The sequence below is a fragment of the Littorina saxatilis genome, linkage group LG6 (genome assembly GCF_037325665.1).
Source record: "Littorina saxatilis isolate snail1 linkage group LG6, US_GU_Lsax_2.0, whole genome shotgun sequence".
NCBI classification, from domain to species: domain Eukaryota; kingdom Metazoa; phylum Mollusca; class Gastropoda; order Littorinimorpha; family Littorinidae; genus Littorina; species Littorina saxatilis.
Window position 1 is genome coordinate 36,130,583 of NC_090250.1, and position 72,089 is coordinate 36,202,671.

Here is a 72,089-nt window from a genome sequence, read left to right on the forward strand (position 1 = left end):
TCTCATGTCAAATTTCATAAAGATCGGTCCAGTAGTTTAGTCTGAATCGCTCTACACACACACACACACGCACACACACACGCACGCACATACACCACGACCCTCGTTTCGATTCCCCCTCGATGTTAAAATATTTAGTCAAAACTTGACTAAATATAACAAAACTTGACTAAATATAAAAAGCTATTATGATAAACAAAATAAAAGCCCACCCTGTATCATTCTGGCTTTGCTTGCCCCCATAAACACGCAAGAAAGTATGCAAGCGTTCACGTAGGCACGCATCCACAATGAAGCCTGCGTATACATGTCGTGCCGAATTCACGTAATTGCCGATTCCGCGTAATGGGCAACATTATTTTTTGCCCATTTCGCGGAATCGGCAAAACGCTGCCCAATACGTGAAATCGGCAGCGTTTTGCCGAAATCGCGTAAAGGCTTCTAAAATTTGCCCATTTTGCGAAATCGGCAGCCACGTTTTGGTTTTAAAGTTCTCAAATGCCTGGGATATCATCACACTTAGACAACTAGATATTCGAATGGATAGATATTGCAATAATCGATAAGTTATGGCAAGTTATTGCAGAAAGTGTAGTTTTCGTGCATTTCCGGAGTTATGCTCGACACAGACCAACATAGACCATACAAAACATAGTAGGGAGGTAAAGCAATGTTAATGCAATGTTCTAGTGACACAAAAAGTAACAGAAATGGGCACATTTTAGAAGCCTTTTCGCATTTTCGGCAAAACGCTGCCAATTTCACGTATATTATGGGCAGCGTTTTGCCGATGACGCGAAATGGGCAAAAATGTTGCCGATTCCGCGAATTCAGCAATTCCGTGAATTTGGCACGACATACACACACATTATTTTTTAAGATAATTTCAAAATTTCCGACTGTTTTTGTGTTTGGTAATTTGTATGTTCTTTTGATATATTTTTTTAATTTTTAATGAATTGTATGTATATATGTATTTTCTAATTTGGTTGCATGCTTGTTTATCAATGATTTGCACTGTATCGCTCAATCTAGTGAGGCATAAGTTCACACCATGTCACCAAGACTGGGGCCATTATGATACTTGACTGTCCGAATACATATGACATGTTGCAATCGACTAAAACAAAAAACTGTCTGTTTTTTTTTTTTTAGGGAAGATCAATTTAAAGTTTGCATGCCGTCCGTTTGTTATGTAGACCTGTACATTCGATTAAAAGGATACACCTGGCGCAAAAGAAAAACAAAACAAAAATAACAGAAAGTCTCAAATCGCCCCAAAAGCAACATGGTTCGCTTTATTGGTTCTAAATGATGACACTGCACATTTTGTGAACAATTCAAATTTCTGCTCTCACAGTTAACCAGGGAATGAAAACGTGTTTTCTTGGTTTCATGATATCGCTTAAACTCTTCTCTAATCCATGGCCGTTCACGATTTAAAACAATTTTTTCTGGCATATTTCAGATAAATCAATATGACCGTGTATCTACGCTTCTCCATTCTGCTCCTCATCAAAGGTAAACTGTCAACATTCCTGTGATTATGATAAATCGACAATTATTATTTAATTTTCTTTATTGCTGCTGTTGATGTTTGTTTTTGTGTGAATACATGTGTGTGTGCGTGTGTGTGTGTGTGTGTGTGTGTGTGTGTGTGTGTGTGTGTGTGTGTGTGTGTGTGTGTGTGTGTGTGTGTGTGTGTGTTTGCATGCATTACCTATGTGTCTGTTTTGTTTTGTTTTCTTGAAAGCTTCTTCTCGGAGCACTGTTGCATAAAATTACCCTTTCCGTGCAGTGACCTTCACGGCCGGTTTGTCTAAAACGACCTTCACCTTGTACACCAGCACTCCGCAGATGAACTGGGCCACAACAGTAACTTTCTGCAGGGATCAAAGTCAAGAACTTTTTCGAGTGATGTCCCAGGCAGAACAAGACTTCCTGAAATCGCTCGGGCAGTCCGACGGACCATGGTACAACCAAAAGTGAGTCTTGTTTGGATTCGTGAGCCCGTGTTCGGTGGTATTGTGATGGGGAGGAGGGGGAGGGGGGAGGGGAAGGGGGAGGAGAGGGGGGTGGGTGGGTGGGAGGGGGGATTCTCGTAAGTCCGCACCTGGCATTGTATATTTGCCATCCAACCACATACTAAAACGTGTGTCCTAAAAGTGTGGGAGTACTGACAGCTATCGCCAAAGATAATTGTTGCTCTTCCTCAGCACCGGCAATTACTGGAGCAGTCTTCACGACCCTGACGCACAGAACAGCCCCGGTGTCGGCTACCAGTGGCAGCTGCTTGACCAGTCCTCATGTCTCGCGATGACCGCCGGGTCGTGGTCAGACTGGACACAGAACGAGCCACTCAATGCAGCCACGAGTGCGTGTATCAAGATGGAGTGGAGCAACAGTGAGGGGTACAAATGGAGATCGGAGCAATGCACTTCATATTTGACCAAGGTCATCTGTAGGAAATCTGGAGGTGGGTTTTGTTATGAAAAATGTTGGTTCTATTATTTGTTGTTAGTGGTGGTTCTGTCTGTCTCTTTATTTCTCTGCCTCTCGGTACCCCTCTCAGTCTGTCTTTCCGTCTGTCTGTTTGTACTGTTTCTCTGTGTGTCTGTGTTTGCGTCCGTCTGTCTCTCTGTGTGTCTGTCTGTGTGTCTGCCTTTCTGTTTGTGTCTTTTTGTCTGTCTTTGTCCGTATGTTTGTCTGTCTGACTGTCTGTCTGTCTCTCTCCGCTCTCTCTCTCGCTCTCTCTTTCTCTGGGAGGTATAATACATAACAATTTCAGGTAGCATGTAATATTTATATATTTTGCACGCTTTGCTCCCTAAACAACCGTAACGAAAGATCGCTAAGAAATACCTGGTGAACAAAAATCTGCTGAAGCTCGCATTTTATTTATTCTCGAACGATCAGTAAATATGTTTAAATCCTACGAGACTCGGAGACCTTTACATATTTTCCTTCAAAAGAAAAGATCGACAATGTTAAAAAGGAAAGGGAGAGAATTCAGTGTGCGGAATGTTGCGACCCATCTCGTCATCGGCGCTTTTTTGGAAATGACCTGCGCTTTGTTGGAATTCCAACAATGGCCGCCATTGTTGGAATTCCAACTTTGCGCTACGCGATTCTAGAAATGTACCGCGCGCACAGTGAGAATTCTGCTCTTTCTTAGAATGCGATGTAAAATGATACAAGTCATGATGGCCTATGATGATCCTTGTGTTTTAAAGTGATCAATGCTTAGTCTTGAAAAAAGCAGATGCATTGTATAACGCACCAAACCAACCGAATTACAAAAAGCAAAAACACTTTTGATAACTTGGTAACAACACAGTTCAACGACCCATCCCACTCGACCAAAACGCACCAATTTTACGTAATTTTTAACGTTTCAGATCTTACATTTTACAACAACAAAAACACAACAAGAGTGTTCCGATATAACTTTTCACTGGTAACTATCGATTGTAATAATTTTTTTACTCAGTCTTAACTGATTATATATATTAAACTCACACAGTCTCTCTGGGCTGCAGAGACAGCATTACGTCCCTTTACTGAGTAGGCTGTTGTCACTGCATGGTAATCTAGGCTCTTGAAACGTAATGTGCAAGTCTGTGCGCTATATTGATGTGATTGATTGTTGCAAAATGTTGATTCAAATTAAAGACGACTTCAGCCTGTTGTAGCAAAATAACACTCTACTCTGAGGAAAAAAAATCATTGTGTTCAAAATAGATCGAGACAGCAGCAACTGAGTGTCATTGAGAGAATTGTTACACAGTGTACCCCCACACCCCCAATTCAAGACTTCCCCTGTATAAGACCAGGGACCTATATTTAGATCTATTATAAGACCTTGCTTTTTCATATACCTTATTCATGACCTGTGAAAAGGGTATACTTTTTTGTGCCAGTCGAAGGGTTGCCATTTCTAGAACGAGACAGCTCGTTTCCGGAAATGCGGCGCTTTGTTGGAAATCAAATGAGGTTTTGGGAAATCCCGATTATTCCAACTTTGCCCCGGATGCTTACTTTGCGCCCAACAAGGAATTTGCGCCGGAATATTCGGCGTGCGTGATACTGTGTACCTGTGTGTAGATAAAGTCACACGCATATGTCATGATTAAAACGCTCCGCACGCACGTCACCTGACCACTGAATGCCAGCAGTCTCTCTGGAAATATCTCAGTCGTGCCGACTCTTTATTCGTTATTGTTATACACCACCCACGGCAGGAAGCCATGGTCTTAGTATCCGCTCTACAAAGTAATACCATTCATTCTTCAAACCAAAAATACAGGATTTCTGGGAATAACTGAAGTTATTTTTCAAGTTATTGGCTGTGGTTGAGTTGCGCCCCTTGGGTCGAACAATGGTATGAAGTCTATTGAGTATCATTCTAAGAATAGAATCTTGCTGTTTGATACCAGTATTTCGACCCTAAGAGCCGAATTGACAATCAAAAATAGTGATTATTGCAACGTCAGCACAATAACGCAGTCACATACCGACAAACATATATACATACATACATGATGATGATGATGATGATGATGATGATGATGATGATGATGGTAGTCGGTAGTGATGGCGACGATGACGACGACGACGATGATGACGACGACGACGATGATGATGATGATGATGAGGATGATGATGATGATGATGCTGCATGATGCTGCTGCTGCTGCTGCTGCTGCTGATCATGATGCTGTTGCTGCTGCTGCTGATAATGACGACAACGATGATGACGACGACGACGATGACGACGACGACGACGCTGACGATAACGATGATGATGATGAAGATGATGACGACGACGACGACGACGACGATGATGATGAAAAAGATGATGATGATGTTGCTGCTACTGCTAATGATGGTGATGGTGGCGGTGGTGGTGGCTGTTGTGGTGCCTGTGGTGGTAGTAATGAACTCATAATCGCCCTTCTCGTCACAGTCGTTATTTTCACACTATTTTCTCCTTTTTCTTCCAAAATCAAAAGGAAATTGCAGTTTTGTCACCCACAGCGGAAAAGTCATCACTTCTGCCTTAAGAACCCTGTCACTGTCCGATGAGACGTCATCAGCGTGTCAACAGACTTGCTCGGGCACATCGGCATTTCAGCTGGACTGTTGGGCGGCAGCGTGGAAGCCATCAACCGGACAATGCACACTCTACCTATCCGACGGACCGTTCCAGTCTGCCGATTTGGGAAATTCCGGAGATGCAGAAACGGAGCTTTACGTTCTGCAGTGTCTTGAGTGTGAGTGTGTTATTGACTTTATACTGCATTGAACTGCTGTGAAACGGGGGTAGGGGTGAGGTGGGGTGTGAGAATGATTGCAAGTTGAAAACGAAGAGAGAGAGAGAAAGAGAGAGAGAGAGAGAGAGAGAGAGAGAGAGAGAGAGAGAGACAGAGAGAGACAGAGAGAGACAGAGACAGAGACAGAGAGAGAGAGAGGTGTGAGAGAGAAATAGAGAGAGAGAGAGAGAGAGATAGAGAGAGAGAGAGAAAGCGAGAGAGAGAGAGAGAAAGCGAGAGAGAGAGAGGGGGGGAGGGGCACAAACATTGTGGGTATTTAAAGAGAATGAACCTAAGACCAATTTATTTGCAGCTATAAACAATACACATGACAGTGTGGACGCCAAACATAGCAGAACGATCAAATACACTCGTGCCAAAAAGTTACGCCACCCTAACTTTTTATTTGAAACGCAATATTCGCTTCTTCATTTTATGCCTTCATCACTTCTCTGTACGCAGCGTTCACTCGTATCACTAAACGGAACGGCAACTGCAATTAATTTAATTTAGGCCCAGAAAGAATTTCTCCTTGGTATGCCACATTCCGCGTAATGCGTCATGGATTAGCAAAAAAGGATTTTTCCCCCTCAAATTGGTTCCATTCTTCTTCGACAGCTATACATTATTGTAACTGATCTGTTTGAAACTGGTTTCCGGCTACCTTGGGTCCTCTGAGGCATACTCCAGATGGGCTTGATAATAGTTATATTTAAATATCAGCGTCCTTGCTCAACAAAAAGGAGGCTATAGGTCTAGTCGTGAGCAGAAACGATTCTTACATTATCACTGCTAACATAACCGTTCACCAATGTCAAGTTCTTGTTCTTGTTCTAAGTCGCTGGATCGTTTCAAATTTTATTTAATTGGAAATTAGTGGGTAATAAAACCGTTATTTCTAATATGCTGATTGTTGACAAATGTCACCCTCCACCACGAAATGAGTCGCATGTCACCTCGCGCGGTTCTGCGCTAGGCTTAATTAATTAATAAAAGTCCGGTGAGTGTCTGGTAACAGTGTGAGGGTCACCTTAGTTACACGCTTATAACTCAAACAGTTTTTTTCTCTTTTCTAAAACGGTTTTCACCACTGGATAGAGCATAAAAAACTCTTTGGGAAAATGTAAAAATATGAACATCATGCAAAGGTGACATGCGACTCATTCCGTGGTGGAGGGTCACAAATGATGAGATACACATACCAGCTCAGGTTGATATCAATTTTCTTGACATGTGTGTTATCATTTCCAGGGCTCCCCACGGACGTCTCACCTAGGGGGTCCCGGGACCCCCGGTTTCAATTTTTAGAGGGTCCGTGGACCCCCTCGGCGGAGTTTTAGAGGGTCACAAGAGTCCAGGGGCCCCAAAGCCCTCGTGTAATACATTGTGATCACGTATAGTGTGATATGAAGTCTCTATTTTCGTAGGAATATTCAAGGAGAACAGTTAACTATTGTATTTTATTGCATTGAACACACACACACACATACACACACACATACACACACACATACACACACACACACACACACACACACACACACACACTCACACGCACGCGCGCGCCTTACCCCCCAGATGCTGTTGACATTAAGATTTGAAAGGGGTATTTTGGGTCTCTCATTTGCTAGGTAAGAGGGTGGGGCTTCTTTTATATTTATTTCCATGACTAAGAGCCAGTTGCTTGTAGTGCATTGAGAACATTTAACAGGTGCAGTCTGTGAGTCTTGAACTACAATAACATTGACAGGCTTCCATTTGAAACTTCTCGGTGATGATCGTGGATTGATGTCAAAAATCTTTTGGGGAAGCCTTTTTGAGGCTTCAATACGAATGTTTGCAGGAGTCAATCCACGACCATCATCTCGAAGTTTCAAATGGAAGCCCGTCAGTGTGTAAGTCCTCTTCCATTCTGTTAAGCGCTGAAGTCTCCCGACAGGCTCTGGCACCAGCAACCAGAGCATTATCAAAACCTTTGCCGGGCACAGCAACATTTGCCTCGGCTTCAGCTTCCCTTTCGATGTTTTTCCCGCGTGAAATTGGCATTGGTGCTGGAACCAAATTAAGCTAACAACTACAGTCTGAAAACAGTATCTAGGGTACGCACAATAACGGATAATTAGTGCGTCCCGGGACCCGCTCGTTTTAGGTTTCGTGCGTCCCGGGACCCCCTCCTCACATTTCTAGTACGTATTTTCGGCTGCTATAGTGCGTACAGAACGCAGGGACGCGCACTTTGAAAAGTCCTGTATTTGTAACAATCAACACATTAGAAATATATCTCATCTTCTTCTTCGTTCATGGGCTGAAACTTTCACGGCTTTACGTGTATGACCGTTTTTATTACTGATTTAGGCAGCCATACGCCGCTTTCGGGGGAAAGAAATATAACTCATAATGTCTGCTTCTCTCCGTTCTGTTGCAGCTGGCCTCATTCAAATTCCCACTACCCCGTCACAGTTGGCCTCGGGATACAACCCTACATGCACTGCAAACGGAGGTACGAACGAGCTACATGCCTCTGGAAGTTCCTGTAGACAGTCGATCAGTTGAGACACTGAGAGACATGTGGTGTGGATCAAAAGCAGACAGGCTCATGCTGTACTTACAGGCAGCCAGTCAAACAGACAGACGCAGGCACATGGAAACATGCAGTCACAATAAGACATACACTCGCACACAGATGGCACACAGACACAGAAACACAGACGCACAACACGTGCACAGACACACAGACACAGACACACACATACACATACACCTACACACAAGTCATACACACACACTCGCAGACACGCACCCTCCCCCCCCCCCCCTCACAAAGACTCATCCATTTCAATCAATAAAATGAAATCGATCATGGTAAATACATTATCTGTTGTCGTTGTTTTTGTTGTTTGTGCTGGGTTGTTTCTTCTTCTTCCAGCTCTTCATCTATGTAACGTAACGTAACGTAACGTAACGTAACGTAACGTAACGTAACGTAACGTAACGTAACGATTTCGCTGCTTGACAAATCTTAGTTTAACTTAACCCATACTTAATAGATTTAGTAACATTGTTACATTATTGCAGCCGGCGGTGCATCAGGCGGTGGTGGCAGCTCTTCTGCTGCAGTTGTGACGCCAACATCCGAACGTCATATGCAACTGCTGACGTACTTTCCGAACACGGTGACGCGGCCAGTAGCAAAAGCCGCGTGCACCGCTCTATCTGCCCAATCCACGATGGTTATGCCAAAGGACCAGTGGACCTCGGTCAAAGTCAGACAGTTTTTGTCGTCCATGGACACACCTTCCACGTGCGTAAAGCCTGACGGTTATAACCGCCTTTTGTCATCACGAGGAGCTAGTCATGTCTTAAGCTTAAAGCCAACATCGACTGGGTATGCGAGCGCGACAGATGTAGCTCTGCTTTTTTTCGTACCTGGACCACATCCGGTGTCGCTGGCAACGCTAAATCTAGCTCTGTGCGGCCTTCTACTATAACGAGGCTTTGTGCCCTGGGGACGGATGTTCGGCTTTAAGCCACCTGATAGCATGGAACCCAGAATATTTGTCGAGATGGCTTAGCTGACATCGAGATTTAGACACCGTTATATGAAAAGAAGTGTTGGGAGGCATGCGAAACAGGACGAACCGTGCCCGGCTGTGGACACAAATAAACACAAGAAATGTCCTGTTAGGTATTGAATCAGGGGTCAGTACAATAACGTCCCATTGCACAATGATCCAGTGGTCAGTACAATCAGCGGCAGTGCAATACCACGGGCAACTCTTGATGACAAGGCGGCTTTAGCAAGATATTTTTGGGGAAAAACAGGCGTTGGTTTATGGTGTGATAACTTTCGTTTGCTGAATCATCATTCATTTTGTGCACGTGCAGGGAATGAAACCTTGATGTGTTGCATGTGGTGTTATATCGACGTGTTTTGATCCCCGACGAATGTTTTTTTAAAAAAAATTTTTATACGACTTTTTAGACAAATGTTCAAGGTAATTGTGCTTGCTAGTTTGTTAATCTTTGCTTGCAGTCTAGTTACAAAGAAAGAAAGAAAGAAAAAACAAACAAAAAAACCAAACAAACAAACAAACAAATACATAAACAAAGAAAGTAACAGTCTTTATTCCCCCCCCCCCCCCTCTGAAAACCAAAGTCGCATAGATCTGTCTCATTATTTATTGACCACACTACTAGGGTTTGGCTGGGCGTCAGAGGAAACTCAACAAATGATGTGACGTGGGTCGACGGAAGTGACGCAATCTGGCCAGAAGGGGACACGGCAACTCCGTCAGCGACGATGCAGTGTGTTATCGGGACTGCAGTTGACGATGTGAAGTTGCAATGGGACTCTGCAAAATGTCGTACAGACGAGTCAGCCTTCATGTGTCAAACTCCCAATACAGGTAAGTGTTCACAGGCTTGGTACAGTACCCGGCAAAAGAAACGCAACTCATTCGCGCCCACTGTTGCAAGTGATTTTTTGTAATTTTCAAATTGTCGTAAAATGTGAACCAGATAAGGTACATAAAAAAGGAAGACAGATTCGTGGAGGTTATTTTACTGGCTGTACGATTTAATGTATAATTATTATTTAAACGTTTTTTTATTCTTTTATTTTTTTACCTTTTTGTAAAAATGCATATTTTTCAACCAAGTAAAAAGACAGTTGTGGAGGAAATTCATTTCTCAACATGATCATCTAATTCGAATTATTTGCAAAAGCGTAACATAATTACAAAAATAAACAAAAATCACTTAGACGGTGTTAAAAAGGGTTGTTTGGGGAAAAAGCTCCTTCGCACGGAATCGCCGTTATGATTTGTTTTAAAATCAGATGCTTTTTGTGACCAAGTGGCTGTTCTACACGAACATGCTATAATTAGAAGAAAAAAACCTGCGCTTTTTATTGTTTTTTTTTAACCAATGACCTGTTGAGCGTTGTGATTCGTAAGAAAGTACTATGAAGCCAAACGCAAACGTCCCCCCTCCCTTAACACATACATACACACTCATAAACACAAATACACACACACAGACACATCGATACACACTCACACATAAATAAACAGACAAACGAACAAACAAAGTCCCTAAGATGTGCAGGTCCGCTTCGCAGTGCTGTAATATACGCCCACTGTCACTTTGAAGATCGCTGTCCCAAACTGCGATAATGAAACGCTTTGGCGAATAATTCTTATGAATTGATCATAATGAGAAATGAATTACCTCCAAATTTGTCTTTACCTGGTTGAAAAATATGCATTTTTACGAATTTTGCAGCGTGCCGGACTCGATTGACCCCTACCCTGTATAACACAGTTTATGAAAAGGTAAAAGAAAACTATTTAATAATATATACTAATCGTACAGCCAGGAACATGTCCTCCAGGAATCTGTCTTCCTTTTTGATGTACCTTATCTGGTTCATATTTTACGACAATTTGAAAATGACGAAAAATCACTTGCAACAGTGGTCCAGAATGAGTTGCATTTCTTTTGCCGGGCACTGTACAGTTCATTATCCTACATACGCGAGAGAGACCACCCATTACTTAACTAAACTATATACTCACACGTGTGTATATCATGTACATGAGGTCGTGTCAAACATTCCTGTTTATAGTAGAACGTTGCACCTATATAATTATGCCATTTCAAAACAAACAAGTCGCGTAAGGCGAAAATACAATATTTAGTCAAGTAGCTGCCATTTTTCAGCAAGACCGTATACTCGTAGCATCGTCAGTCCACCGCTCATGGCAAAGGCAGTGAAATTGACAAGAAGAGCGGGGTAGTAGTTGCGCTAAGAAGGATAGCACGCTTTTCTGTACCTCTCTTTGTTTTAACTTTCTGAGCGTGTTTTTAATCCAAACATATCATATCTATATGTTTTTGGAATCAGGAACCGACAAGGAATAAGATGAAAGTGTTTTTAAATTGATTTGGACAATTTAATTTTGATAATAATTTTTATATATTTAATTTTCAGAGCTTGTTTTTAATCCGAATATAACATATTTATATGTTTTTGGAATCAGCAAATGATGGAGAATAAGATAAACGTAAATTTGGATCGTTTTATAAATTTTTATTTTTTTTTACAATTTTCAGATTTTTAATGACCAAAGTCATTAATTAATTTTTAAGCCACCAAGCTGAAATGCAATACCGAACCCCGGGCTTCGTCGAAGATTACTTGACCAAAATTTCAACCAATTTGGTTGAAAAATGAGGGCGTGACAGTGCCGCCTCAACTTTCACGAAAAGCCGGATATGACGTCATCAAAGACATTTATCAAAAAAATGAAAAAAACGTATGGGGATATCAATCCCAGGAACTCTCATGTCAAATTTCATAAAGATCGGTCCAGTAGTTTGGTCTGAATTGCTCTACACGCACACACACACACACACACACATACACACACACATACACACACACATACACCACGACCCTCGTTTCGATTCCCCCTCGATGTTAAAATATTTAGTCAAAACTTGACTAAATATAAAAACAATTGTTCGGACAGCATGATAAATAAGATGTTCGAAGACTGTATAAATGGTATGACTGAATTGTTTAACAAAACAATTACAGAATACTAGTTTGAGACATGTGTTACTTGGAAGACAATGGGGGCAGGGGGTAATATCTTATGTTTTAATTATTATTATTATTATTATTATGGGGAGCTTAAATAGCGCGAACCACAACTGTGCTCTCCGCGCTTTACATATTAATTGAGATCTTTTGAATTCTCCTTCATAACACGTAAGTCATATCATGCTAAACATTTGTTTTATTTGTTTTATTTCATTAAATAAATGTGTGTACAATGTTTTTTTTTAGGTTCTTGTACGTATCAACAACGTATTAACAAAATAATGGCGTCTGACTGGGTACAATCATTCACAACAGTCGACGACTGTGACAGTTATTGCGACACTCACTTGTTCAACGACCAGGAGTGCCAAGCCTTCAGCTACGTCAACGGCGCCTCGCAATCCAACTGTTTCTTGGCGTATGAAGAAAGCACGCTGTTTGATACGGATAACTCTGACTTCCACGCTCGCACATGCTTTCAATGTAAGTTGGTCAACTGTTGTAGATGCCTCTTGCCTAGCAAATAGACACTAGTTCTGGGGACAGAAGAAAAAAACAAGTTAGTGTAGCGATGCCTCTCTGTGTTTACTACAAGAGTTGTACGTTGTATTCTAGTTACAGTGGATCCGCCCTTTTAACACTGACAAAAACTTGACCAAAAGAAGTATGAAAGTTTAAGCGTTACGCCTTCACGGCAAAGCCATTAGAGGCATGAAAAGAAGGTATGAAAGTTTAAGCGTTACGCCTTCACGGCAAAGCCATTAGGGGCATGAAAAGAAGGTATGAAAGTTTAAGCGTTACGCCTTCACGGCAAAGCCATTAGGGGCATGAAAAGAAGGTATGAAAATGGAGGGAGTCTTTATTTAAGGTTAAAAGTCGTCTTGAACTTTGGCGTTGAGATTTTTTGCTGAAACATAATCCTCAGAATTTGCATAGCTCATTTTAATCAGACAACGTTGCAAGAAAACCTACCATATTAATACTACTGACTATCTGCCATTTTGTTATTTCTGATTGTAATTTTATTTTGACGACACCACCGTAAGCCAAAGGCTTGTTGTTGTTTTCTATTTATGATAATATAAATGTCATGAACATGTACAACAGAATTAGAACATTGTTTATACCATATGAATACTTTAACATGTAAAACAGAATTCAAACATTGTTTAAACCATATGAATACTTGAATTTCACAAATATTCTTTCAGATGCTACCTACGACAACTCGTCTGATGCTGTCAACGCCGTTCTTTACAGCACGAGCAGTGCAACTACATCATCGAACACTGCAACACTGGGAAACACTGCAACAGTCAGTTCCTCTGCTGAAACAGTAACAACAAACTTGGCATCGACGATGACACCTGAGAATGACATAACAGTCACATCGCAACAAGTAAGCACAACAGAAACTGATCCAGCTGATTCTACAACTTTGGTCAATGGCGCAGCGAGCAGTACACTGAATGAAGCAACATCATCACTTGGTGAAAACACAACACCAGTAAACAGCGCAACAAACAGTGCAACGACGGAGGTAATAACATCATCAGGAGCAACATCTCCACTGGGTGAAAACACAACACCAGTAAACAGCGAAACAAACAGTGCGATGACGGTGGTTACATCATCAGGAGCAACATCATCACTTGGTGAAAACACAACACCAGTAAACAGCGCAACAAACAGTGCGATGACGGTGGTAACATCATCAGGAGCAACAACGCAAGTTGACAGTGCTACAGCCAGTACAATGACAGAAGCGCCATCATCACCAGGAGAAAACACAACACCAGTGAGAAGCGCAGTGACGGAAGCTACATCATCATTACCATTGGAAACAACTGCAGAAACGGTAAGCAGTACAACAGACAACACGGAGGCAGAGACAACAACAGCAACAACAACAGAAACAACGACAGCAGTGACCAATACAGCAGAGCTACCCGAAACAGGACAAACAACAGCGGTAGAAGGAACAACGTCCGAAACTAACGGAGTCACTGGATCTGCGAATGATCAGCAAGGTATACATTCACCACTGTCAAGCAAATCTATTAATTTTAAACACACACACAGAAACAGACACCCGCCAACACACACACACACACACACGGGCTCAAATTGTAAAGAATCAGACAGAAAGAAGGCGTGAGAATGTACACCGCATTTTGGCTATGTCATGCCTGTCTGTCAAAATGTGTGTGTGTCTATCTGTGTGTGTGCGTGTGTGTGTGTGTGCGTGTGTGTGTGTGTGTGTGTGTGTGCACTGTGTGTGTGTGTGTTTGTGTGTGTGTGTGTGTCTCTCTCTCTCTCTCTCTCTCTCTCTCTCTCTCTCTCTCTTGCTCTGTGATCGTTTTACAACCCCTCTCTCTTTATGTCCCTCTTTTTGTGTTTTCCTCTGTTCTTGCTTTCTCTGTTTGTCTGTCTTTCTGTCTGTTTATCTGTCTGTTTAACTGTCTGTCTGTCTCTCTTTATTCCGTACCCCTCTCCTTTTGTATCTCTTCAAAAAGTGTTTGCCTATTTTACAGCCGCCACATCCAACAAAAAGCTGTGTCCGTGCACAAGGTGTGTTCACAGAAGCAGTCTCTCTACCAACGACACAGATCACGACGCAATAGTCGCACAGATCGTCGACTCGCTCACCATTGATAAGAAGACGACGTCACAGAGACGACGGAAGTACGAAAGCGCCACGGACAGCCGAAAAAGCGCGCAGACGATTGGTTCATTTGGAATTGCGTGTTTGGTTGTGGTTTTCTCCCTTATTGTTGTCGTGGACTTGTGCGGTTTGTTTTGCCGCATGGCCGGGCCTAAGTAGGGTGAGAGTGGGGGGGGGGGGGGGGGGGGGGGGTTCCCAACTGCGGTAGGTGTACATTAGTTGAGGGTGCGAAGTATGGCAATCCGAATGGTGCAAAAGTCCCTTTTAGCTCTTGATGTCTAAATAACACATTATTTAGCTAAATAACGCGTTATTTAGCTAAACAATGCTTTATTTAGCTATATCATGCATTATTTAGCTAAATAATGCATTGTTTAAATTAAACAATGCATTATTTACAGATACAGAAAAAAGAGAGCCCAGAGCACTAAATAATGCATTGTTTAGCATAAATAAGAGATTGTGTTTGTAAATAACTCATTATTTATAAATAATTACGCGTTTTCTCTAAACAATATATTATATGTAAATAAAGTGTTATTTAAATAAATAAAATATTATTTAGATAAATAAAATATTATTTATCTAAATAAAATATTATTTAGATAAATAAAATATTATATGTAAATAAAATATTATTTATCTAAATAAAATATTATTTATCTAAATAAAATATTATTTAGATAAATAATTTATTATTTAGATAAATAATTTATTATTTAGATAAATAATTTATTATTTAGATAAATAATTTATTATTTACTGTTTTTGCCTTGAAATAGTATTATTACACTAAATAATGCTTTATATAGCTATATAATAGGTTTCCGCTATATAATTCATGATTTGGTAAATAATACATTATATACCGTAAATAAAATATTATATACCGTAAACAATTCATTGTTTAGCGCATCGCGAAGCCGTTTTTTCTCTTGTTGTTTTTTTCCACGTGTTTCCGTGGATCCACGAGAGCTCTGTTGATTCTCAAACTGACCAATCAGACAACTAGCATCTGTACACTAATTAAAGTCCCATTGTTGAGTGTGACGAAAACTCGTGGTGACGATTTTAAAACATGTTGGGTCACGCATGGTCCAATCTTACATGGTCCAATCTTACATGGTCCAACCTTACATGGTCCAACCTTACATGGTCCAACCTTACATGGTCCAATCTTACATGGTCCAACCTTACATGGTCCAACCTTACATGGTCCAATCTTACATGGTCCAATCTTGCATGGTCCAATCTTGCATGGTCCAACCTTACATGGTCCAATCTTACATGGTCCAACCTTACATGGTCCAACCTTACATGGTCCAATCTTACATGGTCCAATCTTACATGGTCCAACCTTACATGGTTCAACCTTACATGGTCCAATCTTACATGGTCCAATCTTGCATGGTCCAATCTTACATGGTCCAACCTTGCATGGTCCAACCTTGCATGGTCCAATCTTACATGGTCCAACCTTACATGGTCCAACCTTACATGGTCCAACCTTACATGGTCCAATCTTACATGGTCCAACCTTACATGGTCCAACCTTACATGGTCCAACCTTACATGGTCCAATCTTACATGGTCCAACCTTACATGGTCCAACCTTACATGGTCCAATCTTACATGGTCCAATCTTGCATGGTCCAATCTTGCATGGTCCAACCTTACATGGTCCAATCTTACATGGTCCAACCTTACATGGTCCAACCTTACATGGTCCAATCTTACATGGTCCAATCTTACATGGTCCAACCTTACATGGTTCAACCTTACATGGTCCAATCTTGCATGGTCCAATCTTGCATGGTCCAATCTTACATGGTCCAACCTTGCATGGTCCAACCTTGCATGGTCCAATCTTACATGGTCCAACCTTACATGGTCCAACCTTACATGGTCCAACCTTACATGGTCCAATCTTACATGGTCCAACCTTACATGGTCCAACCTTACATGGTCCAATCTTACATGGTCCAATCTTGCATGGTCCAATCTTGCATGGTCCAACCTTGCATGGTCCAATCTTACATGGTCCAACCTTACATGGTCCAACCTTACATGGTCCAATCTTACATGGTCCAATCTTGCATGGTCCAATCTTACATGGTCCAACCTTGCATGGTCCAATCTTGCATGGTCCAATCTTACATGGTCCAACCTTACATGGTCCAACCTTACATGGTCCAACCTTACATGGTCCAATCTTACATGGTCCAACCTTACATGGTCCAACCTTGCATGGTCCAATCTTACATGGTCCAACCTTACATGGTCCAACCTTACATGGTCCAACCTTACATGGTCCAATCTTACATGGTCCAACCTTACATGGTCCAACCTTACATGGTCCAATCTTACATGGTCCAATCTTGCATGGTCCAATCTTTCATGGTCCAATCTTACATGGTCCAACCTTGCATGGTCCAACCTTACATGGTCCAACCTTACATGGTCCAACCTTACATGGTCCAATCTTACATGGTCCAACCTTACATGGTCCAACCTTACATGGTCCAATCTTACATGGTCCAACCTTACATGGTTCAACCTTACATGGTCCAATCTTACATGGTCCAATCTTGCATGGTCCAATCTTACATGGTCCAACCTTGCATGGTCCAACCTTGCATGGTCCAATCTTACATGGTCCAACCTTACATGGTCCAACCTTACATGGTCCAACCTTACATGGTCCAATCTTACATGGTCCAACCTTACATGGTCCAACCTTACATGGTCCAATCTTGCATGGTCCAATCTTGCATGGTCCAACCTTGCATGGTCCAATCTTACATGGTCCAACCTTACATGGTCCAACCTTACATGGTCCAACCTTACATGGTCCAATCTTACATGGTCCAACCTTACATGGTCCAACCTTGCATGGTCCAATCTTACATGGTCCAATAATATATATGGACCATGTAAGATTGGACCATGTAAGGTTGGACCATGTAAGATTGGACCATGTAAGGTTGGACCATGCAAGATTGGACCATGTAAGGTTGGACCATGTAAGATTGGACCATGCAAGGTTGGACCATGTAAGGTTGGACCATGTAAGATTGGACCATGCAAGGTTGGACCATGCAAGGTTGGACCATGTAAGATTGGACCATGCAAGATTGGACCATGTAAGATTGGACCATGTAAGGTTGAACCATGTAAGGTTGGACCATGTAAGGTTGGACCATGTAAGATTGGACCATGTAAGGTTGGACCATGTAAGGTTGGACCATGTAAGATTGGACCATGTAAGGTTGGACCATGTAAGGTTGGACCATGCAAGGTTGGACCATGTAAGATTGGACCATGCAAGATTGGACCATGTAAGATTGGACCATGTAAGGTTGGACCATGTAAGGTTGGACCATGTAAGATTGGACCATGTAAGGTTGGACCATGTAAGGTTGGACCATGTAAGATTGGACCATGCAAGGTTGGACCATGCAAGGTTGGACCATGTAAGATTGGACCATGCAAGATTGGACCATGTAAGATTGGACCATGTAAGGTTGAACCATGTAAGGTTGGACCATGTAAGATTGGACCATGTAAGATTGGACCATGTAAGGTTGGACCATGTAAGGTTGGACCATGTAAGATTGGACCATGTAAGGTTGGACCATGCAAGATTGGACCATGCAAGATTGGACCATGTAAGATTGGACCATGTAAGGTTGGACCATGTAAGGTTGGACCATGTAAGGTTGGACCATGTAAGGTTGGACCATGTAAGATTGGACCATGTAAGATTGGACCATGTAAAATTGGACCATGTAAGGTTGGACCATGTAAGGTTGGACCATGTAAGATTGGACCATGTAAGATTGGACCATGTAAGATTGGACCATGCAAGGTTGGACCATGCAAGGTTGGACCATGTAAGATTGGACCATGCAAGATTGGACCATGTAAGATTGGACCATGTAAGGTTGGACCATGTAAGGTTGGACCATGTAAGGTTGGACCATGTAAGATTGGACCATGTAAGATTGGACCATGCAAGGTTGGACCATGCAAGGTTGGACCATGTAAGATTGGACCATGCAAGATTGGACCATGTAAGATTGGACCATGTAAGGTTGAACCATGTAAGGTTGGACCATGTAAGATTGGACCATGTAAGATTGGACCATGTAAGGTTGGACCATGTAAGGTTGGACCATGTAAGATTGGACCATGTAAGATTGGACCATGCGTGACCCAACATGTTTTAAAATCGTCACCACGAGTTTTCGTCACACTCAACAATGGGACTTTAATTAGTGTACAGATGCTAGTTGTCTGATTGGTCAGTTTGAGAATCAACAGAGCTCTCGTGGATCCACGGAAACACGTGGAAAAAAACAACAAGAGAAAAAACGGCTTCGCGATGCGCTAAACAATGAATTGTTTACGGTATATAATATTTTATTTACGGTATATAATGTATTATTTACCAAATCATGAATTATATAGCGGAAACCTATTATATAGCTATATAAAGCATTATTTAGTGTAATAATACTATTTCAAGGCAAAAACAGTAAATAATAAATTATTTATCTAAATAATAAATTATTTATCTAAATAATAAATTATTTATCTAAATAATATTTTATTTAGATAAATAATATTTTATTTAGATAAATAATATTTTATTTACATATAATATTTTATTTATCTAAATAATATTTTATTTAGATAAATAATATTTTATTTATCTAAATAATATTTTATTTATTTAAATAACACTTTATTTACATATAATATATTGTTTAGAGAAAACGCGTAATTATTTATAAATAATGAGTTATTTACAAACACAATCTCTTATTTATGCTAAACAATGCATTATTTAGTGCTCTGGGCTCTCTTTTTTCTGTATCTGTAAATAATGCATTGTTTAATTTAAACAATGCATTATTTAGCTAAATAATGCATGATATAGCTAAATAAAGCATTGTTTAGCTAAATAACGCGTTATTTAGCTAAATAATGTGTTATTTAGACATCAAGAGCTAAAAGGGACTTTTGCACCATTCGGATTGCCATAGCGAAGCACCCGAACCTCTTAGAGGGGTCCGGGAACATGCTCCCCCAGAAAATGTTTGAAAACTAGATTAAAATATGTGCAATCTGGCGCATTCTGGGTGTATTTGTCATGAGTTTATTTGTTTTACCCTTGGAGGAGGTACATGGTCAGGCCAGAGAGGGGGGGGGGTGTTCTGGGCAACATGACCCCCCCCCCCCAAAGGATCCGGCCCTGTGCCGACTTTGGGAAGCTTGATGGGCGAAAGTGATAGAAAGAGAACAGTAGCATTGTGTTCGTGTATGTGTGCAAAGTTTTCATCGCGTGTGTACATGTGTGTGTGTGTGTGTGTGTGTGGTTTTGTGTGTGTGTGTGGTTTGGTGTGCGTGTGTGGTTTTCTGTGTGTGTGTGTGTGTGTGTGGTTTTGTGTGTGTGTTTGTGTGTGTGTGTGTTTGTGTGTATGTGTGTGTGTGTGTGTTCAAAACTTATAGATTTCTTGATGGTGGTCAATGTATACCTTGCTGCTCAGTCGTAGATCCCGTGACTTCGTTAGTGAGAGGGACGAGCGAGCTTTTGCATGAGTATTATACTTCTTCTTCAATTGTTTATTACTTCCCTTGTTATACACACAGTGTTCACAGGGTGTGTGTGTGTAATTGGGGGGGGGGGGGGGTACCTGTATTTAAATTGGTGATTAATGCGTGCGTGCATGTCTGCTTGTATGTGTGATCTGCATTAACTTTGAATATTTGTCCAAGTACGCTATATCTGAAAGGGATCGAAGTGTTCAAAACAGGATATGCTAATACGAAACATACACGTAAGAACAGAAGATTTTACACGAACAAGAGTTTGTTATTAATAATTTACCACCAACACACACACACACACACACACACACACACACACACACACACACACACACACACACACACACACACACACACACACACACACACACACACACACACACACACACACACACACACACACTCAAATAATAGACATCAAACTATTAATCATCGTTGAACATATAGATCTATTACACGGTGGAAATTAGGATTTTAGAGTTTAAAAAGGATTTAGGTTTTGGAACTTTGTTCACAATGTTGATAACCTATGAGTGTTTGGTATCGAATGATGCGTCGTAGAATTTCCATGTTATTGATGTATATTTTTATAGCGTATTTGATGTAGTTTCCTTAGTGAGGGCCCCAAAGGGTTTAAAATCGTGATCGTGATTGGCGTTTTTTGACCTTTCTGTGACCGTGATTGCCGAAATTTCCATTTCTGTGATCGTGATGGGACTTTGCCCGTGATCCGTGATGACAAAAAAATCAAGTCTCGTGATCGTGATCGTCATTTGTGTTCGTGATCGTGATGGGCATTATTGCAAAGCATTTTATTTTCAACGTACATTTTTCACAGCTGTATCACTCTATGATCCTCTATTCGTCAAGGTGTTTGTGATCGTGAAAACAAAAATCAAGGTAACTGTGATCGTGAAAGCTAAAATTTCCCTTCCCGTGATCGTGATGATACCCCCCCCTTTGGGGCCCTCCTTAGTGCAGGAGTTTTTGTGTATTTTCGAGGAAATTTAACTGTAGCTTCTATGGAGGCTGACAGCAGCCTCGAAACTCTCCCCCCTCACCTTAACCCTCCCCCCTCACCTTAACCCTCCCTAACCCCTTTTCCTGTTGACCTGATTATTTGCTTCTAGGTTGCCTGTACCTTCTCTGACATCACTAAAGTACTTTGTCGTGCGGTCGACATTTCGCGCTGACTAAACTACACGTGCGCTGTGTTTTTCCACAGCCCCCCTCCCCCTCACCTTACCCCTCCCTAACCCTTCCCTGTTGACCTGATTATTGCTTCTAGGTTGCCTGTACCTTTTCTGATCTTATTAAGTAAGAGACTTGTAGGATCAGCAAAAAGGACTAGTGCTCATGAATATGCAATGCATGGCGTATTGATAATGATTATTGTATTGGTTAAATTTACATTGTTCATAAGGGTTAAAGAGAATAATAGGCTGCATAAGTTATGTAATGTTTTGATACATATATTTTTGAGTCACTTGAGAAAAAGTGACTCTATGTAATCGGTCAGTGTTAGTCTGTCCGGCCGGCCGTCCGGCCGGCCGTCCGGCCGGCCGTCCGTAGACACCACCTTAACGTTGGACTTTTCTCGGAAACTATCAAAGCGATCGGGCTCATATTTTGTTTAGTCGTGACCTCCAATGACCTCTACACTTTAACGATGGTTTCGTTGACCTTTGACCTTTTTCAAGGTCACAGGTCAGCGTCAAAGGAAAAATTAGACATTTTATATCTTTGACAAAGTTCATCGGATGTGATTGAAACTTTGTAGGATTATTCTTTACATCAAAGTATTTACATCTGTAGCCTTTTACGAACGTTATCAGAAAAACAAGGGAGATAACTAGCCTTTTCTGTTCGGCAAGTTTCAAGTTTCAAGTTTATTGGTCCATAACCCATGAGGGCATTTTGTTTCGGCAACACACAACTTAACGTTGGGCTTTTCTCGGAAACTATAAAAGTGACCGGGCTCAAATTTTATGTGAACGTGACTCATTGTGTTGTGAATAGCAATTTCTTCCTGTCCATCTGATGCCTCATATAATATTCAGAACTGCGAAAGTGACTCGATCGAGCGTTTGCTCTTCTTGTTATAGCTTGTTTTTGAAGAGAAATCGGGAATTCTCTGTGGAATGAAGGGACTATGTTTTAGGCGTATTAATTTGATAAGTAATTTGTTTCTGATATCCTCGTTGTGGCGCGAATCTTCACTCTCTCTCGTCTGGGTGTTCTCGGTTCGCAGTTCGCCACTCACAGCTCTCAGCCCCGGTCAACGAATAGTCAAGGTATGACGACTTTAACTTTAATAGGATAGGGAAATAGGATGTATACTTTGTAATATGTTGTGAACATTCTTAAAGTAAATTCTTAACTTGGTTTTTTGGAATTGTGTGGGGTATGCTTCAAGATTCTTTCTTGTCTAAAGGTTTTGAATGCGAAATGTTAATTTCTCTCTAGTCTAAACCTGTGTGATGTCAGTGTTGTCAGCAATGAGCATATCCGCGATTCAACCGTACGTTTGTTTGTAAGTTGTCCGTCATCGTTGTACGTATGTGTGTACGCCCACTGTTATACGTTCTGTGTGTTTCGGTGGTGGATCGCCAAGACTAACACCCCAGCAAACATGGCAACCAAACGTAACATCTCCAGACACCATGACGACGCCACGCACACACAACAATACGCACAACATACAGGCACACACACAACACACACAACTCTCCCCCCCCCCCACACCCCAACACGCGCGCTACTCCCCGTGCGATAGATCATCGAAAGACACCAAGCAGTTGAATTAAGAACAAGTCGCGTAAGGCGAAAATACAATATTTAGTCAAGTAGCTGCCATTTTTCAGCAAGACCGTATACTCGTAGCATCGTCAGTCCACCGCTCATGGCAAAGGCAGTGAAATTGACAAGAAGAGCGGGGTAGTAGTTGCGCTAAGAAGGATAGCACGCTTTTCTGTACCGATCTTTGTTTTAACTTTCTGAGCGTGTTTTTAATCCAAACATATCATATCTATATGTTTTTGGAATCAGGAACCGACAAAGAATAAGATGAAAGTGTTTTTAAATTGATTTGGAACATTTAATTTTGATAATAATTTTTATATATTTAATTTTCAGAGCTTGTTTTTAATCCGAATATAACATATTTATATGTTTTTGGAATCAGCAAATGATGGAGAATAAGATAAACGTAAATTTGGATCGTTTTATAAATTTTTAATTTTTTTTTACAATTTTCCGATTTTTAATGACCAAAGTCATTAATTAATTTTTAAGCCACCAAGCTGAAATGCAATACCGAACCCCGGGCTTCGTCGAAGAATACTTGACCAAAATTTCAACCAATTTGGTTGAAAAATGAGGGCGTGACAGTGCCGCCTCAACTTTCACGAAAAGCCGGATATGACGTCATCAAAGACATTTATCAAAAAAATGAAAAAAACGTTCGGGGATTTCATACCCAGGAACTCTCATGTCAAATTTCATAAAGATCGGTCCAGTAGTTTAGTCTGAATCGCTCTACACACACACACACACACACGCACGCACACACACACATACGCACATACACCACGACCCTCGTTTCGATTCCCCCTCGATGTTAAAATATTTAGTCAAAACTTGACTAAATATAAAAAGCATATTCCGTCATTGCGATAATTCCAAGGCACTTTTGCCGACTACAAGTTCCGTTGATTGTCCTCAGTACTGCGATGAAATCTGAGAATTTGTTGTCTGACGCATAATTATGTTGATGGGTTTTCCGAGCTCAGGTCAGCTGAGGTCGACGTTACTCTATAACTTTATTTCCTCAAAGGCACAGCCCTTCCAGTGCTAACAATTCGGCTCACCATCCCACCTTGACTGTCTTTAACAGTCTGTGTTAACATTGGAGAAAGCCATACTACGACGCACACTGCAAATCAACAGCCTCGCGGTTTCTTTATTTGCGCGCACTGTGCTGTGTGTGTGTGTGTGTGTGTGTGGGTGTGTTTGTTTGTTTGTGTGTGTGTGTGTGTGTTTGTGTGTGTGTGTGTGTGTGTGTGTTCGTGTATGTGTGTGTGTGTGTGTGTGTGTGTGTGTGTGTGTGTGTGAATGTGTGTGTGGTTGTAGGTGTTGTATGTTTGTGTGTGTGTGCGTGTGTGTGCGTGTGTTTGGTTAAGCTAGCCTGAAAGACACTCTCACACACACACACGCAAACACACGCACACACACACACACACATACACACACACACACACACACACACACACACACACACACACACACACACACACACACACACACAAACACAAACACAAAGAATTGGCATCAAAACAAAATAATCTTTGTGTTTATCGATCATTAAAAGGCAGCAAACACTTGCTTTACAAAAAATAACAGTTTCCGTGTTCGCTCCGTTTACAAGGCGTTGTTGACTCAATTTTCCGGTTGCCTGTCCTTAGTCGTGTCAGATGGATAGCTGGTGTATGTGGCGCGTTTCCTTAGCTCAAAGCTTTTTACATTTAGTCAAATTTTGCCAAAATTGAAAAGAGAATCAAGTCGCGTAAGGCGAAAATACAACATTTAGTCAAGTAGCTGCCGAACTCACAGAATGAAACTGAACGCAATGCAATTTTTCAGCAAAACCGTATACTCGTAGCATCGTCAGTCCACCGCTCATGGCAAAGGCAGTGAAATTGACAAGAAGAGCGGGGTAGTAGTTGCGCTGAGAAGGATAGCACGCTTTTCTGTACCTCTCTTCGTTTTAACTTTCTGAGCGTGTTTTTAATCCAAACATATCAAATCTATATGTTTTTGGAATCAGGAACCGACAAGGAATAAGATGACAGTGTTTTTAAATTGATTTCGAAAATTTGATTTTGATCATAATTTTTATATTTTTAATTTTCAGAGCTTGTTCTTAATCCAAATATAACATAATTATATGTTTTTGGAATCAGTAAATGATGGAGAATAAGATGAACGTAAATTTGGATCGTTTGATAAAAAAATATTTTTTTTACAATTTTTAGATTTTTAATGACCAAAGTCATTAAAATAATTTTTAAGCCACCAAGCTGAAATGCAATACCGAAGTCCAGGCTTCGTCGGAGATTACTTGACCAAAATTTGAACCAATTCGGTTGAAAAATGAGAGCGTGACAGTGCCGCCTCAACTTTCACGAAAAGCCGGATATGACGTCATCAAAGACATTTATCAAAAAAATGAAAAAAACGTCTGAGGATATCATACCCAGGAACTCTCATGTCAAATTTCATAAAGATCGGTCCAGTAGTCTGATACCCCAACTATTCAGGTTTCAGTCATTATCTTAGAATTTAGCGCGTAAATTCCCTGATTTGTTTGTCATAAATTTGCGTGTAATTCCCTAATTTGGTCGTCACTTCTAGCACTTACAGATAAGTTCTCTTAAAAAATGTCATCACTTTTACTGCTTATTCTTAGGTGTAGACTTCACCCCTAAAAGGATTGTCATTGTGAAAATCAACACGATATGTACATGTCAGCATCTTGCTGATCCGGGCCAACTAAACTACAGCGCGATAATGATCATTAGGCCAACAACTCGAAACGTTACCAGGACGGAAGTAATTGAACTTCGGAAAGAACAAGATATACAGCCTGTTCCAAAAGAAACGCAACCAACCTGTTTCCAAAATCAAAGTGCAAAATTTATTTCGCAAATAATATTTCATGAAGTTACATATTTCATTTTTGGTACATTTCCAAATCACAACATGTGGAACAAAACAGGTTTAACAATAAAAGTGGAAAACAATGACAATTGAAGCACAATTTATGTCCCTTTTCTGCACTCTGTGGTCAGTGCAATGTAGGTTGATCTGACACTCGTCACTGAAAACCACAGAATCCCATTCTCGTCGCCAGTTTCTATGGGCTGTTGTCCAGTTTCGGCGGAGCAGACGGTGTCGTTGTGTCAAGATCTGGCCTCGATAAGGTCTCCGGCAACGCAAATTGCTTCTTCTAAGCACTCTTGAGATAGTCTGCGGGCTTGTGACTCTTCCTTGGGCATTAACAGTCTGTCTCCCTACTGCTCTTGCACTTTGGAAGGGATTTTGGCGGTAACTTCGCACAATGAAGCGTTCTTGTCGAGCAGTGAGGGCGGAAGGCCGTCCTGACCTGGGAGTATCATCTGTGCTACCTGTCACCCTCAACCGAATGACTAGACGAGAAATGGTGGATTTGTGAACATTCATGACCTGACTCAGTGACTGCTTGGGCCGTTTGGCCAGCGGCAAGCATGCCAATAGCACGCTCTCTTTCATTTTTAGACAAACGAGGCATTCTGCCGTCAGTCCAGCTGAAGAAGTCACTGCTATTGTCTACTGTATTGCCAGCTCAGTTGAAACTTGATCCATTCACAAACACGTGGGCACTGTTCACGTGCGATGTTAATTTCACCCTCTCCACATTAGAGGGCAGTGACTGGTGACCAATTAAAAACGCTCGGCAGACAGCTGTCTAATTTGTTGTGTGTCGTGTGTTTGAGTTGTCCCTATGTCGTCACGTATGTAACTCCATGAAATATTATTTGCAAAATAAATTTTGCACTTTGATTTTGCAAACAGGTTGGTTGCGTTTCTTTTGGAACAGGCTGTATGTGTGTGTAAGGACCGTCATTCTACAAATCAAATTGATATGGTCAAGTAAGTACATCTTGTGTCAGTGTGTGTGTGTGTGTGTGTGTGTGTGTGTGTGTGTGTGTGTGTGTGTGTGTGTGTGTGTGTGACTTACACAATTGTAGACTCCACCATTTAAAGGACCGTCATTCTACAAATCAAATTGATATGGTCAAGTAAGTATATCTTGTGCCAGTGTGTGTGTGTGTGTGTGTGTGTGTGTGTGTGTGTGTGTGTGTGTGTGTGTGTGTGCGTGTGTGTATGTGTGTGTGTGTGTGTTTGTGTGTGTGTGTGTGCGTGCGTGCGTGAGAGAGAGAGAGTGTGTGTGTGTGTGTGTGTGTGTGTGTGTGTGTGTGTGGTTGTGTAACTTTCGCAAACAAATCGTTTTTAGGAATGAAATCGCTTGTGCTACTTGTTTTACGAAGAGTAGTTAAACTCCACAATTGAAAGGAATGTCATACATCAAGTCAACATGACATGGTTAAGTAGAGGGCCCCAAAAGGGGGGTATCATCACGATTACGGGAAGGGAAATTTTAGCTTTCACGATCACAATTACCTTGACTTTTTCACGGATCACGGGCAAAATGTACGTTGAAAATAAAATGCTTTGCAATAATGCCAATCACGATCACGAAAACAAATCACGATCACGATCACGAGACTTGATTTTTTTGTCATCACGGATCACGGGCAAAGTCCCATCACGATCACAGAAATGGAAATTTCGGCAATCACGGTCACAGAAAGGTCAAAAAACGCCAATCACGATCACGATTTTAAACCCTTTGGGGCCCTCTAAGTAAGTATCTTGTTGACAGGCGTTCACATCTCTCAAGTGGCCAAGCAAATGGGCACGTCACCAGGACGGAAGCAATTTAATTTGGGATAATATCGGTTCGTTTGAGAATGCCCCTTGCTCCGGAAAGGAACGCAGGAAAATGCCGTCACTTAATGTGTGTGTTTGTTGGGATTGTCTTGCTATTTTGGTGAATTCGAAATTAAAAGAAATGTAATGTCATGCAGTTGCATTGCCACTGTCATTTTGTGAGTTCATTAGCAAGGTCGTCTTCGATAGAAGCAGTTCGTCGGTGCCTGTATTGTGACTAAAGTAGTAAAGAACGCTATGGACTAAACCCTTGCGCACAAGCAGAAGAAATAAAAGTAAGACGGGATATGTATTGATATTCCAGGAGAACGGCGAAGGAAAATTGGGCAGCTTAAACAAACGTGAACGGATTTTGCACTTGTACGTGTGTGCGTACGTACGTGCGTGCGTGGATTCTTGCGCGTGTGTGTTAGAGAGAGAGAGAGAGAGAGAGAGAGAGATAGAGAGAGAGACAGAGAGAGAGACAGAGAGAGAGACAGAGACAGAGAGAGAGACAGAGACAGAAAAAGAGAGATACAGACAGACAGCTAGAAGGAGACAGAGAACATCGCGAACTAAGGGCATCTCCTTTTTGATTTACAGTTTTTAAAAATTGTATTGTATTAAGTTGTGTATTTGAGAACTTTGGTGACACCACACAATGACAACGCGTAAGTCAAGGATGTGGATTTTCGGGGCACTCTGCGTCCTGATATCATTCGCACAACTGGGAGGCACAGTATTACAGAACAATATTTCATTAATTGAAAGAACGACAGCTGAAGAGGCAACAGCAACTTCCGACCCTGCGAAGGAGATTAAATGCGGGTCCTGCTGCTGTGTCTGCAACAGAGGCATGGCCAGTTGCACTGGACAATACATGAAGCACCTGCCCCGCCTCTCACCTGATGTCCGAGGATTCATGTTGTTTCTGGGTAACTTGCGCCATCTGACTCGCTCCGTGCTGGCCAGACTGACCAACGTCCAGCTGCGGAAAATAAACCTACGTCGCTGCAAGATCTACCTCGTCCAGCCCGAGGCCTTCGCGGACTTTGCCCACCTGGAGGTCCTGGACCTTAGCGGGAACCCCGTGCCCATGCCTGAGCTGCGTGCCTGCTTGACTGGCATCACCAGCAGGTCCATGCACGCCGTCGCTCTGACCAACATGGGACTCGCCTTCCTCCCCGACGACTTTTTCGCCGTGTTCGTCAACATGACATTCACGAAGGTCGATCTACAGAAAAACCATCTGGAAGCCTTCAACACCGCGGTTTTCGCGCCTTTTCGGTTCATTGAAAGGCTGTTTCTGTCCGAGAACAGAATCCAGGAGGTGAACACGTCGCACGAAGTCAGTCTAGAGAAATTAACCCTACATGGAAATCTCTTTCGAGAGTTCCCAGATTTCTGTCGCAGTCAGCTGTTCACGAAAGGAAAAGCAGAGAAGGTAAAAGCATTTTGGAATCTTCGTGGCCTGTATATAGGCAACAACCCTATTATACAAATAGATCCTGACATTCTTCGTGGAGCCTGTTTGCCAGACCTGAGAAAGTTGGACATCAGCTGGATGGCTAATGTGAAGGTCTTGAAAGACAACTTTATCTCTGACTTGCCCAATCTGGTTCACCTTCAAGTCAACCACATGACACAGCTCACCCGGTACGAACCTGAAGCTTTTAACAGCTCCTCCTTGCAAATTCTCTCTATGAACAACAACCGTCGTTTGAATAAAGAAGTTCTGGAACCTCGATATGTGTTTCTTCACTGTCCTAACCTTCAGGTATGCGGATCAAAATTCATTCTTCTGTTCAATTCTTATTTTGTATAACTTTACGTTGTGTGATGTGTCTGCTCTGGCTGAGTGGCTGATTGACTTACTCGTTGATTGGCTGACTAGCTGATTGACTGACTGACATATTCATTGACTGCTTACACGTGATTAGAACTTGAAAGAAACCTTGCATTGATCACTTTAATTTGCATGCTTGACAATGAACAGTTCGGAAGAAAACACTCATGCGAGCACTTCATTCAAGAACATCAGTATACCTCATGTGTATTTTTGGTTTGTATATGTTTAAGTATAACTGTAAGCTAAAAAAATTGACGATTCTTGGGTGCGACTTTTGGGTTCAAGCCTATCAGCTTGTGCACAGTGGCAAGATCCGTTCTATTTTTTATTTACCACATAGATAACTTATAGAACACACCTAAGTGAGAAAGAAATTGTGGATAAAAGTGTTTGTTCAAGGGAGATAATCGGAAACGATATTTTGAAAACAATAACATTGCATAGTGATAACCTAAAACAACTCAAACAAGAGGCGAAGCCTTCAAGGCTCCCGTAAGAAATCAACAAACAGTAACATAACACAAACTCACTCACTCCGTAACACACACACACAAACACACACACACACACACACACACACACACACACACACACACACACGCACACACACACACACAGTTAAAACTAACGCATCATATCAACTCCATGTATAATTTTCAAAAGAAGGCAAACAGATAAAATGACTAGGGTAATAGGTTAGGTACCTGCCATGTGGGCACTTTTTCCACTGCTGTCCTCAGTCAAACACTGTACAAAAGGAAGACGTGGAACTTGCGAAGAAAATGCGAAAAAGTGTTTGTGGGTTATCGTCCCTAGTCACATGCTGGCGGCGAAAACAAAATGGCGGATCGCGTAGGTACCGATCGTGTGCGAGGTGGTGGTAAATAATTGTGCTCGGCTTTTTGTTGCAAGAACGCCCGTTACAAACAGAGCTGCTTCGGGAAAACTTTCCACAAGTTCCCTACAGAAGAAAAAAGGTGGGTTGTGCAGTGATTATTTCATCAGGTTTACCTTCTTCAGAATGAGAATGCAATGGCTCGAGTCAACTCACTCAGTAGACTACAGCGTCAGCGAGTACTTACGACTGTGAGTGTGAGTCAGCAGTCAGTAGAAAACAACAGTTTACACTTGATGACAAACCCGTGGGCATATTTGCCGAAACCTTTATCAAACCTTGCTTACGGGAAAACTACAGTACAAAGGTACATCACTCATCCGTTTTGCGTTCAGGCAGAGCGTTAGATTTAGACTGAAGATCTGATTTAGCTTTCTTTGTCTTTCCTTTTTGCTTAGTTTAACAATAACATTGTTGTTTTTATTGTCAAACTAGGTGCAGAATATGGATGCAATTCACAAGGCGAGAGGACTTTGAAAAGCTGCAGCCAGCTGCTGTTCAAGGTCTCAAGCTTTGTACTGATCACTTTGAGGCCAACCAGTAAAACAATCCTGCAGAGAGGATCACTTGTGTGGAATGCTGTCCCGACATTGTTTGCAGTGCCCAATCCACCACCGAAGGTTATTTATTTATTGGTTTTAGGTTTTTGCAAACCAAAGAAGCACACTATTAAATGCAGGTTGAGTAATGACAAGTTTGAGGCTGATGTAAGAATTGAAAACAACAGCATTGTTCCCATCAAATAATGCCTGTTTGCATTTAGCGCAAAAAAATGATAAGGCCAACAAAAAAAAGTTACTTATTTTGGATCGACGTCCTGATTATGATGATATGATGAACATATTTTGCAAAAAAACAGCCCCAAATGGCAAAAAAGGTATGTTTTCCCGACGACCCTAGACATTTTTTTTTTTTTTGCATTTTCAAAAATAAAAGGGGTATTCGAAAATCAATTGTTTTCCTGTTTTTCAACAAAATAGTTTAAAAGATGGTTTTAAAAAAAAAGGTTAGAAAAAAAATCTCCACCTTTAGTCATGTTAGGTCACAAAAAAGTCTGTTTAAGGTAACATAGGCCCCCCAAAAATAGCGTCGGTAGGTCGGCTTTTTAGTTTTGTATTTTAGCCATCTGAATATTTTAATTTTATTTTTTAATGCCCCCAAAAAGTCTAGGGCCGGTGGGAAAAAAATAGGGTCGGTCCGGATACCGTAAACAGATTATTTTTTGTTTTGCCTTACCAGAAACATACACTTTTTGTGTGTGGCCTAAGACCAATGCCATGAAATTGGGAGAAATGTTTCATTGTGACTGGGTGTTGGTTGTGAGTTTGTCAGTTAAAGAGCTGTGCAATTTGCAGGTTGCTAGTGGGAGGAAGCCACCATCGCAAAGGGTAGCTACAAATGAAGCCAGCACCGACCTGTCGCCTGATACACAAATTGTTCAACCAGGTAAGAGATTTTTAACCATGAAGAACACCCTGACATCAAAAAATGTTTAAACCCATCCATTACATAGTTGATAATCGCTGTATAGGGTGACGGGCGCTGGGGCGGGGTGGTAAGACGTCGGTCTATTAACTCGGAAGGTCGAGGGTTCGAATCCCGGTCGCGGCCGCCTGGTGGGTTAAGTGTGGAGATGTTTCCGATCTCCCAGGTCAACTTATGTGCAGACCTGCTAGTGACTTATCCCCCTTCATGTGTACACGCAAGCACAAGACCAAATACGCACGAAAAAGATCCTGTAATCCATGTCAGAGTTCGGTGGGTTTTAGAAACACAAAAATACCCCGCATGCTTCCTCCGAAAGCGGCGTATGGCTGCCTAAATGGCGGGGTAAAAACGGTCATACACATAAAATTCCACTTGTGCAAATAAATGAGTGCACGTGGGAGTTTCAGCCCACGAACGCAGAAGAAGAAGAAGCTGTATAGGGCGGATGCATGGATGGATGAAATTGTACCTGTAGTTCCCACACGTAAAGATGGGAAACATATCCTGTTAGAGGCATGGTTTGACAAGAAACAATTAAGTGGCTCTATTCCCATTTCCCCCCCCCCCCCTTTCCCCGTCGCGATATAAGCTTCGTGGTTGAAAACGACGTTAAACACCAAATAAAGAAAGAAAGAAAGAGGCATGGTGTGTGAGGAGTTTACCTGGTACTGTTGTCCTAATCAATCAATCAATCAATCAATATAAAGCTTATATAGCGCGTATTCCGTGGGTACAGTTCTAATGGCCTCACCCATTCAGTACCAAACAAGGTCAATTCCATCATTGTTCCACATCGAATCCATAGTTGCTAATACACTTCATTTCTGGCCTGCCTTCCTACGCTATTGTTTATTTTCATTTTGTGATTGAATTACACATGTTTTAATTTCTTCCAGGTTGTAACTTGTTATGGTTATGTTATTTTATGTGTGTTTTGTGTGTGTGTTTTCTTTTTTAGATGACATTCAGGCGATCCTGGAGGACATAGGATGTAAAGCATCAAAGTCGTCATCCTCCCCATCCCCTCGTGAAGCGGAACTTCGGCAGAAGGTCAACAAACTGAGGAGCAAGGTTTTCCGATTAGAAAAGAAAACGATGGAACCCCGTGTAAAACGAGCGAGTAAATTAGCCAAGCCTCCCAAGAAAGACTTTGTAATAGAACAGTTGTCTCATATATTATCAGGCGAGGCGAGCTATTTTGCCATTTATGCCTGTTACATATTTACCGGTTATCTGCTGCTGTGTCCATTCCTGGCAGAGACGGAACGCATGTTACCAAGGAGCCGAAGGAGAGTCGATGAGATGAGAGAATGTGATTAACAATTGCCAACTCTCTCCGTACAAAGAGGGTCCAAAATTGTATCAAAATATAGATCGTAGGGAATTCAAAATAAAAAAAAAGAGACAAAACATGTACTTCGGCTCATAGAGCCTTCTTTAATTTTTGACTCAAAAGTCCATGCTCCGAGAGTCCTTTTTTTAATTTTGAATTGCCTACCATCTATATTTTTATACATTTTCAAAAAGATTCAACAGTCACCTTCCGTTATTCTTGAACTTGGCTATCCCAGCCTTACCTCAACATTCGATATTCCTGTGATACTTTTGACGTAAAATCAATTTTTACTGTAAAACACTTCGGCAAGAGGATTGGTCCAAGCAAACAAATAATAAACTTGTAAGATTTTTCCTGATATTTCCGATCAATTGCCTATGGTTTTATTTAGCTAAAAGATTCAAACGTCACACCTATGACCCATGGCTATTTTTAAGGGGAGAGTAGCATCCCTGGTGTGTTGTTTTTGATGTACCTTTTGGTCTGTTTACAGTAACATAGGCACACAAAAAGAGGGTCGGTAGGTCGGCTTTTCTTAATTTTTTTTTTATAACCATCTTTTTAAATTATTTTGCAAAAAAACAGGAACAAAATTGATTTTTTTTCTTTTTCTTTTTCTCCAAATGCCAAAAAAAAGGTCTAGGGTTGGCGGGGAAAAAAATAATAGGGTTGGTCGGGATACCGTAAACAGACTATTTTGCTTTGTTTTGCCTAAGCAATGACTAACAAACTTTCTTTAGGGTCTGACATTGTATATACTATACAACTTTTTGGGGTATTAACTAAATACATGTATACAGTTTTTGATTCCTTTTATACTTTTTCACAAATTACCCCCCCCCCCCCCCTTTTTTTTTTGTAGTCTGCCCTGGGGGCGGGAGGTCTCCTAATTTCGGTTTCTAGGGTCATCTTATGCTTCCCCATGAGCTGAGAACTTAATTTAAAATGGGCCACGATTTTTTTATTTGTATTTTGTAATTGTGCCTTTGTCCAGTCACATGATTTCACTTTGTACTTAAAAACTTGGCACTGTCATCATTTTATTGCTATTTATTGTTCAGTTGTTTAGTATTTATTGCTATTGGGCATCAGTTGTTCAGTTGCCCTCTTTCGAATGAGCCATGCATGCATTATGGATGTGTTTAGCGAATGGGGATACCTCAAGCAATGTAAAAAAAAGAAACAATGTGAAGCAAACATATAGCACCAAATAAAATAACCGAATCAGAATGGAAACTTCTTCAGTGTATGTGTGTGTGTGTGTGTGTGTGTGTGTGTGTGTGTGTGTGTGTGTGTGTGTGTGTGTGTGTGTGTGTGTTTGCTGTTTTAAATACCGAAAATGTGAAAATAAAGCAAGTCACAACATGAGAAAGATCGACTGTACTAGTCATAACAAAGCAGGAGACAGTCTGGTCAGCATGCAGCAAAGGGGAATAACTCATATTTAGCCATTCTCATTTCTAAGCATGCCCAATGAGGAAGTTATCCTTCTTCCCATTGTAGTTTCTTTGTTTTCATCAAGACTTGTCACCATGCCGAGTAGATCTAAATTCGGAAGTCTTCATGTGGCTGAGGCATATATCTGACATAGCGTCGATCTTGTTGTAGGTTAACCTCCTTTCTGAAACAAATGGCAAAATGCGATTAGTTATGATGACTACAACCTACACAAATATAAACAGTGTTTTGAAACAGAATAGTCAGGTTATACAAGCCACTTTACCTATGCAGCATGGTAACCCTACAATATGCGAAACATGTCGACTGCAGCAGCCTGGTTCTTAAAATAATTCTGACGGTCAACACAGCCAGAAATGCCAACAAAGACAAGAAAGCTGTGGCAAGGTAAGCTTACCAAACGTTACATAGCGAATCATATGATAGTGCGTAAACAGCAAACAGTAGATCTACAATCAAAGAGAGGATCGAGTCTGGAATGAAACGCGATACAGATCTAGCATTCAAAAACTGTCTTTCACGTTCAAGGAAGTTGTTGCAAAGTACTTAAGACTTACTAAATTGTACAGACAAAACCATGACAGTGCATGTTTTGAATCTGAGGAAAAAATCGTGATCATTTTGACTTTGAGAACAGATTCATTCCGTTTCCTTATATCTGCATGTTCAAGTAAATGGTGGACAGTTTTTTTCGGGCAGAGTAAACTTAACTTGAGACTCTACTGCAAGTCTTGAAATTCACATAAATCGAACCACGAGCAAAGACAGATTCATTCCGTTTCCTTATATCTGCATGTTCAAGTAAATGGTGGACAGTTTTTTTCGGGCAGAGTAAACTTAACTTGAGACTCTACTGCAAGTCTTGAAATTCACATAAATCGAACCACGAGCAAAGACATCCAAACATTACAGGCACTTTAGATCAACTCATTTCACTAGAGGTGACTGCCTAGCACTGTGTTTGACATCCGTGTCTGCTGAAATAAAAAGAAATTAAAACAAAACGGATTAACAGTAGGTGACACGTTATCAGAGTGGGAGACACTAGATCTGTCTCTGAACTTACCGGGATACGGCTGCAAGATCGACACTGACTGCCGCGCTTTCGACAGCTCTTCCTCGCGTGGACATTGGAAACACGCTGTGCAGATCAAATTGTAGGAAATCTCCCTTTGGTATCTTCTTTATTTACTTTTCTGGAGCTTAGAAACCGAACAACATGAAATCGTCTTCCCCGGCGAATCGGCGAGGTGAGAACTGGACCACAATCCTTCGCGCGACCCCTGACCTGATCTTGACACCTGACCTGCCGTCTACATGCCAAACACGACACAAATCAGTCAACTGCTTGTACCCCTTCAAAACCCCCCACCACCCGTTTTCTTTGGATACACGCTTTAACTACACACATGCCGACACAATGTTGATCATTGCTTCAATAATTTGAAGATGGTGCTTGAAAATTAACCACGTGAAATGAGTATTTCGGTGTTTAGCCAAAAATGTTAAAGTTTCTACCACAGACATACACACATACATACATACATACGCACGCACGCACGCACAGACAGACAAAGTTTACCATCGCATAGGCTACACTTACGTGAGCCAATAAATGAGGTATAAAGGTCTGTTCAATCGTTGTTTACTTAATTTACTTGATTGCATTGCTTTTTTACATTTAGTCAAGTTTTGACTAAATGTTTTAACGTAGAGGGGGGAATCGAGACGAGGGTCGTGGTGTATGTGTGTATGTGTGTATGTGTGTGTGTGTGTGTGTGTGTGTGTGTGTGTGTGTGTGTGTGTGTCTGTGTGTCTGTGTGTGTGTGTAGAGCGATTCAGAGTAAACTACTGGACCGATCTTTATGAAATTTTACATGAGAGTTTCTGGGTATGATATCCCCAGACGTTTTTTTCTTTTTTTGGATAAATGTCTTTGATGACGTCATATCCTGCAATTTGTAAAAGTTGAGGCGGCACTGTCACACCCTCATTTTTCAATCAAATTGATTGAAATTTTGGCCAAGCAATCTTCGACGAAGGCCGGACTTTGGTATTGCATTTCAGCTTGGAGGCTTAAAAATTAATTAATGACTTTGGTCATTAAAAATCTGAAAATTGTAATTAAAATTATTTTTTTGTAAAACGATCCAAAATTACGTTTATCGTATTTGTCATCATTTTCTGATTCCAAAAACATATAAATATGTTATATTCGGATTAAAAACAAGCTCTGAAAATTAAAAATATAAACATAGCGTATAGAAAAGCGTGCTATCCTCCTCAGCGCAACCGCTACCGCGCTTTTCTGGATTATTAATTTTACTGCCTTTGCCACGAGCGGTGGACAGACGATGCTACGAGTGTACGGTCTTGCGGAAAAAATGCAATGCGTTCAGTTTCATTCTGTGAGTTCGACTGAGCTTGACTAAATGTTGTATTTTCGCCTTACGCGACTTGTCTTCTTCTTCTTCTGCGTTCACTCGTGGTTTTTGCACGAGTGGATTTGTACGTTTTTACCCCGCCATTTAGGCAGCCATACGCCGCTTTCGGAGGAAGCATGCTGGGTATTTTCGTGTTTTTATAACCCACCGAACTCTGACATGGATTACAGAATCTTTTCCGTGCGCACTTGGTCTTGTGCTTGCGTATACACACGAAGGGGGATAAGGCACTAGCAGGTCTGCACATAAGTTGACCTGGGAGATCGGACAAATCTCCACCCTTAACCCACGAGGCGGCAACGACCGGGATTCGAACCCACGACCTCCCGCTTGGAAGACCGGCGTCTTACCACTAAGCCACTGCCCCCGTCTGATCGCATTGCTTTGAAGTGGAACTTTTTTTTTCTCAGAATATTTCACAAATAAAATTCAAAGGAGGCATGTAATAGGATGAAAAGAAGAATCTGTACATATTCAATGAAGTATATCTTTAACAAGAAAAGACACGATCCAGACTATATCGTTTTTTAAAAAATAGTTTGACAATGTGTGTTCTTTTTAGAAATCAAAAGTTATGGTTACCCAAACAAAATGTAAGTTTAAAAAAATGAAGGACTGAACGCCTTGCCGCCTAGGCACTCGGTTATATGAAATCCTGTAATTTGGTAGCAAAGGAAGTATGTATATGTCTCATTGTATTCCATGTGTCATCAGCTTCTGCTACTCAGTTCGATCAAAGGGTTAAATCAGAACATTGTTATTTTTTCCAGAAACTGTACATCATGAACACCAACGTGGATATGTATGAGGAGGATGTGTACCAACTGCTGTTGCCATTGAAGTCCCTCACGAAGCTGACACTGCACAGTATCAGTAAAGGCAGCCTTCCTCCGGACCTGCTGTGGCGTCTACCCAACCTGAAGGTTGATGATGATGACACTGGTGGTCACACACATGCACTGTCAAGTTTTCAAAATGTGTCAAAAACCTAGGTGTCACAGTTCATATCAGGCGCCCAGGATCATAATACAAACCTGTGAAGAGGTCACCCCGAATCATTGTAAAAAATTAAGCCAACTCTACTTAAAAAAAAATCATGTGCGGTTCAGATTATTTCAAATTTGCATCAGATTTATCTGTTTCGGTTCTTTGAAAACATTATTATAAGCACAAGAACCTAAAGAAATGTATCAAAAACAGAGAGAAAATAAATAAAATTTTTAATTTTCTTGTAAAGAAGACTGTTGAGGGGGTTGTCTTTGTTTTATAAGTAATGCGATGTGGTGCCAAAAGAAACATTTCCATGTTGTTGGTTTTTTTTGTTTTGAAATGTAATAAGTTTTTATTCCAATTCTCACAATTAACTTACCATGAACACATGCAAAAACATCAAAATCTCATAAAATAGCCTAATTAGGATCAGATCAGAGAAGATCAGTTAACTCAGATGCATTTCTGAATTTCAAGATAAACGAAATCTTTTGTTGTTGTAAGGTTAACGGAATTAGAATAAACATAGTACAGCTCAGATAGCCAAGTACAACGGTTTTTATGGTATACAGACTTGAATAAAATAACTTGATACGGGTATGCATTTTTTTTTATACTTGGGATGCCAAAAAAGTCGCAATACTTTTTGTTTGTAGTTTATATTGAGTCACTTGATATAAAAAAAAAATTAAAACAGTTCTTTGTTGCTATTATACAGTATTGCTACACATGAAAAAAAAAACGGCAAAAAAACAACAACAGAAAACAATCAAACAGAAAAGAAACACACAAACAAAAACACAAATAAATTAAAAAAATAAACATTTCCATGTTAATGTACAATGAAAATGGACATTAAAGTTTTCTCATCTTATCTAATCTTTTTCTCTCTCTCTCTCGCCCTCTCATTCTCTCTCCCTCTCTCTCTTTCTCTCTCCCTCTCTCTCTTTCTCTCTCACACTCTCTCTCTCGCTGATATATTTAACTTGGCTTACACAGCTTTTTCTCTGTACTCCCCACAGACCCTGGTATTCACTGGAAACAACTTGGTATCATCCACTCTCGGAAGGGCGCTAGCCAATGTGACCACGCTGACGAGTTTGGAGGTCAATTCAAATCGCATCACTGTGGTCAACGAGAATACCCTGCCCTGGGAGTTTAGACGCACCGTGAAATGGCTGGACATGTCCAAGAATCCATTCTCATGCACGTGTGACCTGATGTGGTTTCGAAGGTACGTGTTACGTGTATATGGGGGATTAACCTTTGCCGGATGCCGCTTTTGACTACACACGCCCGACGATGCGGGTTTGTCTGAACCCATACATTTGAAAGAGGGTTTTTACCGTTTATTTCTCTAACGACGATGCGGGTTTGTCTGAACCCATACATTTGAAAGAGGGTTTTTACCGTTTATTTCTCTAACGACGGGGTGGGTTCAGGGAAACCCACAGCGCTACTTCAGTGGGTGCATCGAGTTTCTCCCTTCACCGACTTCTTGCAGGAGAGGGAGAGGGGGAGGGAGAGGGGGAGGGAGAGACTGAGAGAGACTGAGAGAGACTGAGAGACTAAGAAAGAGAGAGAGAGAGAGAGAGACTAAGAAAGAGAGAGAGAGAGACTAAGAAAGAGAGAGAGAGAGACTAAGAAAGAGAGAGAGAGACTAAGAAAGAGAGAGAGAAAGAGAGAGAGAGACTAAGAAAGAGAGAGAGAGACTAAGAAAGAGAGAGAGAGAGACTAAGAAAGAGAGAGAGAGAGAGAGAGAGAGACTAAGAAAGAGAGTGAGAGAGAGACTAAGAAAGAGAGAGAGAGAGAGACTAAGAAAGAGAGAGAGAGACTAAGAAAGAGAGAGAGAGACTAAGAAAGAGAGAGAGAGAGACTAAGAAAGAGAGAGAGAGAGATTAAGAAAGAGAGAGAGAGAGACTAAGAAAGAGAGAGAGGGAGACTAAGAAAGAGAGAGAGAGAGAGAGACTAAGAAAGAGAGAGAGAGAGAGACCGTAAGAAAGAGAGAGAGACTAAGAAAGAGAGAGACTAAGAAAGAGAGAGAGACTAAGAAAGAGAGAGAGAGAGACTAAGAAAGAGAGAGAGAGACTAAGAAAGAGAGAGAGAGAGACTAAGAAAGAGAGAGAGAGACAAAGAAAGAGAGAGAGAGAGACTAAGAAAGAGAGAGAGAGAGAGAGACTAAGAAAGAGAGAGAGAGAGACTAAGAAAGAGAGAGAGAGAGAGACTAAGAAAGAGAGAGAGAGACTAAGAAAGAGAGAGAGAGACTAAGAAAGAGAGAGAGAGAGAGAGACTAAGAAAGAGAGAGAGAGAGAGAGACTAAGAAAGAGAGAGAGAGACAAAGAAAGAGAGAGAAAGAGACTAAGAAAGAGAGAGAGAGAGACTAAGAAAGAGAGAGAGAGAGAGAGAGACTAAGAAAGAGAGAGAGAGACTAATAAAGAGAGAGAGAGACTAAGAAAGAGAGAGAGACTAAGAAAGAGAGAGAGAGAGAGACTAAGAAAGAGAGAGAGAGAGAGAGACTAAGAAAGAGAGAGAGAGAGACTAAGAAAGAGAGAGAGAGAGACTAAGAAAGAGAGAGAGACAAAGAAAGAGAGACAGAGACTAAGAAAGAGAGAAAGAGAGAGACTAAGAAAGAGAGAGAGAGAGACTAAGAAAGAGAGAGAGACTAAGAAAGAGAGAGAGAGAGAGACTAAGAAAGAGAGAGAGAGAGACTAAGAAAGAGAGAGAGAGAGACTAAGAAAGAGAGAGAGAGAGACTAAGAAAGAGAGAGAGAGAGACTAAGAAAGAGAGAGAGAGAGACTAAGAAAGAGAGAGAGAGAGAGACTAAGAAAGAGAGAGAGAGACTAAGAAAGAGAGAGAGAGAGACTAAGAAAGAGAGAGAGAGAGAGAGACAAAGAAAAAGAGAGAGAGAGACCAAGAAAGAGAGAGAGAGAGACTAAGAAAGAGCGAGAGAGACTAAGAAAGAGAGAGAGAGAGAGAGACTAAGAAAGAGAGACTAAGAAAGAGAGAGAGAGAGACTAAGAAAGAGAGAGAGAGACTAAGAAAGAGAGAGAGAGACTAAGAAAGAGAGAGAGAGAGAGACTAAGAAAGAGAGACAGAGAGAGAGACTAAGAGACAGAGACAGAGAGAGAGACTAAGAGAGAGAGACAGAGAGAGAGAGAGACTCAGACTCAGACTCAGACTCAGAACTTTATTACAAAAGGATAAAGGTTTTAGGCAAAGCCTATTCTTCCAACCTGTCCTTTATACAACACATAAAGACAGACGCACATTACAAATATAAATTCAATCATATAAAATACAGAAATACATTGTACAGAATGCAACACAATGTGCATTTAAGGAATTACATAAGGAGAACTCAAAAAATTACAAAATTACATTGACATAGTTATACCTTTCATTTGGGAATAAGTTGCTCCGATCAGCTACACATCCGTTAACATTAGTACAAAATGTTTAACAAAATAACAATCGAACAAGACATTTCATTCACAAATGATGTGTGAACGTGACTGTCTCTTAAACATTTTCACTGAAGTTGCATTTCTTATCTGTTGGGGTAAGGAGTTCCAGAGAAACGCTCCCGAGAAGGCTAAACTCGATTTGTAGAGGTCTATGCGAGGTATAAGAGGGATGATTTTTTGGGACCCATATCTTTTTGTGGCATGTTTGAAATGTGATTGCAAATATTTAGGACAGTCGTCATTTAGAATTTTATACATGAACACAGCCTTGTTTAACGTCAACTGATCTTTCAAGGGGAGGAAATTCAAGAGCTTTAGTTTATCATCCGTGGACCTATTCAAATCATGCAGAATAAGTTTTGCAGCTCGGCGATGCAGGGAATTGAGTCTTTTTAAATGAACATCACTGCAGAGAGAGACAGAGAGAGAGAGACAGAGAGACAGAGACAGACAGTCAGATAGACAGACAGTCAGATAGACAGACAGACAGAGCAACTGACATACAGACAGAGAGATACGGACAGACAGACAGAGAGACAGACAGTCTCTTGGAGACAAACAGGCAGACAGACACTGTTCCGCCGCTTTGGTAATTATGGGTGTAGCAGAACCCGCGCCGTCGGCAGAGGGATAGTTACAATCACTACTACTCTTTAAAAGTATGGGTTTGTGTGAACCCAGGAAGCACGGCAAAGGTGTGTGGTTGTATGTGTGTGTGTGTGTGTGTGTGTGCGTGTGTGTGTGTGTGTGTGTGTGTGTATGTGTTAGCTTTGTGTGTGTTTGTGAGCTTTGTGTGTGTGTGTGTGTGTGTGTGTGTGTGTGTGTGTGTGTGTGTGTGTGTGTGTGTGTGTGTAAGAGAGCGAAGAATTGTAGTCGTGAAGTGTTTGATGACTGTCAGACTCTGATCCTCAACAATAAAGCGTTGAACAGCAGGGGTAAGAGAAACCATACTTGGCGAACTCGTGCAGTTAGTTAGTTGTCTTAAAAGACTCACCTAGTTCAGTTGTTGAGAAGGACAGTGCTCTGGTGAGTTGCGTGATTCTCTCATTGACATCGGAATCCGTCAACACTTGCAGCAGACCATTATGTAGGGAATAATTATGAGAAGGCAAACCATTGTTTTAGTTTTTGTTTAATGTTTTAACTTTTACTGACAGCTGGCTTGAGGCGGTCCAGAAGAACAAAAGCGTGACGGTAAAGGCCTACCCTGGTTATAATAAGAAATTCTCAACGTATCGCTGCCACTCACCAGTCTCCTGGAAGAACAAGGATCTGCGTGTTTTCTTCGCCTCAGAGGACCTGTGCACGGTGCAGAATCCCTACGTCGTGGTGGGCGTCGCTGGGGGCTGTGTGCTGATGGGGCTGGTGGTGCTCGTGCTGGCTGTCTACAGGTACAGGTGGCACCTCAGGTTCTACCTATACCGCTTGAGGCGCTCTCGTCAGCTTCCTTCTCAGGTGAAAACTCATTAACGGAATAGTGCAAATGTGTGTGTGTGTGTGTGTGTGTGTGTGTGTGTGTGTGTGTGTGTGTGTGTGTGTGTGGGGGGGGGGATGAGTTATTGACAGTCAACAAATACAGTTGGCAACTCAGGTTGTACCTCTACCGCTTGAGGCGCTCTCGTCAGCTTCCTCCTCAGGTGAAAACTCATTTAACGGAATAGTGTGTGTGTGTGTGTGTGTGTGTGGCGGGGGTGGGGGTGGTGGTGGTGGGGCTTTTGGGGGTAAGGGATGGGGGATAGGGGAGGTGGGAGGGGTGGCCGGGTTGGTCGGGTGAGGGGGAGGGGGAGTTATTGACAGTCAACAGATACCGGTAGCATCTAAGGTACGTTCTACCTCTACCGCTTGAGCCGATATTGTCAGTTTCTCAGTTGAAAACTCACTATAAGGGAGAGGGGGAGTATGCTGTCTACAGGCGGCAGATACGCAGGCTATATACAGCTTCTACCTCTAGCCCTACCATATTGATTGATGGTGATGGTGAAGATGGCAAATGTCTGCTAGTGTACTCTTCGTATAAAAAACCAATTCCACTCAGGCAGGAACACCACGAAGAATGGGGACGGAAGGACGGTGGCACTGCCACGGGTTAGAAAGCGCTGCATTGCAGACGGGTCTTACTCGGAATTGATAAACTCGGTATATCGGTAGTTTAAATCGGTTTCGTAGAAATCAAGTGAAAGCTGGGTCATTAGTTGAACTTAGTTCTGGCGGATAAAATAAATCACTATCTAGGTTCCTGGCGGCTTGCTGACAGGAGGAGAAGCAGTAGAGTTCTTCCCCTTTGACGCCTACCTTGCTCATAGCGCGCAGGACCTGGACTGGATCCACGACGAGTTGCTCCCCTTAGTGGAGGTGGAACACGGCTTGCGTCTGTTCGTGGAGGAGAGGGACAGTATTCCGGGCAGCCTCATTGTGGACAACATCACCAAGTAAGTCCTTCTCCGTTGTCACCGTCTGTGTCTTTTTGCTTCAATTTTTTTCTGAAAGTTTTATTTTTTACATTTAGTCAAGTTTTGACTAAATGTTTTAACGTAGAGGGGGGAATCGAGACGAGGGTCGTGGTGTATGTGTGTGTGTGTGTGTGTGTGTGTGTGTGTGTCTGTGTCTGTGCGTGTGTGTGTGTAGAGCGATTCAGACTAAACTACTGGACCGATCTTTATGAAATTTGACATGAGAGTTCCTGGGTATGATATCCCCATACGTTTTTTTCATTTTTTTGATAAATGTCTGATGACGTCATATCCGGCTTTTCGTGAAAGTTGAGGCGGCACTGTCACGCTCTCATTTTTCAACCAAATTGATTGAAATTTTGGCCAAGCAATTTTCGACGAAGGCCGGGGTTTGGTATTGCATTTCAGCTTGGTGGCTTAAAAATTAACTAATGACTTTGGTCATTAAAAATCTGAAAATTGTAAAAAAAAAATAGTTTTTTTATAAAACGATCCAAATTTACATTCATCTTATTCTTTATCATTTTCTGATTCCAAAAACATATAAATATGTTATATTTGGATTAAAAACAAGCTCTGAAAATTATAAATATAAAAATTTGGCAGGGATTTTAATGGACCAGCAAATTAGATGGACCAGCAGCAAAAAAGATGGACCAGCAGCAAAAAAGATTGGTTTCAACAGCAAATTAGCTGCGATAAATATTTTTGGCAGCAAAAAATATACTTAGCAGCAAATTGGATATTTTAGTAGCAAAAAAGATGGTTAACCAGCAGATTTGCTGTTTGAACAGATGAGATGATATTTAAACTGCAAATTAGATACTTTACCAGCAAGAAAATACAACTGACAGCAGAATTGATGGTCACAGCAGCAGAATAGATGATCACAGCAGATGATCGTCCATTGCAAAAGGAATCAGCCAGGTGACTCCAGATGATCATGACGGTTTTGTGTCTTCTCACTTGATCGCTGATGCCGCTCCTGCCATCAGGAACGGATATGCCTCTGCCTTTGGGCGTGAACCGGAAAAAAACCATCACATGCTGGGCTCATGTTGTCATGAACGTAGACAAGCATCTTCTGAGAATCAGAGACCAAAGAACCCGTCAAGCTGTACGTGATGACATCAGTCAGCTGCAGCTTTGTCTAGATGAAGATTCATTTCATCATGCAGTTCTTTTGTTCCTGGCCAAATGGGAAGATTCCGACGATCACGGATTGTTGTCTTTCGTGGAGTACTTCAAGGGGTCATGGATCAACCGCAATGACACCTGGTACGAAGGCTACGCCCCGGGAATTCCTTCCACAAACAATGGACTGGAGGCAATAAACCAGACCATCAAACGTCAGAACACATTTCGTGAGAGGCTTGACTTGTCCAGATTCCTAACCCTTGTTGAAAGAGACATTGTCCTGAACTGGTCCTGGGGGAGAGACAACGCTCAGCCTGATCATATCCCAGTGGCCCAAGAACCAGACAGAACCTTGCCCTGCTGGACGGCTGCCTATCAGTGGGCATCTTCAAACGCAAAGTCCATCAAGAGGAACCAGAAAGTGTTCGTGGCCTCGGAGTCGCTTCAGAACATGGACCTGAAGTCAGCTGTCAGGATTCAGCAAGACCAGTTCCAGAGAGCCTCTTGGGAATCGTTTGACCAGTACAAGGAGAGCCGGAACTCGGTTTGGAGTCTGACCGTGGAGGACAACAGAATTGACTGCAATTGCACTGTCTACATGAAGTCCAACATATGTAACCACTCACTTGGCATGGAAATCCGGCTGTCGATTTCTGAACCACCAGCACAGGCAAAGATCGTCCCCCTGGGAGAGAAGCGAAAGAGGGGACGACCTAGGCTGGCAAAACCAGCTCTCATACGTCAGTAGATCTGGTGTACTTGCTGCTAGCGCTCTGCATGGGCATTCTCTGCATCCGACTGTCAGGTACGTGTACTTGCTAGGGCGCTCTGTATGGGCATCCTCTCACATTGCTTTTTTTGGTGGTGGTGCAAGGTGGTGTGTGTGTGTGTGTGTGTGTGTGTGTGTGTGTGTGTGTGTGTGTGTGTCAGTGTGTGTGTGTGTGTGTGTGTGTGTGTTGATTTTGTTCAAATAGAATAAATGCGATTTCATGTTTTTGTCCATTTTCTGTATGAACTTTTTCTTCAATTTTTATTACGATTTTGCTGATTTGTGTCCGTTTTGCTGTTTTTTCATCCTTTTTGCTGTTCTCATTTTGCTGGATTTTTCATCTTTTTTACTGTTAAAGAAATCTGCTTGGCTGTTCAATTCATCTATTCTGCTGTTGAATTCATCCAATTTGCTGCTTCACATTCGCTGCTCACTCCTTCCTATTTGCTGCTGAAACCATCTATTTTGCTGGTATAAAAATTTTATGCGTAAAAATTATTATCAAAATTAAATTGTCCAAATCAATTTAAAAACACTTTCATCTTATTCCTTGTCGGTTCCTGATTCCAAAAACATATAGATATGATATGTTTGGATTAAAAACACGCTCAGAAAGTTAAAACGAAGAGAGGTACAGAAAAGCGTGCTATCCTTCTTAGCGCAACTACTACCCCGCTCTTCTTGTCAATTTCACTGCCTTTGCCGTGAGCGGTGGACTGACGATGCTACGAGTATACGGTCTTGCTGCGTTGCATTGCGTTCAGTTTCATTCTGTGAGTTCGACAGCTACTTGACTAAATGTTGTATTTTCGCCTTACGCGACTTGTTTGTTGTTGTCGTCTTCTCTCGAGGTGTTTTTACTGCTTCTGCAGACGACAGTGGTGATTATAAAAACAACAAGAAGCTTGACCTACTCTACCAACTGGCTTTTCTCCTTACTCTTCCTCCTCCTTCAGGTGTTGTTGCTGCTGCTGCTCCGAATGATGATAATGATGTTGATCAATCTGACACGTCTGCTTGTTGGTGTCCTAATTTGCACATTTTATTCTCATATGCACACACTCTCTTTCCGTTTGCCTTCTTATCGGCTGCATGGAGAATCTTTTGCTGCTGCTCCTACTTGAGGGAATTGTGTTCAAGTCGTGCTTACTTTGTGACAAGGGTAGACTACCATAATTCTGCTGCTGAACCTCGTACCTACCTACTGTCATGATGGGCTTCGTTGTTCTTGTTGACTTCTTCGTGTTCCTAGAACTTCACACCTGCATTCTGCTTTTGACCGTCAACGATCATTTTCATTGCTCTAATGGAAAGCATCCATTTTTTTTTCAAGATACATGGACGAGAGTGCCCGCGTTCTGCTGGTGATCAGCGACAGCTACAACCGCGAGGGCTGGCGGCAGTGCGAGTTCGAGCACATCCTGTACGCCGCCATTGAACAACACAAGGACGTTATCGTCGTGTTGCTAGGCAACGTGGAGGCCGGAAGGATGACCAGGGACATGCGCAGAATGCTGACACGCGGAACATTCCTGCAATGGGTAGCCAGCGAGGAGGCGGGAAGAGCGTTTCGTGATGGACTGAAAGTGGCCCTCAGAACGCAGGACAACCACCTGCTTTCCTCGTGTTAGCTACAGCGTGTTCTGTGAGGGAATGAGAGTGGCCCTCAGAACGCAGGACAACTATCTGCTTTCCTCGTGTTAGCTACAGCATGTTCTGCGATGGAATGAGAGTGGTCCTCAGAACGCAGGACAACTATCTGCTTTCCTCGTGTTAGCTACAGCGTGTTCTGTGAGGGACTGAGAGTGGCCCTCAGAACGCAGGACAACCATCTGCTTTCCTCTTGTTAGCTACAGCATGTTCTGTAAGGGACTGAGAGTGGCCCTCAGAACGCAGGACAACCATCTGCTCTCCTTGTGTTACAGCTACAGCGTGTTCTATAAGGGACTGAGAGTGGCCCTCAGAACGCAGGACAAGCATCTGATCTCCGAGTGTTAGCCACAGAGAACTAAGTTACTTACTGAAGAGGCTCTCTGGACACATGTTCTGCATGGAGAAGGGCTCGGTGCGGCCTTAGGACCCTAGACACTTGCACAGTTGTCATCTTGACATTTTTTAAATGACCGGTACCTAATTGGTAGCCTGGGAGGGTGGCCTCTTTATCGTGGCTACTCACACCTTTGAAGGGAAGCAACTATAAACGTTTTGAAAAACAAACACACTGGTTGAGCTGTTAATGAACAAACTCACTAATTAGCTTTTGAAGGGGCAGTGCAGGGGTCACAGTATTGCTGAAGCAACGATTGTCTTTTTTCTGTTGATTGCGATATAAACGGTCGAAAGCTTTACACAACTTTCTCATAGATGCCTTCGCGTACCTTTTGGGTTGCCAGCAAAATTAAACTGTATACGGTTCGTCAGTTCAAATCTCCCGCCAAAATGTAATTTAACATTTCCCGTGAACACGTTCTGAGTGCTGAAGGCTGTGTGAGGTATTCCAAAATTGACCCACATTCCATCTTTTACAATTTTGTTACGTAATCACACACAATGTCTTCACGTAAAGTACCCCATATAGAAAGAATTTTCCCTCTCGCCGAGACTAATAGACTTCCATGCATGTTTTTGACGTTATTAGTTCACGTGCGGTACCTGATGTGAAACCTGATCGAGGGCCACACTTTCCTGCCTAGTCAATTCTCAAAATGAATTCGTAAAAAATGTGCGAAAAGTCAATGAAACTTGGTATTTTTTCAAACGGATAGCTGCCTGAGGCATAAATGAAAGCCCTAAGGGTCTCCGTGCACCTAGGCATAAAAAAGTCGGCAACTTTAAGCTGAAAATGTCAAATCATTTGAGTAAAAAAAACCCACACAGTGCAGCCTCAACTTTTGCAAATGCATTTATCGAAAACATGTAAAAAAAGTGTGCGGGAATATCGCGAGGAACTTCCATGTGAAGTTTCATAAAGATCTGTCCAGTAGTTTTCCTGGAATTGCTCTACACACACATACATACACCATCATCCTCATCTCGATTCCCGGTCTGCGTTAAGTCAAAATTGACTAATTGTAAAAATGAGAACATTTAAAACTCAGCAACGTTTCATAATCCGGTACGCTACTTTTGTTTTCTAACAATCTGTGTTGTCTGTACGGTAAAGTACAGTACAGTAACAGCACCATTTGAAGCGAGTGCCTTCGCCCTTTCCGTTTCTGCTCTCTCTCTCTCACACACACACACACACACACACACACACACACACACACACACACACACACACGCACACACACACACACACATACACACACACACACACACACTCACTCACTCACACACACACACACACACACACACACACACACACACTCTCTCTCTCTCACACACACTTACAAATTAGGCACGCACGCAAGCACTCAAAGACAGACAGACAGACAGACAGACACACACACACACACACACACACACTAACACACACACTAACACACACACACACGGGCTAATCTTTGCTCATTAAATGACCCATTTTGAAAACATTTGGAATCACATGCTTTGCTACAAAATGCAAATCTGTTGCAAGTTCAAGCACTATTAACTGACGCAAATTTGTGTTTCTGCAATGCAATACCAGTAACAAACACATACAGGCTTACTCATTCCAACATCTTAGGATTACGGATTAGTAACCTAAATGGAGATGTATTTAACAGACACTTGACTCTCGATCCCTCATGCACATGTGGTTTTTATTTTGAAAGTGCGGAACACCACTTGTTTTAATGTTCACTGTATTGTCAGTCACAAACCGACAGCCTGTCAACACTTTTTGATAATGATTTTCTTACCTTAGATGAAACCGGCACGGTTGGCCTAGTGGTAAGGCGTCCGCCCCGTGATCGGGAGGTCGTGGATTCGAACCCCGGCCGGGTCATACCTAAGACTTTAAAATTGGCAATCTAGTGGCTGCTCCGCCTGGCGTCTGGCATTATGGGGTTAGTGCTAGGACTGGTTGGTCCGGTGTCAGAATAATGTGACTGGGTGAGACATGAAGCCTGTGCGGCGAAGCCTGTGAAGTTGAGGCGGCACTGTCACGCTCTCATTTTTCAACCAAATTGGTTGAAATTTTGGTCAAGTAATCTTCGACGAAGCCCGGACTTTGGTATTGCATTTCAGCTTGGAGGCTTAAAATTTAATTAATGAGTTTGCTCATTAAAGTTGTCATTAAAATCGATTTTTCGCAAACAGATTTAAAATTGATTGCATCGTATTCTTCATCACATTCTGAATCTAAAAATATATACATATGTCATGTTTACTCTTAAAATGTGATCACAATTAACGAAAATAGAATAATTAGTCTTACGATTAAAATGTAAGAAATCGATCCAAAAATGATGTCATCTTATTCGTGATCATTTCCTGATTCCAAAAACATATAGATATGATAGGTTGTATTCAAAACAAGCTCCGAAAGTTAACAAGAATACAGAAAAGCGCGCTTTCCTGCTTAGCACAATACGCTACCGCGCTAATCTGGCGTGTCAATATCACTACGTTTTGCACGTGGAAGGTGAGCGCGGGGATTGACGAAGCTGTGCTGTCTTGGTGAAAAAATACAGTGCGTTCCGTTTCATCCCGTGAGTTCGACAGCTTGACTAAATGTAGTATATTTCGCCTTACGCGACTTGTTGTTTTCTTCAACCTACTTTTCCCCTTTACAAATCCCCTTATCCTTTTGACATACGTTATATTCGTCCGCTAAAATCAAATATCATATTGCTTTTAAGAGCACGTGGATACGCTTAGCTTGTTGTGCTCCATTTATTTAATTGATTGTATGCAACATGGTTATTTGTAATTATCTGAATAAAACTGTTTAACCTAATAAGCAACTTCTGTGAAAATATGGACCCATGATCGAAATAGGGATGTGTGAGCTAGACTATACAATCAAAACCCCCGAATCCCCCCACGTGTATATCAGAATAGCAATATAATCAATTGTCATAATTTTCACGTCTTTTCATTCATAACAAGCTGGGTAACAAAATAACACTGTTCATAATTATGTGAGAAATTCAAGTTGCTAAAAGTTGTTAGAAAAGCGACGTAAAGTTTACCTTTGACGTCACATTTTCAAATATGACGCGATCGATTTAACTTCTGACGCGTTTTGGGGCCCTGAATTGCATTCTAAGATTAGGCTTCCTGTGGGTGATTGTTCGTACTGTTGCACTAAATGATGACAAAAACCATGTTTGGTGGTCAACATGTTTTTTTGTTGTTTAAACAGTATTTTATTCGTAAACAGACACATGATATTATAACAACATCATTAAGAAGGAGCACAACAAGTTTAAAACTTATGATAAGTGCTCACATAAACATGCCTGAAATTTCATGGCGGAATATGTTCAATGCGACACATTTTTTGTCAACATGTTTTGTTGTTTCTCGGGGAGCATATCGCTTTCGGCCTTGGTCGATAAAGGTGAATCAAAAGACGATATGGTCCCCTCGGACCAACAAAAAAGCCGGTCTGCCAACACGCCACCAAAAATCTTATAATATTGAGAGTCAACCTTTTCAGGTTTACCGGGTACTGTTCTGTCCGCACAGAGCCGCTTGTTGTTTCATTGATAGTTGCGCTAGATGTGATATTTATGCGCACACACTTTGACATGTTATTTTGTTTAACCAACACTTACTTCTTCTTCTTCTTTATCTTGTCTCTGTCTCTTACCCTCAAGGAATTAGTAATCCGATAAATAATCGTGTGTGTGTGTGTGTGTGTGTGTGTGTGTGTGTGTGTGTGTGTGTGTGTGTGTGTGTGTGCGTACATGCGCAAAGAGAGAGAGAGAGAGAGAGAGAGAGAGAGAGAGAGAGACAGACAGACAGACAGACAGACAGACAGACAGACAGACAGACAGACAGACACAGAGACAGAGAGATACAGAGAGAGAGAGCAAACACAGGGGCACTGAAGAAGTCCCAAGCGGTAGCCACATCGACTTATCGACGGACCCTCGTTCGACCCTGGATGGGACTCAAAGAATGAGGCCCATGACGTCAGCACACACAGGAACAGAAGGAAATCCAACAAAGCAAAAAGAATGGCCAGGGTCTTTACCTACGTCATGAGTAACATTGACTAATGAGGGTACCTCTTATTTGCGGAGAATAAGCGCACGTCTGTTTCTCTTTTTACCCTTGTTAAGTGTTTCTTGTATAGAATATAGTCAATTTTTGTAAAGATTTTAGTCAAGCAGTATGTAAGAAATGTTAAGTCCTTTGTACTGGAAACTTGCATTCTCCCAGTCTTCTTTTCGATCGCCGATCACACTTGGAGTCCAGATCTTGAGATATAATTAGTGGTCCTCTGCAGCGCAGCCACTGGCCCGTACAGCTTGTTGTGCAGGGACTCCGGCATTGGCCAGATTTCCTCTCTCAGCACCTGGTGGTTCCTGCAGTCTAGCATTCTCCCAGTAAGGTAATACATTGTACTACGTTGCAAGCCCCTGGATCAAATGTTTGATTAGTGCTTTTGTGAACAAGAAACAATTGACAAGTGGCTCTATCCCATCTCCCCCCTTTCCCCGTCACGATATGACCTTCGTGGTTGAAAACGACGTTAAACACCAAATAAAGAAAAGTAAAGAAGCACACGAGAAGGTTGCTGACAATGGGTCAATGGAAAGCAAGGCAATTGCACGTGGAGCAATGTCGATTTTTGTGTGCGCTTGAGGGCAAGACGAGTCTGTGAGAGATCATTCAGGTCAAAGAGAAAGAACGGCAGTGTATGGACAAGAGGAAGCCTTTCATTACATCTCAAGGAGCCTAATAATGTGTTTCAGACAGGCACTTCTAGCTTTGATCAGGAACTATTTGTGACGCTCACCCTCAAAGTATTTGTATGGAATTTTAAAATGTGAAATTTCTTTTTGTCTGTATATACCTCGTTTTGAAGGAGACCTTTGTCATCGGCCAACGACGCACTAAAAATGTGAATGCCCTCTCATTCTATGATCCGGTTTCCCACGAACTCCCAACCTAAATAAGACATACCGAGTTACTCATATTTTGTCATCATTTTATTGACTGCTGATGTTCATCAACAAGATGAGAATGATCTGAACAAAGTACACTTGAGTAATTGCCCCAATAAGCACAGGGCCAATTCTATGTTGCTTTCATTGCTTCAAGTCAGCAGTACAACTGTGAAGGGCAGGTGGCCATTGTGTTAACAACTATTACTGCGTATACAAGCAACAACAAATAAACACAGATATTAAGAAAGAGAGAAAGACAAAACAGAGAGAGAGAGAGAGAGAGAGAGAGAGAGAGCTAGAGAGAGAGAGAGAGAGAGAGAGAGAGAGAGAGAGAGAGAGAGAGAGAGAGAGAGAGACGCTTTGACGCCTTGACACTTTATTGTCATTAGCTAATAAAAGCCTTATAGACAAGGTAAAACAACAATTTCTGCATCATTCATAAAAGGGGTAAAAGGACGAATGAACAAAACCTTGATAACAACAAAAACATAGCAAACTAGTTTATGAGTACGAGCAAAAAACACACCGACACGAAAGCCATAGGTAAACATAAATATCTAAGACAAAGGGTAACAAGTCGCGTAAGGCGAAAATACAACATTTAGTCAAGTAGCTGTCGAACTCACAGAATGAAACTGAACGCAATGCAACGCAGCAAGACCGTATACTCGTAGCATCGTCAGTCCACCGCTCACGGCATAGGCAGTGAAATTGACAAGAAGAGCGGGGTAGTAGTTGCGCTGGGAAGGATAGCACGCTTTTCTGTACCTCTCTTCGTTTTAACTTTCTGAGCGTGTTTTTAATCCAAACATATCATATCTATATGTTTTTGGAATTAGGAACCGACAAGAAATAAGATGAAAGTTTTAAATTGATTTGGAAAATTTAATTTTGATAATAATTTTTATATATTTAATTTTCAGAGCTTGTTTTAAATCCGAATATAACATATTTATATGTTTTTGGAATCAGCAAATGATGGAGAATAAGATAAACGTAAATTTGGATCGTTTTATAAAAAACATATTATTTTTACAATTTTGAGATTTTTAATGACCAAAGTCATTGATTAATTTTTAAGCCACCACGCTGAAATGCAATACCGAAGTCCGGGCTTTGTCGAACATTACCCGACCAAAATTTCAACCAATTTGGTTGAAAAATGAGGGCGTGACAGTGCTGCCTCAACTTTCACGAAAAGCCGGATATGACGTCATCAAAGACATTTATCAAAAAAATGAAAACAACGTTCGGGGATTTCATACCCAGGAACTCTCATGTCAAATTTCATAAAGATCGGTCCAGTAGTTTAGTCTGAATCGCTCTACACACACACACACACACACACACACACACACACACACACAGACAGACACACACACACGCACATACACCACGACCCTCGTCTCGATTACCCCCTCTACGTCAAAAAATTTTGTCAAAACTTGACTAAATGTAAAAAGCAAGGTATAGTATGTACACACAAAGGAAAATACTGATCCAACAGTTAACACACACTCATAAAACCAATCAATCTGCAGACCACACATATTTAAAACCAATAAACCACTAGTCGGCGTTACCCTTGCGTGACTAGTAGGGAAACATGTCTAAATACATATCTATACAAAAACAACAATAGCTGCAGACGAACAAACACACACACACACACACACACACACACCCACCCACACACACACACACACACACACACACACACACATACGCTTATATAGACTACACCCGCACACGTGTAAATCCACGCGTATACATGTACACGCAACCCGATTTAAATGAGAAGACCATCCAGTCCAACATTTGCGTACGTAAAAATTACATTATACATCATTTCAGCTTGACTCATCTAGTTTCTTTTTGCGCATGTTTAGTGCCTTAGAAATAAATTGTGCAGTTGCTTCGAGTACACTTTCTTCATCCAGGGCTAGGATACGGGTTACATCTTCCATTGAGGCTGGTTCAGAACAACTGTTTAACACGTTACACTTTGCACGGATATCAGCATAGGCTGCACAGTGGAAAAGAAAGTGTACCTCGTCATCACCGCCTCCATCACACATCGGGCATGCACTGTCGCGTGCCTGTTGTATTAAAAACCACTGAGCATTGCTCCCCAGCCCACAGGCTCTTAACCGCAAGCGCATCTCTTTTCCATTTGTTTGCTATACATAATATGTACTGAGAGAGAGAGAGAGAGAGAGAGAGAGAGAGAGAGAGAGAGAGAGAGAGAGAGAGAGAGAGAGAGAGAGAGAGAGAGAGAGAGAGAGAGAGAGAGAGGGGGGGGGGGGGGGGGGGGGGGGGCAAATAAATCATCGATTTTGTTGTTGCACTCTTTGTTAGAATGCAATTCTCCGCAGACAGGAAACTAACAGACACGCACGCATTGTGAAGACGCATTGTGATAACACATTGTTGCATTCCCATAGAACGAGTTTCTCTCTAAAAGAATATTAGGTTGCTCTGGTCTCTTTTTCCCTGAGGAAAAAACTTTTTTTTTCTTTTTCCAATTTCTTTTTCAATTCATTAGGCTTCTTTTCCGAATACTGTCAAAGCACCGTGGCAGTCGGAAGTGAAGGGAGTGCAGACACAATTCTTTTCTTCTTCTTACTAAACGTTTTTGTGAAGCTACAAAACGTCGATTACCGCAAGGTTCAGAAACTATGCCTGCCATTCAAAGACCTAGATGGTTTAAACAAAGAACTAGTGCATATTTAATTAAGTTAGACGGATAAGAAACGAAGGTATTGACAGAAAAAAACTTAACCGAATGTTTGGATAGAAGAGGTATAGAGTCGATAACTCTTCCTGATATTGAGGACATTTTTGCATCCGTTTTGAAAGCTATGTATTATAGTGGTGAGGAAACGAAGCTTTTTTTGTAAAAGTCAAAAGTAATATTTTAAAGGCAAAGTCCTCCCCGTGTGAACAAATACGGTTCACTTTATCATAATTATCTTGCCAGGCTTTTACATGGGTTAACAGCATCCCTCTAATTGGACGGCACACCAATCATCAGCATCCTGACTTTTTGTGTGTGGATTAAGTCATTTTGCAAATCGCCTCTAATGTCAGTACCTTCTTCTTCTTCTTCGCTCATGGGCTTAGACTCCCACGTTCACTCATGATTTTAGCACGAGTGGAATTTTACGTGTATGGCCGTTTTTAGCCCGCCATTCAGGCAGCATACGCCGATTTCGGGGGAGGCATGCTGGGTATTTTCGTGTTTCTATAAACCACCGAACTCTGACATGGATTACAGGATCTTTTCCGTGCGCACTTGGTCTTGTGCTTGCGTGTGCACACGAAGGGGGTTAAGTCACTAGCAGGTCTGCACATAAGTTGACCTGGGAGATCGGAAAAATCTCCACTCATAACCCACCAGGCTGCAGCGATCGGGATTCGAACTCACGACCTCCCGATTAGGAGGCCGATGTCTTACCACCACGCCACCGCGCCCGTTTAATGTCAGTACCAAAATTATCCCCCCCCCCCAAAAAAAAAAAAAAAAAAAAAATCTCACTTTACACAGAAAGCGCAAAGGCTGTTGGTTTTGTTTGGGGTGTATGTCTCAGTGGATAGATGGTATTATTCCGTGTAAAAGCCTGGAAAGATTAAGGATGATCGTTTACACCGGAAGGACTGTACCTTAAGCGAGTGTTTGGACAGAACGGGTACTGGCTGAAAAACTCTGCCGGATATCGATAAAATTGTTTAAAGCCATTGTAAAAAGGAAGTATAAACAGTGGCTAGAAAACTAAGCTTTTCGGTAAAAGTAAAATAAGAAGTGTTTTAAATTGAGAAAGAGGAAATATCCTCAACGACCCTGGTTTAAAGACACAGTAAGCCTCCCGTAAACCATCACAGATATGGTCAGGCTTTTACACACAGTACAAACACCCTTTCATTTAAACACTCACCGATTGAGAACATCCTAGGTGCCCTCCGTAAAGAGCGAACAATTTTCAAAGAATTTATTTTTGCGTGGTTTATCTTACCCCTGAGCCATCGTGAACCCGTGTGATCCAGTTTCCCTTTTTCACAATGTAGTCGTCAGTTAGTCATTTGAATGCGACACGATGTGAGCTTATCTACAATAGCACGTTTTTATGCACGAAAAAAACGGCTGTGGTTCACAAGAACTCTAGCGATGGCTTTTGACTGTTGAGAGAAACGACGATATGCATAAACCGTCGTCTGCTACGACCCTTGCGTGACCCTCCTTCCGGGCTTTTCTTTTTTCAAACTTTTACAACTTCGAATTGTACTGATCTTGTCTTGATGAAAAAAGAATTGTTTTATGATTAAAGAATGTTTGTTTAACAAGCTGTCAATTTATCATTTAGATTTTAAAAGTTAGGTCTAGCGCAAAAACGCACCACGGTCCAAAAACATTCTGATAATCATCGATCCACGGCTATCGCCAGTGTAACTCATTTTACAAGATACAAGATACAAGATACAAGAGATACAAGAGATACAAGAAATTTTATTGTCCTCATCAATACAAGGAAATTTGGCATGTGTGTGGCAAGACATAATACACTGATACATAGACATTTACAAAGCAACAACTGAAGTTCAATATCAGCACACCCTTACGCACACACACCCACTACTTCAGACACACAGGCTACATGTCCCCCTCGGACGTACGCAACCCACAATTCACCCAGCCATACAACTCCACATGCACTTACTCATTCATGCAGCACTCTAGCGCCCGGCCATGCACAACTCACACACTGGAACCCTCGTACGGCTACATATGACACCCGCACAAACATTACAGCCTCAAACATCGTACTAGATCTACAACTAACAAGCATACATCCACTATCAAACACCGAATACATCATCACACATTACATCATAACATATTGCATTATAACACACGCACAAACATTACAACATCAAACATCGTACTATAATCTACAACTAACAAACAATCATACACTATCAAACGCCAAATATATCATCGTACATTAAATTACATCATACCCCCCCACCCCACCATACATTCACAATCGACACAGAATACATCATCATACATATACATTACATCATAACCCCCATACATACGCAATCAACACATAGTACATCATCATACAATACATTACATCATAACCCCCCCCCCCCCCATTCATACAAAGTAACCAGACGTCAACATTTCACTCTTACCCCCCCCCCCCCCCCCCCGCCAATCACACGTCCTCTATTCTACCATCGCTCACACCTACTACACACAGACCGGCACGGTTGGCCTAGTGGTAAGGCGTCCGCCCCGTGATCGGGAGGTCGTGGGTTCGAACCCCGGCCGGGTCATACCTAAGACTTTAAAATTGGCAATCTAGTGGCTGCTCCGCCTGGCGTCTGGCATTATGGGGGTTAGTGCTAGGACTGGTTGGTCCGGTGTCAGAATAATGTGACTTCACAGCATTCGTTGTCCTTCCGCAGTCACAGTTCACATCACCCATAGTCCTCACATCACAGTTCACATCACCCATAGTCCTCACAGTCAAATTTCACAGCACTCAAGTCTATCTAGCATACTGTCACATTCACAGGGACTGGTTGTAGAGTCGTACAGCCATCGGGAGGAACGAGTCCCTCATCCGGTTCGTCCTGGCCCGCCAGCACCTCAAACGGCGTGATGACTCACGCGTGGGCTCGCACGATGCGAGCGCCTGGTGCAGAGGGTGGCGGTCGTCAGAGCGGATCATGCTCAGCTTCTTCAGCGCCACACTCGGGAATCGAGTGCTGAGAGGCTGAAGCTCAGAGCCAATGATGGAGCCTGCTCTCTTCACAATCTTCTCCAACCTTTCCATGTCGCCTTTCTTTGCACTGCTGTGGTAGCAGAGCTGGTTGAAGGAGACGACACTCTGAATAGTCGCCTGGTAGAAGAGGTGGAGGATCTGTGGGTCGACGTGGAACTGCCGCAGCTTCCTCAAAAAAGAGCCTCTGGTTTGCCCGCTTGCACACGGCGTCCACGTTTGGCGACCAGTCGAGCTGGTTGTCGATGATGATGCCCAGATACTTGTAGGTATCCACCATCTCGACTGGTTCGCCCTTGATGATGATGGGGTTGACGGCGGACTTGGTTCGTCGGAAGTCCATGATGAGTTCCTTCGTCTTGCTCACGTTGAGCTCCAGGAAGTTGTCGTCGCACCACTGCACCAGCTCCTCCACTGCGTGTCTGTACGCCGATTCGTCGTTCTTCAGGATGAGACCTGACAGGGATGTATCGTCTGCAAACTTCAGCAGCAGGTTGACAAGATACCTGAGGCGACAGTCGGCGGTGTACTGCGAGAAGAGCGTGGGAGACAGCACGTAGCCTTGGGGGGCGCCTGTATTGGTGGCGACAGCCTCGGACAAGACTTGTCCAATACGGACCCGCTGGGTTCGCTTCGTAAGGAAGCTGAAGACCCAACTGATCAGCACTGGATTGACGTTGAACTCCAGCAGCTTCCTCATCATGAGATGAGGCTGGATGGTGTTGAAGGCGCTGCTGAAGTCGATGAACAGGACCCTGGCGTAAAAGGAGGGCTTCTCCAGGTGGGCGGAGACGTTGTGGACGAGGGTCAGGATCGCATCTTCAGTACTCCGGTTGCGGGTGTATGCAAACTGAAGAGGATCCTGATGGTCCCCTGTCTCCAACCTCAGCCTCCGAAGGACCAACTTCTCAGCGCACTTGAAGGGGATGGAGGTGAGCGCTACGGGCCTGTAGTCGTTCAATGTCAAGGGATTGGGCTTCTTGGGCACAGGAACAATGATGGAGCTCTTCCAGATTGCAGGGATGGAATGTTCGTCGAGGGACCTCTGGAAGACCTGAGTTCAGGATGGGTCCAAAATGTGTTCGAGACAATCTGCAAAATTAATTCTTTAAAAATTGCTTGCTCTTTAGCTGCCTTTTCATTTTTCAGCGCCCGGGCTGCACGCATTACCTCATCATGTGTGATCAATTGGTTTAAAGAGTCACAATTTCTTATCCCTCCTTGCTCAAAACTTTGATCACCTTCATTACCTGGAGTATTTGTTTCAGCAGGTGGTACGGTACCAAAAACATCACGAAAATGCTCATACCACTGTTCCATCGATATGTTGCATTGTCCACCAAGAGATGGTCGCACCGGCTGAACGGACTGTTTCCCAAAACTTTTTAGGGTCCTTTAAATTTGCATGCAATGACTCAACCGCAGAATCTTTATACAATTCCTTATTTTGCCTCAACAACTCCTTATATTCTCTGCGCTTCTGAGAATACTGCAATCTGTCTTCATCTTCGTCCGAATGGCTAGCCCTGCGAAGGAGTTGCCAAACAACTTGACGGCTCTGCCTACATTCAAGATCAAACCAAATTCTTCTTTTTTCTGAGCCGACAAATATAACCTTTCTCATGCATTCTCCAGCATAAAACAAACTTTCATTAAACTTTGCAAGCGATTGGTTAATATCAATATCAATGAGCGCCGTTGCTTCTTCAATAATACCTTTAACATGATCGCTCTGCATGTAACAGTGAAACTCTGCACATTTCTCTTCGTTCCATTGGTATTTTGAACAAGAATATTGTTTACCATGGGTTTTGGGGTAACACACGCCATTCTTAGTGACAATAAACAATTCCACCAATAAATGTTTGGTCTCAACCATAGGCACAACTTTTAAATGTTCACAAAGTGAACGTAATTTTTGAGAAACAATAAAATAATCAATAACGCTGCTGCCACTTTGTGATATGTATGTGAAATTTCCAGGGAAGCCTGCTTTCTGTAATCCATTCAGAATCACTAGACCAAATTCTTCGCAAATGTTAAGAAGGTATCGGCCAAACGCATTCACAACTTTGTCCATGGAATCTCTCGGCATCTTAAGGTCATCAATGTCACTGACGCGGGCAGTAATGTCGGAAAGATCAGCAATCGGGTCTGTGTTTTTAACGTTCAGAGATGCAGTTCTTGAGTTCAAATCACCACAAATTATCATTGGCAGATCTCCACATTCCCTCACAGCTTCTAAAAGACTATCTTCTAGAAGTGAAACACCATTATATATATCTGTCTCTTCGTAATATGGGGATGATTCTAGTGGGAGATAAGCACCGATTAGCAAACAGTCAGTGTCGATCCCCAACACATGGTGAGCATGAGAGAACTTCAACACAATAATATTATCCGTTTCTATCTCAATCTGCTTAATGTACTTACACAACTCCTTTCTCACCAGAAACATAATTCCCCCCGATCGTCGCGCATGAATACTGTCTGACACTTTTACAGCTGGGGATGCAAACATTACATGGGATTGACACTGTAATAATGAGTTCGGTACCAGAGAGAGAGAGAGAGAGAGAGTCCTGGTATCTGCGAAGCCTGCCGACACAAGACCTAATAATTATAAGTTGCATAAGCCTAATTTTATTTAACTTTGAACACATTGTTTCGTATTCGTAGTGTGTGTGTGTGTGTGTGTGTGTGTGTGTGTTTGTGTGTGTGTTTGTGTGTGTGTGTGTGTGTGTGTGTGTGTGCGTGCGTGCGTGCGGGCGTGCGCGTGTGTGTGTGTGTGTGTGTGTGTGTGCTCCTGCATGCGGTACGTGCGCTCGTTCGTAGGTGCGTGCACGAAAACTCCCAGCATGCATCCCACGGAATCGGAGTATGGTTGCCTTAATGGCGGGGTAATAACAGCCTATTTACGTATAAGCCCACTCTAGTCTGCGACTGCACGTGGGAGTCGAAGCCAACGAGCGATTTAAATAAAGAAGAATGATAACAGTACCGGACATTGTCCCAAAATGATATTTTACATGATCAATAAACTTTTTTTTTAAAGAAGAAAAGAAAAGTAAAACATCAAGGGCCATCACCTCGTCTCCACAGAAAAGAAGCATACGTTGTTTACGATATAGAAATGCGGTTCGGGCCTGCTCTTTCCTTCCAGTCCCGCAGACTTTGATCTCAAGTTGAACAGGTACATCAGTTGCTAGTTTTGTATAAGCTGTGTGTTATAATTCCAATGTGTCGGAGGTGATGAAATACCAAGTTTGCGTGAGGGTACTGGATTGAAGGAAAGAAAGAAAGAAAAAAAGACACCCCCCCTCTCTCTCTCCTCCCAAAAATTCACGCACGCACGTACGCACGCACGCACGCATGCATGCACTCACGCTGGCACAAACACACACACACACACACAAACACACCTGGGGCGGATCAGTTGCTTTGTAAGGGGGGGGGGCACTTTGAATCGAAAGTGAATGTGATGGGCGCGAAGCGCCCGAATTTGCTAGGGGGGTCCGGGGGCATGCCCCCCCGGAAACAAAATTTGCCCAAAGAAGCAAAATGGTGCCATCTGGTGCCATTTGAACTTAGAAATGGTCATAAAATCAGCATAGAAAAATCTTTTTTATTTTCTTCTTCTTTTTTTTTTTCTTTTTTTTTTCGGGGGGGGGGGGGTGGGGCACGTGCCCCCTGTACCCCCCCCCCCCCTTCGTCCGCCCCTGCACACACCGGCACACACACACACACTCACACACGATTTTCAAGGTGTGCGAGGGAGAAAATGTCATATGGGAGAACCCTTTTGTTCTAAATTAGAACCCGGATATCCGTCCACAATCTATAGTACATCTTTCTGGAGAGAAAACCAAAACCCCCACAAAACAAACCTCTATCTCATGCACTAGCTTCCTGTTTTGCGGTTGATTGCACGAAACAGTCGTATTGTTATTGCTCTTGCCTTTGTCCCAATCCAAAACATTTATATGAGGCTTTGCCAAAAGGTGCCATTTCGGACCCATGTGTGTTTGGAAAGCAAGTGTAATTAACTGGATTACCCCAACATGTTTACATGTATTGTGCTTTAAAAAAGGGAGTTTGATGAATGCTTTTTTTTTTTTAATGTTTTGAAGCCTGTTGTTGTTGTGAATGTTAAATAAAAAAAGAAAATGTTTCAAACATACACCTAAAACGGCCCCGAATTTTTTTTGACATTTTGGTGTCCTCGGGGAATTTTCGATTTTTCATGATCTGCATCACTGCATCGGTTTTAATCTGCGTATTTCATACAGTCTAAGCATGCAACTCTTTGTAGAATGTGCAACAATCGTAATTAGAACCAGAATTTACCGAAAAACTCGCCCAGTAAATACCCGGTTTTTTTCGAAGGGCTCATGTCCGCAGACCAACTTGTTTACAGATTCGATTTTCGCCGGTCTTGGTGCTTTGAATGGCCGCCATTTTGGATGAAAACGATAGTTTCGTATTCGAGGAAATAAAAGCAGTGTGTTGCATTTGAGTCAGAATTTGCGAAGTTATTGTATCTAGCATCAAAACAAATCGATGGAGTTTAATGTCCAAAAGTAACGTTTGACAAATTTTGTTATTTTTGCAATTTTTACAAAGAAGTTTCGCGAGTATTTGATACGAAAGCGTGGAAACCACTAGCTTTGCTTCTATGGCGTTTCCGGTCACCGATTCGATTGAAATCATGGAGACGACGAGCCGTAAAGGTGAGAAAATATTGTACTGTCTATTCAGGGTAAGGTGTAACGTCGGACACTTTGTAACGTTTGACACATAATTCTTCTACCAACGAATTGAATTAGCTTATAATAACTGCTCGCTAATTTTGGAGGCAAATTTGATGGAAGAAAAATACGATCCTCTGTTTTTGTCCCGCGCGATTTTAGTGACCAAATGTGGAGAAATCACTTATCTCGGACATGGTTCTGTTAATGTCCGTGTTACGATTCAGGAGGATACGTTCATGTCCGTGTAACGATTTAGGAGGAGACATTTATGTCCTTGTAAATATTGTAGCCAAAGCTGAAAAAATGCATTTGGGTTAGTAGGGGGAAGGAATATTTTCATGAGATTGTTTTAACACCAATGTGTCCTAAAGGTCTATTTAATATTATAGTTGTCATTTATAACATTTTGAATAATTTCATGTTCACCGACACAGTGTAACACGTGACACGTAGAATGCTGTTATGACTTGCTTTTAACATGTTTTGCTATTGTTTTTGTTTTCATTTTCCAGAAATGACCTAATATTTAGATTGTATATGAAAAGTTAGTGTATGTATAACATTCTGGTTGTTATTTCAAATATTATGAATATTTTCATGTCCATCAACATTTTGTAACACGTGACACCTACAACAACATGTTTAACTAGTTTTTAGCAAACTTTAACAACTTTTAGGGATATTTTTAACATGTGTCAGTGTTTCTGTTGAAGTGTTATATTTTATTTTAGGGTTTATACTTCTTGTGGTTACTTAGCAGAAAGTATCAGTTTTGACTTTTATGATGTTTGAGCGTCTTGCGACATTACGTGACACTGCACTGCATTCAAGATTTGGCTCCAAATGTACTTTTAAACACTGATAATGCTTCTGCAGGGTCTGTTCACTAGAAATAAATCAACACCAGTTGTATGAAATGATATTAATGGCTTCTGTGGTCAGTTTTGTTGCACATGTGGCTTTTCTCAAAATTGGCGTATCACGGCATATTATCAAACAGTACACATTTCCCAAATGCACAAACCATTCTTTCATTACACAAATGTGTTCATCTAAGACTAATGTATCACTTAAAACACAAAAAATAATCAACTGAAAGGGTTTAGTTTGTCACAAATCTCCAAGCATAGCACGTTTTGGCAAAGCCTCATATAAATAGATGTGATTGGGTTGCACTATAAAGTTGATTCTTTCCATCAACGTACGGGTCAAACATACAGGCGTAGTTATTTTGACATTTCCCTTCTCACTCGCTTAGTTGGAATGCTGAGAGACCCGTAAGAGTATGAAGAGTCTTAATTGTGTGCAGAAAAAAAACCCAACACAACAAACTGTACACGGGTGAAGTCTGATCAATTTGTCCTCAGACCGAAAACAATGTGTACACGAATGAAGCCGTTCATTTTATTTATTTATTTAATTTTCTTTTTTTTTAACACAGGTGAAGGCTTTTCATGTGTCCTTGGATGATGAAAATGCATAGTACAGGAGAAGGCTGTCGATTATTTGACCTTTCCCTCCTTACTCATTTAGTTGAAATTCCTTTGGGGGGAGGGGGGGGGGGCATTCAGAGTCATACGCGCAGCTTGGACAAAAAAACAACAACAACCTTCTCTTCTTTTACTTCCTCTCCTCTCGTAGGCTGCAACTCCAACGTGCACCCGTGGGCGCGAGTGTACTTTTACGGCAGCCCTCCCCCCCCCCCCCCCGTCCAATTAAGAGAATGCATGCTGAGTATTTTTGTGTTTCTGTTCTGTTGTTTTCAGACGACTGAGTGAATGAATGGGATCGTGTCCAGGATGTGGAGTCGAGGCAAACAAGCACATTGACGGATTACGATTTCAAGATTACAATGACAATGTACTCACAAGAAAGAGCCCAGCATTTTTATGCTGTTTTATTTCCTTTTATGGTGAGTACATTTTCATTGTTTTCTTGTTCTAGTTCTTCGCACATGCAGTCCCTTGTTCTATTTTGGCAACTATTCGGCAGACATTCGTGTGAGAATCTCACCAACCACACAGCGGCAACGCGCAGAACAGGGAAGAACAATCGGCAAGAATATCAGCTTTTGAGGCGCTCAAACATCAGGCCTTTTTCATTGTAATATACAGAGAAGTGACTCCGCGTATTACAGAGTCTGCCTAAATCAAGCATTGAGTTTGAACGGGAGCTTTAAATTGTGTCTGAAGAATGTAATACTATGTTGTACCAGTTTAATATTTAATTCTTCGCAACGATTGGAGACAGCTACAACACTAAAGAAACCGTTTCGTTTTCGATCGCTGTTGGTCTTCTGTGGACAATATACCTCTACCGCTCTAATACGGTGTACGGTATCAAAGCAAAAATCGCAACAACAAAAGAGAGAGAGAGAGAGAGAGAGAGAGAGAGGGGGGGAAGAGAGAGGGAGGGAGAAAAGAGAGAGAGACAGAGACAGAGTGTGTGTGTGTGTGTGTGTGTATGTGTGTGTGTGTGTGTGTGTGTGTGTGTGTGTGTGTGTGTGTGTGTGTGTGTGTGTGTGTGTGTGCACGGTGTGTGTATAAGAGAAGCAAACAGAGAGACGAACATATAAAACAACAAACAAGCAAATAAACGAATTAACAAACCAAAAAACGAGTAGAGAAACAGACACTCAAACAAGAAGCATGTATAATTCGAGAGAGAGAGAGAGAGAGAGAGAGAGAGAGAGAGACAGAGACAGAGACAGAGACAGAGTACGCGTGTGTGTGTATGTGCGTGCGTGTGTGCGTGTGTGTGTGTGTGTGTGTGTGTGTGTGTGTGTGTGTGTGTGAGACTGACTGACTGATTGATCTTTGATACATAAGGATGGAGGTTTTAGGCACAGCCTAGTATTGCAACCTGTTCTTAATACATCTAAAACACATGGAAAAACAACATCATTATAAAACATCAGTTATACAGTTATTATATACATATATATAGGAGAAGCAAACAGAGAGACGAACATATAAAACAACAAACAAGCAAATAATTAACGAATTAACAAACCAAAAAAACGAATAGAGAAACAAACAAACAGACACACAAACAAGAAGCATGTATAATTAGAGAGAGAGAGAGAGAGAGAGAGAGAGAGAGAGAGAGAGAGAGAGAGAGAGAGAGAGAGAGAGAGAGAGACAATGACAATGACAATGACAATGACAATGACAATTCTTTATTTTACGAGGGTAACAGAATAAGCATTGGTATACTTTTTTGCATCTGGCCCTCGCCCTAAAGAGGGACTAAATCTACTATAAAAACTACTACTCAGGGCCGGACCAAATGAGTTGTAAGGGGGGGGGTTCCTCCTTTTTTGGGGGGGCAAATCAGCGAAGTGGCGAAGCCACAAGGGGGGTCCGGGGGCATGGTTTGTTAGAGACACACACACAATTTATTTAAAAAAAAAAAAATAAAAAAAAACCCACTCAAAGCAAGGTACATGCTTTTTCCAGGGGTGGGGTTCCGGAACCCCTGGAACCCTCCCCCCTGGGTCCGGCCCTGCTACTACTACTACTACTACAATATTTACATAATTAGTAAAACAGTATAAGTTTATGTACATACGTGCATTATATGAAACATTGTAGTTTATACATGTTCATGACAAGGTGCAAAGCAAAAATTTGCAAGTCAATTAGAGTAAGAATACTATGCAATAGTACATCAACTCTGCAAGACAATGGATATTATGCAGAACATCATAATTTCATAAACAAAACAATAAATCAAAAGTGAGTGACTGTGTCTCAAAGGACATAACAATCAAGAATATACTATTTTCATTAACTCATTCGCTGCGTGTCGGAAGAGAGAGAGAGAGAGAGAGAGAGAGAGAGAGAGAGAGAGAGAGAGAGAGAGAGAGAGAGAGAGAGAGAGAGAGAGAGAGAGAGAGAGAGAGAGAGAGAGAGAGAGAGAGAGATTTTATTCCTTTAAGGCCTTAGCCCCTTTCGGAAGGGGGCTGGTTACACAAAAGTAGAGCGTGTGTGCAGCAGCAATCCACACACGCGTCGTTTCAAGTGAACAGAAGAAAAGACAATGTATAATCATAAAATACTAATGCTTAAACAGCGTTTTCTAAACATTTAAATGAAAAATACAAGAACTTAGCTACATTGCAAAGTATAGTTTCATTTTTCACAGACAACAACAGTGCAAGTTTGAAGTTCGAAGGACATCTACAAAATTTTGCTGGAATAAATTGACGTCTTAGATTTTCCAGTGCAGGGCAGCATAAAACAAAATGCAATTCATCTTCAGTACTAGATTGACACAAACGACAGACCAAATTATTTTCACTTACAGCTTTATACCTTTCTGTATGTAAAGCAAGTCTGGAAATACCCAATCTAAATTTAACCAAAACATTTAAAATGTGTCTGTTTACTGGAATTGACAAGTATGTTTCTACAAGATTTGTTGTCTTAAAGGTACGGTACAATGCAAACCGGTCGCTAGTCTGAATATGATTATCCCACTCTTGCCACCGGCAGTCAATAATGCGTTGCTTAAAACATGCCAAAAACGAATTAATACAGGCTACACCTTGGTTAATCCATACATACTGAAAACCATATCGACACAGGCACAACCGTACCTGTGATGCCCAAGTAGATTTACCTCTGCTATCTAGAGAAAACAACATCTTATATGCTTTACGAGGTAATCTACTGTCATCCATTCTTGTCAGTTTCAGCCAGTATCTTATGCAACGTACATATGAATTTAAGTAAATGGGATAACGTCCAAATTCACCATATACAAGATCATTAGGAGTACGCCTGTCAACACCTAAAAAACGTTTTAAAGCAAACAAATGCACCTTTTCTACTGTTGCTGCCTGCATCAGACCCCATACCTCGGCACCATACTGAACAATAGGTTGAACTTGTGAGTCAAAAAGCTTGATAAAAACATCCAAAGACAATCTATCGAATTTATACAAATTACTCATAATACACAGTACTGCACGTTTTGCTCTGGCAACTAGATCTTGACAAGCAAAATTAAAGCTTAATTTGGTAGAAAAATAAATACCTAAATACTTGTATGCATTTACTACCTCCATTCTTTGCCCACCAAAATACCAAACTTCACGAGCAGCTAGATATCCACCTTTACGAAAAACCACAATGTTACTTTTCCCCATGTTTACTTTAAGCTCAAGGCGCTGTGAAGCAAAATATAGACTATGTAGAACTTTGTGACTGCAGACCAACAACAGTTTCAGACAGCAAAGTAATATCATCGGCAAACAGTAGAATGAACAATTCAACAATGTCAGGGTTTAAAGTAATACCATGCCTACCATTATCAATGATTTCCAATGCCAGCTCATTTATAAATAGAGCGAATAAAATTGGACTGCACACGTCTCCTTGCTTCACACCTTTTGTACAGTTAATGAAATCTGTTAGTTGAGCACCACATCGTATTTTAGCCTTGACCATTGCATACATACTTTTAATACATCTATACAACTTTCCCTTTATACCATTTTTAATCAAAATTGGCCAGAGCAGTCTGCGTGAGATACTGTCAAAACATTTCTCAAAATCAATGAAAGCTACATAAAGTTTGCGATTATTAGACAATTGTTTCTGTACAGCAGCAAGCAGAGTGAAGATGTGGTCAACAGTAGAATAATTTTGTTTGAAACCAGCCTGACATTCACCTGTAATATTATGTAATTCAGTCCACTCTTTAAGTCTATTATTAACAACAGTACCATACAATTTACTACATATATCACACAATGAAATTCCCCTATAGTTGTTAGTATCATTTCTATCTCCTTTCTTAAATAACGGTACAATAACTGAATCGTACCAGTTCTGTGGATAGATTCCCTGATCAAACAAAGCGTTAAACAGTTTCACTAAAAACAACACCACATCTTCGCTAGCTGCTTTAAAAAATTCCCCAATTAAACCATCAGGTCCTGCAGCTTTGCCCGATTTCAGTTTTCTGATAGCAATCAACACTTCTTCTTTGGTAATGGGTCTATCCAGCATTTCTTCATATTTATTATTCACGTCATTAACATCAGCATGCTCATCATCTTCAATCTCATCTTTTTCTAAAATGCTATGAAAGTGCTGGTACCAATCATCAACAGAAATATTGTTTTGCTGCTGGACCTTTTTACAAGAAACATTTTTAATTTTCCTCCAAAATTCTCTCTGATCACTTACAGCACCTACAAGTTCTGTATACAAACTGTCATTGTACTGTTTCTTTTTTCTATGCACAAGGTTTTTATATTCACGCCTGGCTTTACAATACTCATCCCTATCCACATTTTCTAATGAATTCCTACAATACTCATCCCTATCCACATTTTCTAATGAATTCCTACATTTTCTCAGCAACTTTCTGACACGTCTTCTTTCAAGCACACATTCACGATCAAACCATTTGAATTTACGTGGTTCATCTGACAAGATAATAGTTTTCTTCATACAAGTTGCACAATCTTTAACTGAATTTATAAACAAAGTCAAAGCATCATTTACATTAATATCAATCATTTCGCTTGCCAGTCGTAACTGTTGCCGAAACACATCAGAATTAATTGCATCTTTGTACTGATGTTCATGATCAGAGTTCCAAACAAATTTTTGCAAAACTTCTTTTTTCTTAACCTTTGTAGCATGTGAATAAAGGTTTTTTGTTGAGTGATAGTTAATTCAAGTGGCATGTGTTGTGAATCAATATTGTCAGAGACATAAAGGCTGCAAAATTTAACAATGGAATCAAACAAATCATAGGAAGCAAGGAAGTAGTCATTCACACTGTTTCCAAATTCAGAGATGAATGTGTAACAACCCTGAAGGTCGCCATTACATACACCATTCATAATGCATAATCCAAGTGAACTGCACATGTTCAAAAGACACTTCCCATATTGATTCATAACTCCATCTTGCGAATTTCTTACAAATGATCCAACACCAGATTTCATAGAACAATCAAAAATCACATCTTCATCAAAACAGTCCGGGAACACTTTTGCTGTTCTACCATTTAAGTCACCGCATAGAAGAACAGGTAACTCACCAACTTTACACAAACAGTCAACCAAGTAATCTTCTAATAAGTTTATGCCATTATCAATACCAAACACAGAGTAGAACCGAGAATTTTCAGGTGGAACATAAGCACAAACAAACAAAACATCAGTTGAAAAACCGAAAAAGTGTTTATCAAGAACGAATGACAAAAAATTCCCTCCACCACTATCATCCTCCTCCACTGCACGCACATACTGCAAGAGGGTCGAGCGAATCAAACAAATAACACCGCCAGATTCTCTCCCTTGTCTGCCCAAATCCGAGGACGGTTTGACAAAAGCAGTATGAGAAGAAAACAAAGAAGAGTTGAATTGTTTTACAAATGTTTCAACTAAACAAATTATATCAAAAGAAGAAACGTACTGTACAAAATTGAAATCTTTTAATTTTGGCAACAAACCGCCAACATTCCAATGAAGAAAAGTAAGGTTATTTTCTTTTTTATTTACATCAGAAACAAGACAATCAGAAGAATCGTCACTCGAGAGAGAGAGAGAGAGAGAGAGAGAGAGAGAGAGAGAGAGAGAGAGAGAGAGAGAGAGAGAGAGAGAGAGAGAGAGAGAGAGAGAGAGAGAGAGAGAGAGAGAGAGAGAGAGAGAGAGAGAGAGAGAGAGAGAGAGTCCTGACGAGGCTGACACCAGTCTTCTTCAAAATGGCAAAACAACACTGCCAGGCACAACAGCTGAACCAAATCAATTTGTGTAGGTAGAAAATGAGTTGTTCTTCAATTTGCGATCCAAAACGGGGTCACTCTTGCTTATTTTTATTTTATTTTTATTTTAGTGTCTGCAAATTTACTTTTGCGAATTTGATTTTGGGGGTTGTCCTAGGTCTCCGGTACACTGCATAAAGACTAATTGATGATGAAAAATGAAACTCTTTGTTTCAAACGGTAGGGGAATAAATTACCTATCTGGCAATATACTTGGTTTTACTATAACTGGCCGCATCACAAAGTTCTGCAGCTAAATGTATGTTTTTTTTTATGGCGATTAGTGTGTAGCGCGAACACAAAAAACCGCAATTTTGCGCGAAATCCATGGGGTTTCCTTACCTTAAATCTTAGCATGGCTTTGAATAGAGCTCATTGTCACGATACATTTCTAAAACCTAGGATGACATTAAAGGTAATCTTCTCGTCTAAAGTTTTCAACTTTTCAACTCCAACTGGAACTTTTCACCCCTTTCATTGGTAACTGAAAATAGCTCGACCTTATCTTCTAGTAAGCAAACTGCACAAGGGCAAAGAAGAACATTATAAAGAGAGCTATAAAAACACGATGTTCTGGATTACGGTTACGCCTTCTATGGGCGTGATAGATATAAAATCGTTAAGTAAACGTGCAATGCCAAGACACTGCATACCCCCAGCGAAGGGCAAATCGCCCCCCCCCCCTCTCTCTCTCTCTTTCTCTCT

The 72,089-nt window shown here is 41.5% G+C and overlaps 3 protein-coding genes and 1 long non-coding RNA gene across 4 annotated transcripts; all 4 read left to right on the plus strand.

Moving 5' to 3' along the window:
- Positions 1–1,473: 1,473 nt before the first annotated feature.
- Positions 1,474–14,755, plus strand: LOC138968177 (serine-rich adhesin for platelets-like). The gene is made up of 10 exons (XM_070340733.1): positions 1,474–1,521; positions 1,799–1,985; positions 2,217–2,476; positions 5,013–5,273; positions 7,738–7,812; positions 8,388–8,613; positions 9,510–9,718; positions 12,166–12,402; positions 13,131–13,949; positions 14,454–14,755. The coding sequence occupies exons 1-10, from the start codon at positions 1,479–1,481 to the stop codon at positions 14,741–14,743; spliced, it is 2,607 nt and encodes an 868-aa protein (XP_070196834.1). The 5' UTR covers positions 1,474–1,478; the 3' UTR covers positions 14,744–14,755.
- A 13,828-nt stretch (positions 14,756–28,583) lies between these two features.
- Positions 28,584–29,370, plus strand: LOC138967997 (toll-like receptor 4). Its single transcript, XM_070340558.1, has 2 exons — positions 28,584–29,171; positions 29,359–29,370. The coding sequence occupies exons 1-2, from the start codon at positions 28,584–28,586 to the stop codon at positions 29,368–29,370; spliced, it is 600 nt and encodes a 199-aa protein (XP_070196659.1).
- Positions 29,371–30,293: 923 nt separating this feature from the next.
- On the plus strand, positions 30,294–34,525 carry LOC138969126 (uncharacterized). The gene is made up of 3 exons (XR_011456379.1): positions 30,294–31,091; positions 31,827–31,917; positions 32,918–34,525. It is a non-coding gene; the product is annotated as an uncharacterized lncRNA (long non-coding RNA).
- A 3,454-nt stretch (positions 34,526–37,979) lies between these two features.
- Positions 37,980–49,427, plus strand: LOC138967998 (toll-like receptor 3). The gene is made up of 5 exons (XM_070340559.1): positions 37,980–38,120; positions 39,210–39,421; positions 42,809–43,106; positions 43,884–44,080; positions 47,341–49,427. Exons 1-5 carry the CDS (start codon positions 37,980–37,982, stop codon positions 47,636–47,638), a joined length of 1,146 nt encoding a protein of 381 aa, XP_070196660.1. The 3' UTR covers positions 47,639–49,427.
- The last annotated feature ends 22,662 nt before the right edge of the window (positions 49,428–72,089 follow it).

Bases quoted from the DNA above. Each gene is read 5' to 3' on its own strand.
- LOC138967997 (XM_070340558.1), top strand. From the start codon at position 28,584: ATGGCCAGTTGCACTGGACAATACATGAAGCACCTGCCCCGCCTCTCA.
- LOC138968177 (XM_070340733.1), top strand. From the start codon at position 1,479: ATGACCGTGTATCTACGCTTCTCCATTCTGCTCCTCATCAAAG. The intron at 1,986-2,216 runs GTGAGTCTTGTT...GCTCTTCCTCAG, and splicing joins GGACCATGGTACAACCAAAA to CACCGGCAATTACTGGAGCA. The intron at 13,950-14,453 runs GTATACATTCAC...CCTATTTTACAG, and splicing joins ATCTGCGAATGATCAGCAAG to CCGCCACATCCAACAAAAAG.
- LOC138967998 (XM_070340559.1), top strand. From the start codon at position 37,980: ATGAACACCAACGTGGATATGTATGAGGAGGATGTGTACCAACTGCTG. The intron at 38,121-39,209 runs GTTGATGATGAT...TACTCCCCACAG, and splicing joins GGCGTCTACCCAACCTGAAG to ACCCTGGTATTCACTGGAAA. The intron at 43,107-43,883 runs GTGAAAACTCAT...ATCACTATCTAG, and splicing joins CTCGTCAGCTTCCTTCTCAG to GTTCCTGGCGGCTTGCTGAC.